General features: G+C 40.3%; 1 long non-coding RNA gene across 2 annotated transcripts; it reads right to left on the bottom strand.

The window, feature by feature from the left end:
* Nucleotides 1-16922: 16922 nt before the first annotated feature.
* LOC103160142 lies at nucleotides 16923-54363 on the bottom strand. 2 transcript variants are annotated; one of them, XR_004770552.1, is made up of 3 exons: nucleotides 54261-54363; nucleotides 50704-50777; nucleotides 16923-17164 (listed from the first exon to the last, which is right to left on the bottom strand). It is a non-coding gene; the product is annotated as an uncharacterized LOC103160142 (long non-coding RNA). The 2 variants fall into 2 exon arrangements; XR_003486299.2 differs by having other exon boundaries at nucleotides 50704-50862; nucleotides 54261-54337.
* Between the last annotated feature and the right edge of the window lie 17726 nt (nucleotides 54364-72089).

Raw genomic sequence — 72089 nt, forward strand, 5'->3', positions numbered from 1 at the left:
CACTGATCAGATTAATGTTTGTAGTTAAAGACTATCCTGATGCAAACTGCCTCCGTCTTCAGGAATTCTGCTGGGCATGCTCACAAGAGATCATCACAGCCAGGCCTACTGACTACCTTCCTTCATAGAGGGCAGAAGCGGTAGGGTCCTGGGACCCTTACTTCAATATCCCGTCACCCCTCCTAATGAGTCATATGCAACCCTGCCCTAATTACACCTGGTCCTCAAGGAGGAGCCAGAGGATATGGGTACATCTGCACAGCCATAGGGAAGCAATCATCCTCACTGGGTGCATACCTTCCAAAGTCATCCATGCTCCTGCCTGTAATTGTTACTCATTGCTCTGTAAGTAAGCTTAATAAACTCACTGGTTCTGGTCTTTGGTTTCTATGGCTGTGATAAGGCACAATGATCAAAAACAACTTGGAGAGGAAAGGGTTTATTTCCCTTATACTACCATCCCACAGTTCTTTAACAAAGGAAATAAAGGCAACTCAGACAGACGCTAATGCAGAAGCAATGTGGGATGCTGCTTCCTAGCTTGTTCCTCATGGTTTGCTCAGCCTGCTTGCTTGTTTGTTTGGTTTTTCAATTTTTTCTCTTATTGAAAAGATTCTCTTCTCATACAATATATCCTGATTATAGTTTCCCCTCCTCTACTTCTCCCAGTTCCTCCCCACCCCTCCAGATCCACTCCCTTTCTGTTTCTCGTTAAAAAAAGAACAGGCATCTAAGAGATAACAACCAAACATGACAAAATAAAATATAATACAATGATGCAGAAACTATCATATCAAAGTTAGACATGGCAATCCAACAGTAAGAGAAGAGTCCCAAGAGCAGGCATAGGAGTAAGAGACCCTCTTGTTCTTGTGGTCAGGAGTCCCATAAAATACTAAACTAATAGCTATAATGTATAACAGAGGACCTGGTGCAGACCCATGCAGGCCCTGTGCTTGCTGCCTCAGTCTCTGTGATCTCTAATGTGCCTTGCTTAGTTGATTCAGAGGGCTGTGTTCTCCATCCCCTCTGGCTCTTACAATCTTTCAACTTCCTCTTCTGAGGGAATCCCTGAGCTCTGAAGGGAGGGACTTGATGGAGATCTCCAATTTAGGCTCTCTCTCCACATAATGTATGGTTGTGGGTCTCTGCATCTGCTCCCACCTGTTTCTGGAGGAAGCCTCTCTGATGATGACTGGATATGGCACTCATCTATGAATATGGCAGAATATCCTTAGGAGTCATGTTATTGATACTTTTTTTCAGACCAATAGTGTTTAGTTTTACCTTAGGTCACTGCGCTATCTCTTCTCTGGTTCTCTGTCACTCATCACCCAAGCAGTGTTTGGCATGGGTTGGGTCTTAAATCAAATCAGACATTGGCTGGCCACTGCCACAAATTCAGCCTGCTTTCTTATAGAGCCCAGGGCCAGCATCCCAGGGGTAACCCCACCCAGAATGGGCTGGGTCCTTCCCCCATAAACTATTAATTTAAAAACATGCCTTACAGCTCCATCATTTGGAGGCATTTTCTCAATTGAAGGTCCCTCCCTTCAGATAACTGTAGCTTGTGTCAACGACATAAAACTAGCCAGCACAATTTCTTTAGGGTGATGGGATTACACCTCAGTTTGTAGGTTTGTTGTTAAGACCTTAGGAGGAGGGGCAAGTGTTGTTTACATCTCTGCCAGGGAAGGAATTTTAGCAATGATACCTAAATAGAGCAAATTTGCATCTGTTGTCTCTCACCTGTGAACTGAGCAAGTTAGATGGTCTTTCCTATTCTCATTGGTATGAAATGAAGAACCCAGCAAGATTATCTCTGATGTGCCTCCTGAAAAAAAAAAAAAAGAAAGAAAAAAAAAAGCTGCTATGGATGCTACGAATCATACACACAGAGCCATAGGACCTTGATTTTGTGTGACTTTTTGATTTTTAGAAGCACATACTCTTAGTCTAGGTCAACACTAAGAGCACAGGCTCTAGAGGCAAATTGCCTTCCTCAGTTCAATTCCTGGTTCTACAACATGCTGTGTAACCATAAGCAAAATAGAAACTTCTCTGTGCATGCATGTTTTAATCGATACAATGACATATCGAGAGAAGCAGGAGCAGAGCATATTGGAAACTGACAATAGCAGGGTTATAAGGAGAATGAGTAGCTGGGGTGAGAGAAGCCCTTGAGCTGAAGGAAGTTTGGCTGCTGGTGGGATGAGGTGATGAGAAAGACTAGGATGCTGGCATCAGCTTGGAAATGTGTAACAGATACTTGGGACACTGAGAATATATATATATATATATATATATATATATATATATATTTATTTATTTGAAATTTAATCCATATCTGGATCAGTGCTACTTTTTGATTTTCTCCTTTGCTGTTTTCACATATATCTTTCGGTTGTGTTGTCTCTTGTGGAATTAATGTGGTTAACAAATTTGAGTTGGTGATAGCCAACCTCTGCACATCTATTAGCTGTAGCTGAGAGATACAGTTTGAAGTTCATACCCATTGAGGTATCATCAGTCTACAGCTTTCTTTGATTTGTTTTGTTCATAAATAGTATGTAGCCTATATATGGAACAGAGCCCTTTTTCTAGTAGCTGGCACATAAGATGACATTTGAAGGGTGCTAAGACCTGTGCATTTCAAACGGCTTCTACTACCCGGCACATCCTGCTGCCAACATCAGCTATTCCATCTTCTCCATGCTCTGGATAACCCACTAGACTGCAATGACCAAGCTGTACCCACTGTTCAGGGCAATTGGAAGGTACTGCTTCCAGAAGGGTGACTGATCTGTGGAACTCACACATACAAGTTTATGTCCCAAAGCCTTTTCAATTCAATTTCAATATTTTCATGTGTACCTAGGGGTCTAGGTAATGTTTTCACCATTTAGAACTGAGCTGGGGAGAGAGGGAGAAAGAGCTGACATTCATCTTCTGCTGAACAGCCAGTAACCATCCAGTAGGGTCTCTACTGGGGCTCAACATAGAAGACCTTTATAATTTAGCTTCAGCTTCACTTCCTTCTCCATCCCTTGAAGGGTAGAAATTGAGTTTATACCTTCTGGATCCCAGAGTCACTGTCATGCTGAAGGATGTGTAAGTTATTATTCATCTTACAGTGTGTTTTAGAACTTGTCAGGTGCATTACACAGCTAGTAGAAGGGAACAGTGTTTGGATTATCAGCAAGTCCAATGACAATGAGAAGGCAGTGCAGCAACACTGTGGAGAGAACAAAGACTTAACTCCCAGCTCTGCGTCTTTCCCAGGACCCACCCACATCCTCCTCCTTGACTTTCTGAGTATCTGTGTTCCATCCCATCCAAAATCCCCATTTTGCCTTGTCTTGTCCAGAGTCATTTTATTGTTTCCAACCTAGGATCTCGTAATTGATATGACGCTTCAGACATATAAGAGCAAAATAGGTTTTTCCCCCTGTTTTCATGAAGCTCCAATATGTTAAAATGTCTGTTGCATGCTGTGGCAGTGCCACAGTAAGTAAAAACACAGGCTCTTCTTGGCTCTCCTCCTGGCTCCATGACTTCCTATAAACTGAGGGCAGAATGCTAATTAGGTATCTCTGGCCCTCCATGTTTCCATTTGATTTTAACAGCTTTTATGTCCCAGATTTGAGAAAGATGTACAATGAGCAAGTATTTATCTTCATGAGAATTTATGCAGAGTCTAGAACTTAATAAATTCCCCCATGATGTTAGGCCGTATGTTCCCCATTATCTGATGAGTGCATATTAAGTCACAATGAACAGGCTGGATGCTCGGAGTCTGAAGAAAATTCCCTCATCAAGCCATTGCACCAACATTGTGTGAGTTCCGTGGTGATTCCATTTCCCGGCAATAAAATACGGCGAAGCAGATGGATTGTGACTTAATGAGTATATAAAGCACTATGGAATCCTTAGATAGAAGGTGCCCCTGGGCATTTTTATCATATGATGAGCCATTGAGGGTTATTACAGGGCAGGTTTTATATTTTTAATATATTTTAAATGCTTTTTTTGTCAACAAGTAAAATGAGGAAAACAAAGTGGTTTTTGAGCAGAACCCCATAAACAGTGTTATAATTACCTCCTGGCTTGAACTGTCCTGTTATAGTCAACTCACGGCACAAAGAATTTGAAAGATAAAAGCCCTCATTTTTTTTTCTGAGCTTGAATTTCAATAATCTCGCTCTGATAAAGAAACTCATGCCAAGCCTGTTTCTGTGACTTGAATGAGTTGGCGCCCTCATATGTGGATGGCAGAGCATTCGTTTTTACACAGGCACCAGCCAGAATCAATGTCTGTTCTCAACTCGGTTGCTTTTAGAGTGTCTCAATCTCCATGATCTACCCGAGGACACCAAGGTCATCCTCTCACTCTGTGCAAAGAGCATCTCTCCTTTCAGTCATTAAAAGGAACACCATGAAAATAACCACAATTACATGCAATGCATGATGGACATTTTTGGGAGCAGCAGTTTAGAATTGGACTGGGGTTTTATTTATGTCTGGCACTTATTAGCTATGTGGTCTTGACAAATTACTTTTAGTAAGGCAAAAAAAAAATACACAATTTACAAGCCACCATGTAAAGTGTATCTAACCCAGTACCTAGCGTGGAATATATGCCTCCCTCCTAGCTTTTTGGTGAAAGACTGTCTAGCCTTCATGTGATTCTAGAGCCCTGGCTTTCAGACCATTCTCTTGGTGGTCAAATCAAGTTTATAAGATAGGAAAGAGTTAAAATTCTGTTCACTGTTGCTCAGGATGCCTGACAGAATTAACAGGGACTTTTGTAAAGTTCCCTTACTCAAATCTTCCACCTAGGAAACCCATGCTGTAATGAGAAATAATGAGACCAAAAACAGAACCCAGGAAAGCTGTTCCCCAATCTGCTGCTCCAAGAGCTGCAAGTGAGAGCCAAACAAGCCCACAACCTTCTGCTGCCCTCTGGAGGCTACCTGTGGCATGCCGCCTTCAGGCAGCTGCTCTTAGATAATGAAATTGTGGAAAAGAGAAGCCCAGAGCCTCACTCCTACAAGTGTTGGGGGGAAATTTTATCATCAATTTCCACTTACCAGATACCAATATACATGTATATTTGGATTTTCTCATGAAGATGATTCATCTGTCTTTCTGAATTCATTAATTTTCTATGATGTGGGATGTCTGGCTCCTTTATAAGAAATAACAACAAGCATTAAGAAGAGGCCATAAAAAGCCAGCACTCTAGGAGATGCAAATCAAAACCACGAGACACCACTTTAAACGTGTTAGAATGGTCATGATCAATGGCAGGTGCTGGTGAGACTGTGGGGGTTCTGAAACTCCTGTATACTCTTACCCCATTTGCAGAACAGACGACAAACCATACACCAGCAACAGCCACAACAAAGACAACCAGTGATTTTTCCTATTTTACTTTGTCTACATATCCTATCTAAAACAACAATAACAAAATAAATGGAATGGATAACTGCACACACATTCTAGCAACAATGTTCACAGTACTAGAAGGCAGAGCAAGCCAAGTACCATTCACAAATGCACAGATAAAGCAAATGTGTCAAATCGACAATAGGAAGTTACTCAGCCTTTCAAATAAAGGATGTTCTGGCATGTACAGCAGCATTCTCAAACTCTGAAGATGCTAAGTGACATTTACCAGCCCCAATGGACAAGCATGATATATTTCTACTCATGTTGAATACTCACAGTAGCCAGATTCCTAAAGAGAAAAGCAGAAAGGCTGTCAGAGAAGATGAACTAGAACCAGAAAGAAATTGGATATAAAAGGGGTAAGTTCCTTACAAAAGTCTCTAATAGAGACAATAATCCCACAGAATATCTGATTATGAGGCAACCCAATATTTCTCCACATCATCATAAAATCATCAAGGAGAATAAGCCACCCAAAATGCATATTCACAGAGTAACTGTGAGTCAGAGATTGCTGTGAGTGTTGACTTGCATGGCTTAGGGAAATTAGCACCTTGAGGCCAGAGCCAGTTCCAGGATCCATATTATACAACAGAACCAGGCAAAGACTATTCAGGGGATGAACTTTAGACTTGGAGAAAATAAATTCATGCTACAGTTAATCCAACCACTGGCTACAGAATGATAATTTGTATTAGTCAGCTGTGCACTGCTGTGGCATACCAGAGGTAATCAATTTTAAAAGAGAAAAGTTTCATTTGGCTCATCATTTTTAGAGAGTTAAGTCCACAATTGGTTGCCTTCATTGCTTTTGTGGCTGTGATGAAGAAGCATACAAAGGCAAGGGATGTATAGCGTTCACAGGTAGAGTACACACCTACTGACACAAATGTGCGCGCGCGCGCGCACACACACACACACACACACACACACACACAGAGGGAGGGGAGGCATAGACTCTCACTAGTTCCTTCAAGGTTGGTTTCTAACAACCAGATAACTTCCTAGTAAACCCCACCAGTCAAGGGCTCCAGTATTCTGGAACCGTGTCAAGCTGGCACTGGCTCTTTAACATACCATCTTTGGAGGGTATTTTGGGTCCAAACGATAGCACAATGTGATGCTATTTATGGGAGATTTTTAAAATGCATAATAATAGTTATAAATTACAGATAAAAGTCCATGAACAGTCAACTTAAAAACCAGAACAGTAAGGACAAATACTAAATCCTTCTCTCGGTAAAAGGGAAATGGAATAAAACAGGAAGGAACACACAGGTGCTTCTCAAAATATACATATGTGTTTTATTTCCTTTAAAAACATTAATCAAGGACTTTGGGAGCCCATTCCACATAGAGAGATACTCCCTCAATCTAGACACATGGGGGAGGGCCTAGGCCCTATCCCAAAAGAGATGACGGACTCTGAAGACCACCCCCATGGAAGGCCTCACCCTCCCTGGGGAGCAGAAAGGGTATGAATGGGATAGGTAGGGTGTTAGTGGGGGACAGGGAGAAGGGAAGGGAGAGGGAACTGGGATTGACATGTAAGACAATCTTTTTCTAATTTAAATAAAAATGAAAAAACATGAATCAAAATGGGTAAATTAAACTTCAGCAAAGTTTGGAGGACTATACTGGTTTTAATGTAGTTTACTTTTAACTTTTTCTATGCTTTGTCACATTTCCTATATATTTACATTTCTCTAAGATTACATGTCAGTGTAGGGCAGCCTAGGGTATGCTTGGAGAAGAAATGTTTTTCCAGTCAGGAAAGAAGTCAGACCATTGTACGTACATTGCATTACAGCCGGGCAGTGAGCGGGGCTGGGCTTAAGACGTTGCTAAAAACTGGTCTCTATACACTCAATCAACTGAAGATACATGACACAAAGGCAAGAGGTGGGAAAGGATAGCCACTCACCATGATGGAGTCCAGAGGAAGAGGAGAGTATGGAAAGCAATGCAAAGAACACGGAGGTGGAGATTTTGAGTTTGCAGTGTTGATTAACATACGGACAGTAGTCTTGGAGGTGGCTGGGACTATGAGCTTGATTTTCTGAGTGTGAGTAAGTAGGCTAGCTCTTCAGAGTTAGAGATCATAATGGAGGCGATTGTCTGGGCCTTAGGTTACACTTGTTTGACGTTCAGCAATGCTCCATATTTGCTTCTGACATGGGAAGAACATCAAATTGAGGCGTCAAAATGTGGCAAATGTCACCTTCACTGCTTTACTTTATTATGTATTTATTTATTTAGATCTGGGATAGATGAAGTATTCCTAAAAGGACTATTGTCAAGGTCCCAGATAATCCATCCTACTAGCTTCCTCACCACAATGTCTGCCCAAAGTACAGCAGTGTTGAAGGCCAGCTCTGAGAGCTGGTCACTTTGGGACTAGTATTTCCTAGCCTGGGTAGGTTATACAAATGCTGCTTTCAGAGTTGCCCTGCACTCACTTCAACATGTTGGATTTACCCTTCTTTTCATTCTGAATAATTTCATCTTTAAATGTGTATCTTATCAGTGAAATGGTGACACATGAGCAGAGAGACACATAAGGACATGACCATTGTGCCCTGGGCTTCCTGATAATATAATTATTGGTGTAAAACCATGACTTCTTCTTAAAGGATATAGAAGAATCTAGACAAATATGGATGACCATCATCTGGGGACAGAAAACTTACGTAAACCTGGAGAGCATGTTTTGCCATGAAGGAGTAGAGACAAACTTTTATAGCAATAATGATCTGCGTGTGTGTGTGTGTGTGTGTGTGTGTGTGTGTGTGAGAGAGAGAGAGAGAGAGAGAGAGAGAGAGAGAGAGAGAGAGAGAGAGAGAGACCAAATGCACTTACTAAGCTCTTCAGTGAGTGCATGAGGAAGGCTGGTGTCAGTGAGGCACTAGCCTATTTTCTATAGGCTTCAGACATTTTAGCATTCTTAGCCTTGGGGTCAGTGGAGGCTAGAGGCCTGCCAGGCTTGACCATACATTTCAAGAGTTTTACCTATCTAGTAGTCTCTGGGATGTCCAGTCAGACACAGGGGCAAAAGTAAGTGGATAGTAAGGAAGTAAGGCAACACAGGATAATTTTGCTCTCATCCTGCAATATGCCCTCCCTCTACAATGGCAATGTTGATGTTCTACTCCATTGAGGTTGCCTGTCAGCAGGATTTCTCACACAGCTTCTCCAGAGAACTTCAGTTCTACACGGTAACTGGCAATTAGAATAGCCCATGATTTTCATTTGAACCAGAGTGTTTTGAACAAGAAAAACAATGGTGTGCTAAGAAACCTGAATAGTCAAAGAATCGCATTATACCCCTTTCTTTTCCTGTTGCTGCTCTGTATTAGCTAAAAATTGCAATGAAGTTTGTGATACAAAAGAAAGGGATTGATGAGGCAATCCAATATTTCCCTATCCACCAATGTCTTTCTTACTCACTAATAAAGCCAAAGTAAAGAATATTGGTAATGTGTGTACAATAAGGAGTGAATAAAAGCCTTTAATGATGCTTTTCCATAGGCAAAGAACCTGTGCTTTAATCTGCTGTTTTAGCCAGCAAATGGGACTTCACAGTTATCGGCCTGCTTCTCTGGCAGCAGCCTGGCCACTCAGGCCTTGGCCTGGAGGGAATTCTGTTCCCACAGGCACTGGCTATGTTGCAGCTGCCAAATATAGCTTTTAATTAAATCTCTATTGTTCTATTTATCAATAAACCTCAGGAGTCAGAGGCTGGGGTGAAAACCTGCTAGCTTGAAGAGGTTGGGTAGCAGCTAGCTGACCTTCTCTCTTTGCCAGCATCCTTCCACTCTGCCAAAACAAAAGGACCCACACTAAACTAAGTGTTGGCATTCTGGCATAATGCTGGCCCAGCCCTTGTCAGCTGGAAGGATGTGTTTGCCAGCATTCAGGCAAATACTTAGCCCAAGAACCCTACGGCTGTACAAACTACATCATATGCTGCCTGGCTATGCCATATTTTCATGTCTGCATAAAGCTCTGTATGCATGCTCAAAGGGTCCCTTTTAAGTGAACTTGGCCTGGCCCTCACTCTCTCTTCACCACTTCCCTTTCTCGGGTCTACCCTCATGGCCCCTCCTTTCAACCCCCTATCAATAAACTTGCAGGTGGGTTTATTATTTTCCATGATTTGTTCTCACTGCCACTGCTAAACTACAACACTAAGTCCCTCCCTACTACTTCCTGTGAACTTCTCTATTGTCTTACAGACACCTTCTGATGCTCTATGATTACTTTCTGTCAACTAGTTGCTAATTTGACCTCCTAGCCCAAGGTTGATTTTATTTAATTAAAGCAAATGCAAGTCCTTCCTTCCTTAAAATGTGTCTTGTCAGTCAAGAAATAAAAAAACAATAACGAGCACACCTATCTTTATATATTACAACCCATAACATAATTTTAAAGAAACATACAAGTAGTGAGAGATCTAACCTGCTGCACCTGTGGCAATCCTGTACATCTACACATACATACATTTGTTCTTCAATTGGAAATTTTTTTTCCTACTTTTTGAATGAAAGGGGCCACATTTTAATGGTGGTGTGAGCCCTACAGATCACGTAGCCAGGTAGGTGTCTTTTTCTTTAAACATGATACACTTGTCTCTCTTACTTGTTTAAGCAACCCAGAGTTTTTTGTCCTTTCTCAGTCACTAGTCTACAATCTGTTGCTAAAGAAATGAAGAGAGTAGAGATGGAAGCAGCCAGAGCGGTTCAGAGAGGCTTAAACATCTTACTGAGGTTTTAGACTGTGTGATGAGAATCAAATGGACACTGTCCTCACACTGCACAGTAGAGATTGGCGTGAAGTAGTCAGTTTCTGCACACTGGGACACTCTATACATCCCCTTTCTCTTCCTGGCTGGCCTAAGACATGGCATAGGAGAGGGACAGAGAATCCATCCTCATTCCCAGCCTGAACCACCTACACTCAATTACTAAATCTCCCTGATTCTTTTCAGAGACAGACATTCTCCTATCTGCTGTGAGCCTCTCCTTCACTTCTTCACCCTCTGCTTAGCTGGGCTTCGCTCAAATATGCCTGCCCCATCTCACGCTAAGATAGAGGGGACTTACAGCAAGCAACAGAGAGCAGGTCTGATTTAGACTGCTCTAAGTCTAAGTAATTGTTTTCATGATGGTATTAAGTCATGTCATTCTTCACCACCTTAGAGACTGGGGACTATTTTGTACCTTTGAAGTCTGTGTGATCCTAAAATTCTTATTTCAATCTATTCCAGAAGTACAAGAATTTGCAAAACACCTAGCAGTGAGTACCTTCTCAGCTCCATCACAAAGGCAGTCAGAAGCTTCAGGGCTCCAAGAACCATGCTACTGCCCCCTGGTGGCTGAGATACTGTAGCCACTTTCCCAGGTTTTTTATCTACCCCCACCACCACCCCATTTTGGACTTACACAACACGTCTCATACAAAATGTTCTCTTGTGGGTGAAATCTTTAAATTCTTATATACAGTAAGTCCATACAGTATACTATGTGTTTTCATTGGTTTAATTGTAGGTGTTCATTTCAATACATGTATTCTAGGGGACTTTTATTTTTGAGTAGACTGGCACTGATGTAAAGATTCTGGGCTTCATAGGTACATAGGAAGCACATATGCCAGAACTTATGCCAACTATGCATGTCTGCGTAGGTATACATTCTACTTGGTGAAGCAGTCATTCCCATCAGATTCTTGGAGATCCATGATCTCTGCCAATGGAAAAAAATTCAGTTGCATGTGGATACAGGTAGGAAGCAAGAGCCAAATGGGTTCCTTGTTGCCTCTCTTTTAAAGTTGCCTTGAGTTACTTTGAATGATCTGTTCTATTTCTTCAAGGAAACAACTACAGACTACAGCTAAGTTATTTCTCCAGATTAAAACTTTACAGTTACTTAACTATAAATCAATGATCTCGCCAGCCTTATAGATACTCCCAAGTTAAAGTTACAGATACACAAAAACCTGTGAAGTAATTGAGCACTTCTGTAAATCATACCTAATTAACTAAAAGTTATATTGAATGGTGAAACCATCACCTCCTTTATATTTAATTAACACTGCTTATTTTAATTATTTTAATCTCTATAGAGCTTTCAGGAAATTATTCATTCTTATCAAAAGAAGAGAGAAGAAAGGGTTTCCATTGCAATTCAACCACTCTTTATGTATTATAATTGTGAATTCCTGTCATAAATGTGTCAAACCCAGAGAGTATACACCATGATTGCTACATATAAAGTAGGCCTGTCATTTGTAAGTATTGTATCACTGCAGTAGGTAATGTTGACCATGGGGAGGCTGTGTATATATGGAACACCTCTCTCTTTTCTGTCTAATTTTGCAGTGGCCCTAAAATTGCTTTTGAAAATAAGATCTACTGATGAGGAAGGAAGGAAGGAAGGAAGGAAGGAAGGAAGGAAGGAAGGAAGGAAGAAGGGAGGGAGGGAAGGAGGAGGGAGGGAAGGAGGGTGGGAGGAGGGAAGGAAGATCGGAGGGAAGGATTTTTTTAACTTCACCTGGTTGCTAAGAACATGCCTTTATTAAATTTACTATAAAGAATGCATTTATGAAGACCTAGCTAATCAGTTCCAGGAGAAGGCAGAACATAGCCACCCAAATTCATGGTTAAATCTCCCAATTGATAGAGTAAACTGCTGACAACAGAAACGTTTGTATTGACTGAGCACTGTGGTTTGATTAAGTTTGCTCATTTATTTTATAAATCTGCTGTAAAACCATTAGGAGAGTTTTATTACTCAAATTATGAGGCTGAGTCAGAGTGGCCTTTAAAATCTATAAATTAATTAGAACTCTATTTCAAGAGCTCTGAGACTAGCCAGCCCTTTCATTTAATGAATATATTTCCTTTCTCTATTACAAATAAATTGTGATTTAGTTCACAATTTCTCCAGCTTGCCATCACTCACATGCATGGTACTTGCATAGATTAGCAAATATAATTACACATTTACTGTCCATAGTAGAAGAGAAAAGCTTATATAAGCATATTATAGAAGAGACTGGAGGTAATAAGAGCATTCTGTGCTCAGGGTATGATTTAAAGCATGCCCAAGCAAAGGTGGAGGTCTTAACTGTCTTTCCTCTGCATTAAATACTTTTGCTTTACTTAAAACTTCATGGAAATGTATGCATTCCCCAGGAAAGCACGCCTGTAGGCTTTCTTTTCCATCTACAGACTCATATGTCAGTGTGGCTTTGTGCTCTTTTCGAACTGCACACAAAACCCTATGGGGTGGTGTCCATGTAACTGGGGCAGGCTCTGTAAACTGTTCCAAGGGTAGGTATAGGATCAAGCTTGCTTTAAACTGGGAAGTGGATTCCCATCTTGGCACACAAGAAGAAACCATGGGTGGCTAGTAATGCCACCAAAGAAGGCAATATGAAGAACAGGAAGAAATGGCTCTAATGGCCTTTTGGACCCCTATATATAGTCATCCTCCATTAAAACTTTAATTTTCCTTTTTATAAAAGTAATGACTTTCTATATGAGCAACGTTTGTTTTTCATAAAAGTTAGAGTCCCACTTTCTAATTTTTGTCCTAAAAACATTTTGAATTATGGTTATAAATGTATCTCCCAGAAATTGATGTATCAGAAAATTAATCCCCAAATTTGTATCTTAATTTACAGGTTAGGCATTTGGGAAGTGATTAGGAATGGTTGAGTTTTCCAGGGTTGCAGCCTATTAACAGCATTAAGCGGCTTTATAAGGTGTAGACAAACTTGAGCTAGCACACTTGCTACCGTGGCATGCTTTGCTCTCTGCCACACTGTCACACTGCAAGAGCACCCCCACCAGAGGCTGACGTTACATGGTTGGACATCTCAGTCTCCTGCAACATTGTTTCTTTATAAATTTCTCCCTATTGTATTTGATTCTACCAACATAAACTGGACAATTTACACTCAGTAGGAGACAAGATACTCTTTCTCTTTTTTTGAGACAAGATATTCCCAGCAAAACCCCAAATATTACCCCATAAGACAATATTCTTGAGACAAATTAACTGATAAAAAGGGGAAACCAATTTCAGTCTTGTGTAATTTGAAAGAAATACTTATTCGCTCTTCTCTTACATTTTGATAGGAAAAGGAGAAAAGGACAATTGAGTCTCAGATTTCAGACATTATTTTTTAATACATTCTAGTTTTTTTTTTTTTTTTTATTTCAGCTGGATGCCATCCTTGCAGGCTGACAGATCTTCTCCATTTGGAGATAACAAATCCACTGCTGGTTCCAGAATTGCATCCACAGCAGCTTGCTATGATATTTACAGGAGAGGCTGTACTTTACCCAGCTTCATTTACCCCTGGATATCACTTGCTGGGTCATGTTGCTAGGAGGAGCTTTCTCCTTGGTTTTTGTCTTGGAGGAAATAATTCAGCCCAAGGACACCATTTAGGCAGAAGCTCATTCAGCGATGTTACACTCTAGAAAGAGATTGGAAAAGGCGGACACCAAAGGGTGGCAGCAGCCCAATGGGCTCTACATTGTAGAGTTAAAAGATGCTCTTAGGATCTTCATGAGATAGATAGCATATGATGATGGCCCTTTCCCCCCCAAATCATGGTGGAACAGGTCCTCTGTTAGGATATTTCTTTCTATGATCCTGTTAAAGAACTAACAAGAGGAGTCAAGGCCACAAAGTAAATGAGAGTGTAACAAAGAGAGAGTCTTTGGAGGATGTTGGTCCTTTGTGGATCTACATGTGTGACAACTGAGAACATGTCTTCCTGCCTGGTTTCTGATGTAGTAGCAACAACCATACTGCAGCTTCGAGGTTTAGGTACAAAGCGGTGTCTTACTGGAGCTACAAAAGTACAGCTGCTGTTTACCATGCTTTCCTCACACCTGGTTCCCTGCCTACTTGATCTCGCCTTCATCTGAGAAATGTGCTCACCTCTGTGATCAAGAGCATATTGCTGGTGATTGACAGTCCCAGTAAGCTCCCAAGGGACTGGGGCTAACAGATGAGGAGGGCAAGCAATTTCTCTAGTGGAAAAACAAGTGGTCCAAACTTTTAGTTAAGGGGCCCAGATTCACTACCTGTGCTTATCTCTGCTCCTTTTCAATATCCCACTAAGATGAAGGAATAAATCAGCTTAGGAAAATATGAAATTGGAAGTAGTAGTATTAGTGGGTGAGAAATCATGCCGCTATTTTGGAAGACTGAAAACAAATGAAGGAACAGAAACCTTGGGAGGCTCCTAATTGAAGGAGGTACCAACTGCTGAACACATTGAGTGGGAAAAGATTCATATCAATCCATAGCCACAGGAAGAAAGAAGATATTTAAGAAGAATAAGAATAGGTCACATTAAAAGGATTGGAAGCTGAGACTGGCATTGGATGTTACTTAGTCAGAGGTTTTGCTAATTAGTGGACAGTAGAGTAGCCCCTCCCAAATGACAAGATAGGATGTGTGTGTCTGTCATATGCCCTCCCCCGACCCACACACATGGAGTACAGAACACAGTCATGTTTATCTAAGTAGAATACACTTCATACCTTTCACTAAAGAATGACCCCCACTAAAATTAGAAGTGAAAGCAAGGTTGCTAGTGCATGCCTGCCATCTAGCACTCAGGAAGCTGAGGCAGAAGGATTCTGAGTTCAAGGTCAACCTAAGCTACATAGCAATACTGTTTAAGAAAAGAAAAATTGAAGTAAGCCTAGAAAGAAGAAGACATAAAATCTGAAGGGAAGTAGAGTAAACCCTAAAGAGCAGCAAAAAGGTGCTCCAGGAAGCTTGCTGTGTGGCCCATACTGGAATTAGATGTCTGGGATACTGTCATTGAATGTCTTGGGGGTGGTGGGGAACCTATTTGTAAGGACAGCTGAATTTATGGAGCCTTTTGTTTTGGAGTAGAATGGGAGGATTCATGGGTGGGGAATGCTTTAAATTAAAAACTGAAGGTAAAAACTGCCTTAAAAGTGGGAATGTACCATAGTATATAGTTTTAATAGATGTTGATTTAATTAAAATTGAGATGTGTAATAGTAGATGGATAGAAAGAAAAGTAAGGTTGTGACTACATAGTTACTTTTGTATTGTTTTGACAAAGCACCATGACCAAGGCAACTTTCATATTAAAGCATTTAATTTGAGACTCAAGGACCCAGAGGGTATAGTAGAGTCTAAGACTATCATGTTGCAGAGCATGGCAGCAGGCAGGCAAGCATGGCTTTGGAGCAGTAGTTGATAGCTTACATCTGATCCACAAGCACAAGGCAGAGAGGAAGAGAGCTAACAGGGAATGGCATGGACTTTTCAAATCTCAAAGACCACCCTCAGTGACACACCTCCTCCAACAAAGTCACACCTCCTAATCCTTCCCAAACAGTTCCACCAATGTGGAACAAGCAAACAAATATGTGAGCCTAAGGGGGGCATTCTTATTCAAACCATCACATTTAGTATAATCCCAGAACTCTGGAGGCAGAGGATCTCTGTGAGTTCAAGGCTAGCCTGGTCTACATGGTGAGTTCCAGACCCCCAGGGCTACACAGTGAGACCTTGTTGAGGAAGAGGATGGGGACTGATTTTGATTCTAGAGGTCAGGAAGATAGCTCATTATGTAAAGGCACTGTAGCCAGGCTTGATGACCTAAGCTGGATCCCAGAACCCACATGATGGAAGGAAAGGAATTACTTCCTTAGTTTCTCTTCTGATTGTTACATACGTACATGCACATAAACACAAATATAAATTTAAAAATAATACAAGAAGAGATTGAGTCTATTCTGTTATAACCAGATGTCTTAAATTAATAACATGAGAAAATGGGAATAAAGGTTTTCATTGAGAAATATAGACTTGAAAACTAGAATAATCTGTTTTTTTTTCTAAAAAAAAAATCAATGTCCTTTTAGGCCAAGGACTTATTTGTCATTTTAAGCTTATTGATAGCTTTTAATTTTTAAGCTAGTTTCATATATTTCTGCTTTTTATTTCATGAGTATTTCAAAGCAACAAAATTGAACATCAAAGTGATTAGCCCAAACCTTATCTTTTTACAGTTGTTTCACTCACCTGAACTAGATAATAAATCTCTGAAAATAAGCCATTCTGGCAAAGCCTTTTGACTTACATCTATGCAGGCATGATTAAAAATATTTAAGGACAAATGCTTTTGTTGATTCTATCAGTGTCATTTAATCCTATGTGTATGTCTGAAATCTCACTTTGTGTCATGAGATACTCTACTGTGTGGCTCAGAGCAGATTTGTGCAACTGCTGACTCTTATGAGCAAAGCCCTAAGACACTTCACTGAGAAGAGGGTCCTGAGAAACTGCCTTCTTGAAGTAGTGTAGATTTTTAACCACATAAATCCTGAGTTTAAGAAATTGTCCAAATAAGCCCTCAATAGACCAGGAACTTAGCTCAGAAAGTACTCCAAATCCTTCAGACAGAAGGAACTGTAAATCCTTTAGGTTTTATTAGAGAGCCTAAAGAGAGGGGATGTGTTTAAATCTGTGAATTACACAGGAGAATTAGATCAGCCTGGGAAATTCTTGCCACGGTGCTGTTCCCAGGGGAGTTCATCCATGCCACCAACACTATGTCTGTCACCAGGAAAACACAGCAACTGGTCTTTCTTTTCCATCATTGTCCCCTGCAGCCTGGGCCCCCAGAAGTCTCTGAAAATGCACTGAATCTGAAAAAAAAGTGAAATCATTAACCAAAACAATTTATACCATGTCTCTGAAGCTCAGGAGCAAGGAGAATGCTTAGCACATAGTGGCTTGCTGTAAAACAATACAGCGGGGCAATGGCCAGTGCACTACCATGTCACCTCTGTCTCTGCATCCCTAGGAGGATGTCTCACAGTATGTTCTTCAATTATCTATGGATCCTCTAAAATTAGATCAAGACTGCCAATCTGTGGGAGAACTTGTCAGTCAATGACCAATTGCTTGCTTCACCCTTTACGGTCTGTCACCCTCCCATTTAAAACTAGGAAGAAAAAATGCTTAGCCCCTCCCCTAACATGTCTATATCAGGAGCATACAGTTTAGAAGCATGGACCTCAGCTTATTAAGGGTTCAGTAAATTGTCATATCTAGCATTCCTTGACTTTACCCCCTCTGACCCTAAAACAGACGAAAAGATCTTCCTGTTAGAGCGGGACACACACACACACACACACACACACACACACACACACACACACACCACTTACTTTATCTACTCAACAGGTTGTTCCCACAAAGTCCTCAGCATTCTTTCCCGCTGTAACATAGAGAAGCTAAAGTGTGTTTCAGGGGTCAGTGGCTGGCTGGTGACAAAGTGAACTGTCTTTTGGGATTTTTGTCTGGTGGTTTCACTTCTTATCTATCTCAATTGTTTTTGGTGACTTTTCACCCCCCAAAAAAATGTTATTTTTATAAACAGAAAATAATGAAGACATTTTTTAAAAATATTAAAAGAAAGTAGAAAGGAGGTAGAAAATGATAAAATTAGAGTCATACTCCACTAACAATGGAATAATGTTTTTCATAAACAGGGAATGTGTTACCTGACTCCAGAGGGGATTTCTCACTCATATAAGAGATGCTATTTGCATTAAGACTCAAAAAAGCAAAAAAAATAAAATAAAATTAGGTACTCAGGGGAAAGAGAGGAGTTATTCCAAGCAAAAAGGGCAAATGCAAAATTCCCAAGGAGGGATAAAGCTTGTGTAACCATGGAATAGAAAAAGCTAACTGTGGTTGGAGACTCGAGAAGGGAAGACACACTGTGAAATCCCAGAGGTGGAGGGACCCAGTCATGAGGACCTTAGATTTCCAGCAAAGCACTTAGAATGGCATGTGGATGTGAGGTCCATCTGTGATTCCAACCTTAGGAGGCTGGAGCAAGCTGGCTAGTTAGATAGCCCTATCTTAAACTCTGCATTTCAGAGATCCTGCTTCAATGAATAAGGTGGAAAAATGATCCACGATGGTTTCTGATACCACCCTCTGGCACATGAACATACAAGCAACATAAACTTACACACATATGTGTTCCAAGACAGGCAAGTGCAAATGTGCATTTACACACACACACACACACACACACACACACACACACACACACACTGGAGAATTTTAAAAAGACTGCTCTGGGATGTGGGATCCCAGGAACCACCTTCCACCACACACACAAAAAAAGATAAAACAACTCTGTTGTGTGGATTAGGACGAAGCTCAGTGAGACAGGATGAGTATTTGCGCTAGACACCAGTGGGACACAGCAGAAGTGACTATTGTTTGTACAGATCTTGAAGTTAGATCTGCTAGCACTTGGAAAAGGGTAAGTTATGGGGAGCCAGGGAGAGGGAGCAATCAAAGTGTGCCTGTAACCGGAGATAGGAAACTTTCAGTAGTTGCCAGGTGCCTAGTGAATCCAACAATTAGGACATCAGATAGACACATCTGGAGCTGAGAAGACTGAGGTACAGAAATACGGATCTCTGATTATTAGGCACACTAGGAAATCACCTACTGAGACTATAGAAAGAGAACAGACCTGTAGACAAGACCTGCTCATTAAACTTTAAGAATCAAGTGCAGAAGAAGCTGAACTAGCCTGGCTAACCTGATCCTGCTCAAGGACTTTCATAATAGGTGCACTGTCTGGTTTCATGTCAACTTGGCACAAGCTAGGGTCATCAAAGAAAAGGGGGCCTCAATTGAGAAAAGCTTCCATAAGATCCTGATGTAACACATTTTCTTAATCAGTGATCAATGTGGGAGGGCTCAGCCCATTGTGGGTGGTGTCATCCCTGGACTGGTGGTTCTGGGTTCTATAAGAAAGTAGGCTGAGCAAGCCATGGGGAGCAAGCCAGTAAGCAGCACTTCTCCATGGCCTCTACACCAGCTCCTGCCTCCAGGTTCTTGCCCTGTTTGAGTTCCTATCCTGACTTCCTTCAATAACAAACAGTGATGTGGAAGTGTAAGCCAAATAACACCCCCCAAATTGCTTTTGGTCATAGTGTTTCATCACAGTATAGAAACACTAAGACACACAGCTATAAGGTTTTGTTTGTTTGGTGGTACTGTGGGTTAAACCAATTATGTATGCCTTAAGTAGTTACCTGAATTAATGAGAAGTCCTCTAATGTCAAAAGCAATCTTGGCCTTGATTTAAGAATTATGTGAGAAATAGTTCCAGGAACTAAAGTTACATAGTTCTCACAACATCATATCCATACCAGAAAATACTTCCTATCTCTGAACTTTTAGCTAAATGAGCTGACAGGATACTTTCCCTTAGCTAGCCCAACTAGAATTCCTTGGCTTTTAACTGAAAGAGCCATGTACATAAACTTGTACATGCAAATGGTATACGGCAGCTAACAGACCTTAAAATGAGGAGTAAGCTGAGTCCAGGTACAGTGCTATGTAGTCATAACACAGTTGGTTAAACTATGTGTTATATTTAGGGGACACAAATCAAGTGCTCACTCAGACTATAGCATTAGTAATGTGGTAAAAAGCTATTTAGGGACTCTGTGGCTGACACAAATGGAATCATGGAGACGTGAGTTTCCCTCCAGCTACACCCCCCCCACACACACACACACATATACAGAGGCAAACAATTTTTTTCAGGCAGGAGATAGCAGGCATCACAGGAGAGTGATTTCTGAAGCAGAAAATCAATGTGATAAGCTCTACACATGCAGAGCCCACTGTCTAGAAAAATTTCCCAGGAGGCAATGTGGAGGGGACCAACTCAGAAAGAGGCAAACTATCTCCTAAGTTCTGAAGACAGGATTAGAAGTTTGTGGGGCTCTGGAGTTCAGTCAAGGTACTAGAGAGGAGAACGGGCTCATAAAGTATTGTGGAGATCTTTGTAGCTATTAATCACTTTTACCAAGTCTCCTGAGTTCTGCTACCGCTTGTGTATGAGAAAAGGACCTGAAGTCTTGGGAAGAGCTATTAGAAAGGAATGTGAAAGCCATCACTAGGGCACAGGCAAGGAAGAAATAGTTGCTGTGTTTGCGGGTTTGTTTTTCCCCAAGGAGAAAACAGTGCCACAAGATAGGGGTTTCAAGTAAAATACTCAGAGATGTATCCCTAAACACACATGCACAGTTTAATCAACTGTGTTGTTCTAGTATTGGCTCACTAGTGGGAATAAAGGCTAATCTGGTGCTAGCTAATACAAGCATAGAAACAAGTGTTACATGGTTTTTCCTGGGGAACAGCACAGACACCCCTAACTACCCTAACAGACCTAAGAAATGATTCCATCCAAGTCCTCCTTGGTGAACAAATAGGCTTATTGGGGTTACTTTCAAGACCATGGGTAACTCTCAGGCAGTTGTGTTACCCGCCTGCCTATGGCTGATGACTCATAGGAGCTGCCTCTCTAGAGTCCTAACTCTAGTGAAGTTTCTATCTCCTCTATATTCTTACCTGTCAACACCATGTGCAGCTGGGGAAGGATTACCATAGGGGTGGATGAACGCTGTTAGAGGTCTCATGACCTCCTTATTCTATGAGACAATGTTGAGAGGCTCCATATTTTGGAGGTCTTGTGAAGGTTTCCTGCAGGAAATCATGGCTCCTCTAATTTCAAGACAATGGCCATAAAATGCCTGAAAGACGAGTTCTATCACAAGTCTAAACATTGAGAGGATAGTTCCATGGAAAATTATTTTTTAAGAACACAAATAGGCTGAATGTGGTGGTACATGCCTTTAATCCTAGTACCCTAGAGATAGAGGCAGGCAGATTTTTGAGTTTCTGGCCAATTAGGACTATATAGTAAGACCTGTCTCAAAAAAACAAAACAACAAAAGCATGAATAAGAGATGACGATGCAGTTCAATGGATAGAATGCTTGCTTAGTGTACATGAGGCCAACTGCCTAGCATACATGAGGTTTGATGCTCATCACCATGCAAACCAGGCCTGTTGGCACATGCCTGTGATCCCATCCCTTGGTCAGCAATGCAGGAGGATCAGAAGTTTGAGACCAACCTGAGCTATATAAGCTCCTATCCAGAAGCCAACCAAGTATAATTCTCAATGTCTGGCATATAATCAAAAATTAATAAGCATTCAAGCAAACAAGAAAATAAGTCCCTTAATAAGTAAAACTATCAATCAAAATAGAAACAGATGTAGAACTTGCAAACAAACATTAAAGTAATTATCATAACTCATTCCATATGTTCACAAATCTAGGGGAAAACAAACACAAATAGGAAAAGATGAGAAAATGATCAAACTTGGTGTCCAGATATCAACTGTTTGTCAGAGACAAACAGCGCATTAAAATAAAGTCCACTCGAAGAGCCTGGCAATGCCTTTGATATGAGTTTCCACTGGATTAGGTAGACCCCCTTCAGCTCCATCTCCTCATTATTAGACTGTGGGTGATAATGGCTTATCACCCAATTTCTTTGTTCCTGTGACTATCTGATAGGAACTTGAGGTGGAAAGATTGGTTTTATTGAGGATTTTCTGGGTTTCAGGTGGAGAAGAGGACATGGTGGAGCCAAGAGGATTCCTTCTTGGAGACAGGCCACAGTGAAAGGAGGGGAGACAGGGAAAATTTTCTGCATTGGCTGGCTTTCTCTTTTCCAAGTTTTACTCCACCCAGGCATACAGAATAGGGGATGGAGCCACGCACATTAAGGATAAGTCTTCCCAAACCTTAGTTGTCTTTGAAAACATCCTTATCCAGGACATGTTCAGGGGGTGCTTCACTAATGTCTTAGGTGTTTCTCAGTCCAATCAGATTGACAATCTAATCTTACCTAGCGTGTGTTATATTGAGATGCTGGCTCTAAACAAGCTAGCATTGTTACTGGCACCTACAAATGACTCATTATTATTAGGTAATAACAATAGTGTCTTGCTTCTTCACATGTCACAAACACTTGCTCTGCTCCACTCAGGCTTGTTTCCCAGCTGTCAACTGCCTCTTGCACCAACCAAGCAGCATTCAAGTTGACAGACCTCTGTTCATCAGCAGCAGCTGACTATGGTAATAGTGCCCACTCCTCCCAAAAGCCACTGTAATGTCTGCTTCTTTCCCTATGTGGTTTATACTGTCCTGCTGTTTATAAAATTCATTTTTCTCTGACAACAGGGAACCTTGAAAGTCATGCAGTCCAGTCACTCAAACTCCACCTGTGATAGGCATGAGAAAGAACGAACTATGTTTTTCTGTTAGAAATTTTCTTTAGATACAGATATAATATTCACAAGCCAATTTCATAAGTGTTTGTTGCCAAGCTGAATTTTAATTGCCAGTGAATTTAACTAAATCCTAGAATGTAAGCTATTATATTTTAGTTATGATGTATAATATATAAAATTACAGTATAATCATAATAGATAAAATTAATGTTATATAATACCATGCCATTCTACCCTGTGTATAAATGCTAATAAAAAGTAATGAGTCAATTGCATCCATAATAGATATAATTTCAGTGTTCTATTTGTCGAGAAAGTTTTCCATATATTATTCCATTCTTGGAACTCTCCTGGAATATTTACCACTGATACAATTTTACAAAGGACAAAACTGAGCTTCAGAAAGTTTAAGTGACTTGATATTCATGTTCTCCAGAAGGGGCTGATTCCAATGATTCTGGATTCCAATTCATGTCCTTCTAACTCAAAAACCTGTTCTGCCACACAGGACTAAAATGAGGTAGGAGCTGTGAATAAAACTACCACCTTTATTCCACTTTGGCTGCATACTTATTACTAAGGCACAAGACAGAAAGATCTACAGTATTAAGGTTGAAAGGGCTCTGGTAATGCACAGATAGAAGTAAATCCCAGAGAGAGAACAGCTACACTATATACTCTACTTTGAATCATCTATGAAGTCAAAATAAAGATGAAGTCCAACTGTAGTTAGGAATCAATTTTCCTCCTAGTTTTTTGTAGCTTCTCTTTGCCTGCTCTTTAGACTGTCCTAATCTGCTTCCCTGCTGTGATTTATTTCCAGTAATTTAGAGTCCAAATAACAGCATCCTCACACCTGGTGGGCTATGTAGCTATGCATGCTGGGATTGGTAAGGGCTGTGAGAAACAGAGGAAGTGCATTACAAGCCATCATCACTTCAAAATGAAGACATGAGCTCGGCTGACGGTGGGAACTGGCCAGAGGCAATAGCATCAAAACCACAGGGGCATGCTCACAGGCAAAGGCACATTCAGTCAGTAGCGGGATGGTGGGACATTTTGATGTGAAACAGCATGTTTTATTCAAATGGTATCTTTCCATTTGTTGATTGTGTGCTTTTAATCATAAAATACACACTTGTTAATTTTTCCTGTAAATGTGCTCATTATCCAGTCAGGCACTGGGATTAGTACAGAGTGACATAAATAAATAAATAAATAAATAAATAAATAAATAAATAAATAGTTCACAGTCTCAAAACCTTCATTGTCTGTTATAAACATGAAATATGTAAATGCTTTGTGTCCCACCAGCCAAACACCACCATGACTATACCTGTATATAAACAAAGTTGGGCCTATTGCTTACTATAGTAAGGAAGACTGGGACATGATGAGCAAAAGGGAGTCTCAGAGGGCAGCATACAGAGATTTGTAATTGGGCTTGGGTTTGTACTACTTTGGGGGAAAGTTCAAAGAAAGAGTTTTGTGTGGATCAGGTACTGTCAGAACCTGAGCATTCTTCCGTTAGATGTCAAACATTATTTTAAGGGAGGAGATAATGGAACAGGGTTACATATGTAATTTGCAAAGCTACACCAGTCCCTTTAATTTGGAAAATATGAGTGAACACTTCCATGGTTAGCACCATATTCTTGATTTTTGCCTATACTGAGACATTTATATGGGGAGTTCCTGGTTTCCTGTTGAATCATGAAGTGGATTATCCATGGTGTTACATGATTTTGGGATTCCATACAAATATTATATTAGGTGATGCTTTCTTCCTCAACACTAAACTATAGTACATCTTGGTGAGTGCATAACAAGAATGCTCATGTGTGGGCCAGTTTGAAAGCCAGCTGGCTTCTACTTCTTAACACATGCTCTCTGGGAAGGGGTTCATGCCAATGGTGTCTTGGATAACGCATTGAAATTTCATGGACCAAGGGAAAGGACAAAGGTCATTTTCATGCCAAAACAAAAAGCTTGAATACTCGCTGGGCATTGGTGGTGCACGCCTTTAATCCCAGCACTCGGGAGGCAAAGGCAGGTGGATCTCTATGAGTTCCCGGCCAGCCTGGTCTCCAGAGTGAGTGCCAGAATAGACTCCAAAGCCTCACAAAGAAACTCTGTCTTGAAAAAAAAAACAAAACAAAAACCAAAAAACAAATAAAAGCTTGAATACTCAAGTCAAGGTGCAAGACAGGGAACTTTGACTAGTTTAATCTATTAGAATAAATGGGTGAGTTGAGATAGTGAAATTGAGAAGCCACAGTTATGTCATGAAGTGTTTAATATGGTAATATGCACCCACCAAAAATGACTTGAGGAATGGGAGGATAGTTCAGTGAATAAAACATTGCTATGCAAGTATGAGAACCAGAGTTGGGATTCTCAGAATCCATGTAAAAGCTGGGTAGGCATGGCAGTCTGCTTGTAATCCCACACCAAGGAGAAAGCAATGGGGGAGGTCCTTCTATGTATGTGTTTGTCTTATTGGTTGATAAATAAAGTACTGTTGGCCAATAGGGAAGCAAGTTAGGCAGGACTAGGAGTCGAGGAGGATTCTGGGAAATGTAGTAAAGAGAAGTCTTGTGATCCAGGCAGGAAGTGACATAGCAGGCAGACTCAGAATATAATCAGGGACAAGCAGGAAATTGCTCTCTTCCTCCTCCTCCTCTCTTCCCTTTGGAGGCGCTATGTGATCACAGGAAGAGGACACATGCCACCGGCGTCCTCCATAAGATAAGATAATATATAGATTAATGGTTATGGTTGATAATTAAGACTGAGCTAGCAGATAAGAAATCCTAGTCATTGGCCAGCAGCATTGTAACTAATAGAAGTCTCTGTGTGTTATTTTGGATGCCCATGTGATGGCGGGCAGAACTCAGGCAGCTGGTGAAAAGATTTATCATTGCAAGAGAGAGACAGGGAACCCCTGAGACAAGCTGGCTTACTAGAGTAACTAAACAATGACTTACGGGTTCAGACAGGAACCCTAGCTTAGTAAATAAACTGAAAAGCAATTGAGGAAGACAAACACCTGACATTATGGGCACCTACACGCACGTGTGATCACATATGCAAATACATATATACATGTACCTGCATACCACACATATACACACCAGGCCAAAAAAAGAGAGAGTTATGATTAAGAGACATTGAATACATGGATGGATTTGTCAAAGAACATAAAATATTTATAGATTTAAATCAGAACAATATAACCAAATTTATGTTTCAAAATGTGATTTTAGCAGCAGTATGGGTTGGTTGCCTATCTGAGGTGAACAGACATTTGTTAACATCTCCTCAGGAAAACTCTCACACAACAGGACATAATAAGAAATGGGTCCATCAACAGTCAATGAGTCAATTGGAAACAGACCCTCCAACTTCCTTCTAGATCTCAGAGGACCACAGCCCCTGGACAGCTTAATTTCAACTTCATGGGAGACCCAAAACCAGAACCACCTAGGTAAACTGCCCACAAATGCCTGATCCACAGATATGTAAGATAATAAATGTTTGATGCTTTACATTGTTAAGTTTTAGATTAACATGTTTAACAGCAATAGAAACCTGATATAAGTTTTTTTCAGGCTTATTAAAAATGAAGTTGACATAAACATCCATATACAAGCCATTATGTGACATAAAAATCTGTATGCATGTCTTTATGCAGTATATGTTTTCATTTCTTTGGAGTTATTATATATTTTGTCTCAATTTTTATTTTCTCTTATACCATTTTCCATTCAAGTGTCAAGTTTTTTCAACCAGGTCATAATCTTCAGGTATTTACTTAATATTCCACAGGCTCAGCCCCGTGTTAATTGTCTAGTAGGTGATCAATATTTTCAATTGAGATAAATTGAGGGCAATAACAAATGCTCAAGTGACTTTCAGTAGGCACGGAACTGAGAAGGAGATTCTGTTGCTGCTGGGTTCACTGACTGACCTCCTGTATCCCCATCCTATGAAAAATGAACCGATCTGCTTTAAGTTCAAGAGAGAAATGTAGCTTGAAGTCCATAAAGAAGCCTTAATCTTCAGGTGATGGGAATTCCAATTTCAGCCTCATGCATGTTGGGGAGAATGAATCTACCTTCATTCCAGTGAAAATCTGAAGTGATACATTTCTCAAAATAGAAACAAAATGTAATTGATCACATTGCCAAACTGTGTCCTTTCTCTTTCATTGCCCTTCCAACCAATTTCAGATGTGCTTAGGGGAACTTGCTATGGCACTGAGAATTTGAGTAATGCTTCTCTCTCAGCTCTCAGATACGGTTGGGAACAGCAGGTGGAAATAACAGAGAAATGAATGCCTTGTGTTTCAGAGGGCTCTGATTTGCTTCCTTTATCGAGCGTGGAGAACACTGAGCTTTTTAAAAGGGAAGAATTATCTCAAAGAAACTTTTTGAGCAAATAGACTGCTACTGGACCAACAGACTGAATTTATGCCAAATATAAGTAGATCTGTGAAGAAAGAAATCACTACATAGTAACTCATAAGAACTAAAAGTAACATGCTATTATAAAAATACCAATGATATTATCTATGTTGATTCTGCTAATAAATTTTAGTTAAAGTTTCTAAAACACAAATGCAAACAGGAAAAAAAACTGTTACTATTCAACTTTTGATACCCAAAATGAAATATAGGCTGTCTCCGTCTCTCTGTCTCCCCCCGCCCGTGTGTGTGTGTGTGTGTGTGTGTGTGTGTGTGTGTGTGTGTGTGTGTGTGTGTGTGTGTTATGTGTTGATCTTAGGTGTCTTTCTCCATTGCACTTCACATTCAGTTTTTGAGACAGGGTCTCTCATTGATGGAGCTTACTGATTGGCTAGGATGGACAACAAGTAAGCTAGGATCTACCTGTCTCTGCCTCCTCGGTGCTAGGGTTACAGAGGGGTGCCACCACAACCAGATCTTGGATGGGTCCTGACAACCCCAAATCAGGTCCTCATGTTTATGCAGGAAGCATTTCACCTCTCAGCCTCACAGTTGATCCTTTATATCTCTGTATCCTACATCTTCAGAAACAACCACATCCACATCCATATGGGAAACACTCATGGAGAAAATGCATCTGTACCAAATTCCCTAAGCAACATAGAATAACAACTATTTATATAATATTTACAGAGTAATATGCATGCTCTGCAGACAACTTAAATTATGCATGACTATGTGCATAGGTTAAGTGCAAACTATATCATTTTCTACAAGAGGCTTAAACATCCATGGAATTTGGTGTCATGGTGGGGCTAGGAAGGGTGCATCCTAGAACCAGTCCTCCACAGATGGTAAGGGATTGCTGGAACTTTTGTTGGAGAAAAGAAAGAAAAATTCTCAATGATGTTATCCTACCCTTTAGACAACCAATATTGGTCATTTAATAATTTTTTTATAAGATAGCTCTCATTCATACCAGAAGACTGAAAAAGCACACCCATTCTCCACTTGGTTGTTTAGGAAGTTAAGTGGGGCAGAAAGGAGCAAAGGCAGTGAGTTGAGGAGACATCAGAGCTGCTGGATCACTTCCCTGCCTCTAAAGCCCAGGCTCAAAACTCCCAGAGCTACAGAAACATCCTGATGGGTATGCAGGAGCCCAAGGTACTCAGAACTATTGGTGTGCAACACTCAATGCATTCCCACAGACAGATGGTCACTACCCAACAACTTTCATATAAAAAGGAAGAATAGAATAGGGCTGCAAGCAAAATGCAGGTCGATATGGGAGCCTGGTTCCCCAAGTCAGAATTCCAGAAAATTCTTCAACCCTAATACAGGAGTGAAGAAGTCACAGTCACAAGAGCATCAATGAACCAACAGAGCACCCTGATTTTGGCTCTGGGTCCAGAGCAAATGACTAATACCACAACTGCCAATACAGATATCAAGAAAAAGGGTATCAAGAATAAACCCCCAGTGGTCCATGGGATACTAGCATACTAGTCAAGCATACATAAAACAGAAGCTATTATTCTTACTACATAAAAAAACTGGGATAAAAAAGAACTTGCTATACCACTCTATAGCTGCATTCATTTGCTAGAGATGCTATACAATGGTCCCCAGGACCATGAACAATTGGTCCCTTTTCTTGTGTCTTCATGTGATTTCTTCCTCCATACATGTTGCTGTGTCCTCACTGCCTCTTTTTATGAAGACACCAGTCTTCAAGGCCCATCTCTGTGGCCTCATTTAACCTTATTGATTGAAGAAGTGCCTTATCTCCAAAATAGTCACATTCTGAGGTCCTGGGGTTAGGGCTTTAGCACATGAGTGCTGGAGGCAGAGGATCAGGGAAACATCCTTTAGCTCATAACAATAAACACACAGAAATTAGAGTTAGAATATTGTAATTCTTGCCGTGTTTTCTTAATCTGGATAACATGGTGTTATGTCAAGAGTGTAATTTCAGAAGTTAACACTCTGCTTAAGACATTCCCACTTCTTCAAAAAAAAAAAAAACCACAGAAAAATGTTATGCTAGAACTATTTATTCCTTCTGGTTAGTGAGCCTTTTTAAAAGACAAATTCCTAGGCCAGCAAGATGGCCCAGCTAGTAAACTCACTTGCCACCAAGCTTGAAGACCTGAGTTCAAACCCCCAGGGTGCCACAAGGTTGAAGGAGAGAACTGACTGCCATAAATTGTTCTCTGGCCGGGCGTTGGTGGCACACGCCTTTAATCCCAGCACTCAGGAGGCAGAGGCAGGTGGATCTCTGTGAGTTCAAGGCCAGCCTGGTCTCCAGAGCAAGTGCCAGGATAGGCTCCAAAGCTACACAGAGAAACCCTGTCTCGAAAAAAAAAAAAAAAAAGGTCTCTCATCTCCACATACACTGTAGCAGGCATGCATGCATGTGTGCATGTAGCAGACACACACACACACACACACACACACAGGAAACGTAAAATGTAATAAAAACAGATTCCCAAACACTATCTCTCTATTGAGTCTGCACTCAGGATGAGTGATTCTCTGCAATAGCAAGAGCTGTTCAATGAAGAAGGTAGGTTTTCCCTGGCCACTCCAGGAAAGCATCATTATTTTTTACTTCTTTTGTCCTATTTTTGTTTTCATTTTCCTTTGGGAAATTACTGACTCCCTTCTGTGCCATAAGACAAGAGTCTCTATGCTTCTTTAGCCTGGAGGTACTCAGGAACCAAAGACAGTTAGCTAATTCCTCCCAAGACTTTCCATTTTAAGTGCAAAGAAGGAAAACACAGTTGGGGCTGCCTCTTGAGAACACTGTGGACCATACCACCAGATTCCTGGAGGTAGTTCTGTTGTCCTCCAAGCCTGGTACCTAAGCCTCTTTGTTCACATTAGCCAAAGTTTACTCCTTTGGTTAAACTTGTGACCTGTGACTAATCCAATCCTTGAACACTAAACGGGAAATAGACTTGGCCGTGAAGTAGATACAGCCCAGGTTCAATTACAGATTATAATTATAACTTATAATTATTATCCCTTAGTTAGGAACTTTCCATAAACTTCTTAGAAATGCAAAGACATGAACTACAATTTATCAAGAGGTGTAGCCTGGAGGAACTGTGTATGAGTTAGCAGAGAGTAGCGGCTAGGAAAAATACTTATCTTTCTTTAAAAACAGGGGAAAACAATTATCCAGATTCTGTTTTCTGGTATTTAAAGGTCAACACCTAGACCTAAAGTCTGTCTTCAGGCTTGAGATAATAGGGCTTTAGCATCAGAGTGAGAAAATCCACAGGAATAAGCAAAAGGTCCTAAGAAACTCAAATATACATGTTGGATTCTAAGTAGATAGTTACTATAATATATAGACTAACATCAGGTCAGGTGCTATTTGCATTTCTCAGTTTTGTGTCACTCTGTCCATTGCTGTGACAAATAACCTAAGATAGACAACTTGGACAACATAGATAATAAAGGCTTGCTTTTGGCTCAAGTTTTAGCCCTTTGTTACTTGGTCACATTGCTTTGGACCTGTGACAACACAGTAAATCATGATGGAAGCATATCATAGAAGAGGCTGCTTACCTCACAATAGCCAAGATGCAGAGAGAGAGAGAGAGAGAGAGAGAGAGAGAGAGAGGAGAGAGAGAGAGAGGAGAGAGAGAGAGGAGGGAGAGAGAGAGAGAGAGAGAGAGAGAGAGAGAGAGAGAGAGAACCCTATTCCCAATTTCCAAGGGTACACCTCCAAAACTTTATCTTCTTTCAAGTAAGCCCTTCTTCAATGTTTCTGCCATCTCCCAACAGCAGCAAACCTTCAACACATGCGTTTTTGAGGGACATTCCATATTTAAGCTACAGCATGTGACAAAAAATCTGAACTTTAAAAAGAAGAAAGGTTCATCTTAGCTCAGTGTTGAGGTTCAGTCTACAGATTATTAGTCCTGTTGATTTGGGGACTGTGGCAAAGGAAGTGCATGATAGGCTGTGGAGATGGCCCAGCCTTTAAAGGTATAGGCTGACATTTGTCTTTTTAAGTACACCAGGAAGTGCATCATGTGGGAACATACTGCTCACCTCATAACCATCAAGAAGTAAAAAGCAGAGCTGGAGAGGTGGCTCAGAAGTTAAGAACACTGACTGCTCTTTCAGAGGACCTGGGTTCAACTTCCAGCACCAACACAGTGGCTTACAACATCTATAATGAGATCTGGTGCCCTCTTCTGGTATGCAAGCATACATGCAGGCAGAACACTGAATACATAATAAAGAAATGAATCAAGAAGGAGGAGGAGGAGGAAGAGGAAGAAGGGGGAGGAAAAGGAGAAGAGAAGGAGGAGGAGGAGAAGGGAGGAGGGAGGAGGGAAGGAAGGAAGGAAGGAAGCAAGGAAGGAAAAGGAAGGAAGGAAGGAAGGAAGGAAGGAAGGAAGGAAGGAAGGAAGGAAGGAAGCTGTCTGAGATAATTCCCTCTGAGGACAGGTCACAAGTGACCTAAAACCTTTGATTAAACCCCCACCTCTTGAACATTTCTACTACCTCCAAATAGAGAGTGGTGAGTTAGGTTTCAACCCTTTAACACTTGGACCTTTGAGGAACACTACAGATCCAAAACACCATCAAGAGAGTCAGAAGTCAAACAGAGGAGAAATAGATCAGAGTTATACTTAACCTACTTCCAGAGGCTACTATGAACCCCAGCAGTCTAGAGTACAAATCTTCAAATCTTCTTGCATTTTATCTTCAGTAAACAATGCAGCATAGATTTCAAAACAAGTTCCCTGAATTCTATGGGCTTCTAATGTAGGCAACTGAGCCTACTAACAATCACACTACTATGGCATAGTGGTAGCTTTAGAGGTTGGAAAATAGGATAGAGGTCACCAAAGGATGCATGGAATTCTCAGGCAAGACATTAAAGAGATGGGTGCTGAGTTCAGTTTCAGAGTGAGAACATATCTCTGAGACAAGTCTACTCAGTTTCAGAAAATAAATTATGTTTTGTTTAATAGCACAGAGCAATTAGGAGTGAAGCCAGACTAGAGACACTGGAGGCTTTTGAAGATGTGCACATCTTCAAAATGTGCAGAGGCTGATCATTTTCTTCTCTAAGGGAAACAATTAGGAAAAATAAGCAAGTTCTCAAAATCCAACTTCTTCATGGTCCAGAGATTAAACTTACAGAAAATATAAACTACAAAAGCAAGACTGACTTTACCCAAGAAGAAAAGGGTTTAAGACAGATAAAAGACTTTAGGTCAGTGTTCATTGTAGGAAAAGAGAATAAAGGGACTTTGTTACCATTGTGAAGAAAGCATTAGGTAAAAACACAGGGTAAACTCAGGGAAATAAGTTTTGCTTCTGACATTTTCTGAAATCCCTTTCTGTTGGCAACAATCATTTTTTTAAAATTCCATTTACAACCCAGGAGATGCTTATGATAAGCAAGCCTAGAGTCTCCCATGCTATTACATGCCTTCAATTTTCCAGCATTTTCCCTGTGGAGACACTAAAAATTCCCTGTGGGCTTCAAAATATCTTAAGTACCTTAGTCATACAATTTTCAATTTGAACTGCTATCACTTGTAAGCTTTTATGATTCAAAAAACCATATGGTATGACATTTCAAAACAGCCCCAAAGACTATCATAACATTTCTGTAATCATTTAACCCAATAATGTATTCTAACACCCCAAAAATGTAACTGATTTCAAAAGCCATGTTTCCCCTGGCAAAGCACTTGTTTTAAAGAAACACAAAAGTGTCTCACAGGACACTGAATGTACAGATCACTGCTTAGGTGATAGTGGCTAACAGTGTACAGATAGATATTAAGCCAATACCATATTCCCCCTGTGCCACTTTGGCAAATGAGACCAAGACTAGTATAGCTAACTGATCAGTGCATGGGTATCTCAAATATGAAGTGCACAACATGGCTATTTGTAGCATGAATAATAAAAACTCAGAGGCAGATACTGGGATTAGAAGGAAGCAGCCAGCCACTAGCTCTTACCTCTATCTCAGACTGAGAGGGTGATCTTGTCTCCACAAATTCTCAGATTGTATCTGTCTCCACCGAACCTCAGACTGCTCTGCCTACACTGCTCTGTCTCCTGCCTTACAGTCCTCTCTCGTGCTGGGATTAAAGGCATGTCATCCCAAGTGCTGGGATTAAAGATGTGAGCTCTGTTTCTCTTTTAGACTGATTCACTCTCATGTAGCCCAGGGTGGCCTTGAACTCATTGAGATCCATCTGCCTCGGTCTCCTGAGTGCTGGGATTAAAGGTGTGGCCACCATTGCCTGCCTCTATGGCTAACTAGTAGCATAGGTGTGTGGCTAACTAGTGGCTTAGTGTGTATGTGGCTAACTAGTGGCTTAGCTCTTAACTAGTTGTGTGGCTAGTGGTTTTGCTCTGCACTCTACACTTCAGGTAAGCTTTGTTAGATTACAAACAAAATATCACCACAGTGCTCCTGCAGAAAATAGGAACCAAGACTTCCCCAGAGAATCTCCTTGGCATTGTCTCCTTTCATGCATATCACAGCTTATTCTAAAAGGTTTCTTGGGATAACCTGGATCATTTGTGTCAAGGTAACCGGGGGAGGGTGTTTAGTCAAAAAGGCATTTTTCTTGTCCTCTCTTCTATTGATTAGATAACAATCTTTGATTTGCTTCTTATTCATAAACCGTGATTGCTGAGAAACCATTTTGTATTGAACTCATTTTGTGTATAAAATTGTACTGAAAATGTGAACTCCAATGGATTTAATGGTAATAAACATTTCTAGCTATGTCTACATGATGTGAAGGATTTCCCAAGGGCTTGTATTTGGACACTTATCTCCAGTGGGTGGTGTTCTTTTGGAAGGTTGTAGAATCTTCTTGGGGTGGCCCCTCACTGGAGGAAGCAGGTCCCTGAGGGTGGTCTTGAGATTTTGTATCACAGCCCTACTTCCTGTCAGCTCTCTATGTGACTAGCTGCCTCACCCCGATGCCACCACGTTTTCTGCCATCCTCTGCTGTATCCTTTCAAACTGTAACCAGAATAAGCCCCTATCCCCTTAAGGTGCTTCTACCTAGTATTTTTCATAGCAGTGAAAAAATGAACTGATTCAGATCTCAACATTTTGTGGAGGGGAACCACCCACTGCCTACATGCTTAGGAAGTAAATTATTTCATTATGACATTTGTTGAAGTCAGTGAGCCATCAGGATAAACGCTAATTTCCTCAGTTCTCATCATAGAAGGTTTGATGAGGTTGATTCTCCATGGAGGAGTTTATTACTGATCCAATTTCTCTGCTTAAAAGAATTCTCTTAAATATTAAAGTTAGGATGTAACCTAGCCCCAGGATGGAGAGTTGACATAAAAGTCAAAACAAGTATCAATAAACCTTAAAAACAATCAAGTGTGTTTTTTTGGACAGGATATTTTTCAATCATATTACATATTATATAAAATACCAAATTTTACATAATACAGTCTGATAGATCTTTAGTAGGCCCCAGCTCCCCCTACAACATGTCACTATACTTTGGAAAGGAAGGTTAGTAGGGAAAGGAATAGACATATTCTTGATGGAATGAGTGACACTCACCTCCCCTGCATTCCTTGCTCCCAGGTGGCTGTCACTCACTGTTTCGGATGTAGACTCCCAGAAGGGTCATTTATTGAATAGGCAGAGACCTATTCATGGAAATGTATAAGCTGGGCCCAGTTCCTCTGCCTACTATTCTATGGTGAAGATAATTGAGTGGGAAATTATGACCAGCTACAGGGGAGCCGAACAAGCCTGTGGGAGAAGAGCCATCATGAAGACTCTGAAAGAGTGAGTTGGATTTTCTCAAACTCTACTGGGTGTCCTACAGTCCCCGAGGTCTATAAATACTTGCAAACATTCTCTCCTTTGATTTGAGCTGAAGGTAGTGGGCCACTATTCTTACAGTCCTGAGAAACACAGTGCTCTGAAGAGAACAAGATTTGAACTGCTGTGAGAAGCACTTACAGTGGAGCTCTGTGCTGTCACTTGATTCCATCCAAAGTCTGGCCACTCTGAAGCTGTTTCTGTGTCTTAATTGCCAAAAAAAAAACAAAAAACAAAACAAAAACAAACAAACAAACAAACAAAAACTACGTCTTCATTTTGTTTTCTAAAATACAGGGAGTTTATCTCTGTGAAGCCACTTTAGAAGCAGTTTTAACCAACAGGCTTAATGAATGAGTGGCACACTTCTGCATGTGGATGAAGGCTTATTTTTCCTAATGAACACCTTAGAAACACCTCTGTATTCATTGATTGCTATGCTTTCCTTCCACCAAGACGCACACTCCCCTTGAAAAGCACTGGAAGCTCTGCCGGGATTATGTGTCAGATCCGATGACCGCTTCTAAAAGCCGTTGCTCTTCCACGTAAATTATTGAGGTGGTTTCAAGTGCTGTGATTCTAATTGCCTCTTATTTCTCTATAATATTCTTCTGCTCAAATATTTGGAAGAAAGGCTGCTTATTGTTCCCTCTAGTGGCGGCTGGGACATTCATTTCAAAAATGCTTCTTTTATTCTTTGCCCTTCTATTGTCAATTTGATGCAGTTTAAAAACACTTTTTCCATCTTGCAGGACATGCAAATGATGGCATCATTTATATTATATTATCATGGTGTTGATAAATAGTCAGAATAGTTTCATAAGAGATCTTCCTATTTTCTTTATGTTTTGTTTACCCAAAGCTTATTAGTTTAAAAAAATTAAATATATTCCTTCCAGTTTGGAATATTATCAGTAACTCTATAATCCCAAAACTATCGTTTATATTTGAGTCCAGGGACCTTTTTGTTCATGCTTAGTCATGGCTGCTTCTCATTTTCTGGGAATTTACATTTCACATGAAATAAGTCACTCTTGGGGTTTCTGATTCCATTAAAACCAGGGTCTGGCACATGTGATTCCTAGAACTTGGCTTTCTCTCCCTTTTTCCCTCCTTCTGCACTCTCCATTTCTTCCCATCCCAAATGTGCATGGCTGAGGATGGGCTCCCACTTTGTCTCCTTTCTTCTCAGGTAGAAGTTTAATGAAATAGTTTTCTTCTAACGTGTTTGCTTCTAAATGCTAATGAGTTGTATAGTTTGTGGCAGAGGGTGAGGAAGAACAGTTGAGAAAAACAAAAGAGATAATTAAGCTGAACAGGTGGCTCTCGACAAAAACTTGAAATTAGGACTTGCCTTCACCCGAACATAATCAAGAGATAACTGTTAATTAAAATGACTTTGATAAATAGTTTTGTAAAATGTCTTGTTCCTAGATGAAAAGACTCAGTATTTTAAGATGTCAATTTCTCCAAATTGATCTGTAAATTCAAGAGCATCCCAACAGAACGTAATAAACGTTAGCAATTGTTCTTGAAGTTTATCTGAAATAATATGCAAGCAAAAACAGCCAAAAACAACAAAAAATAATAAAGGTAGGAAAGGCTATGTTTAATATGTTTTTAATGAGGTTATGAAGCTACAAAGCTGTGATGAAATCAGCAAAAGAAAGGTGTGCCAATGAAGCAACAAAAGAAAGCATATAAGAGGAGTGTGGGGTTTTAGTAAGGCTAATATTTGCAATTTAAATTGGTGAGAGAAAGGGGAGCAGATCAACCAATTAACTGTTTGAAGAACCTGCCCCCCCCCCAACACACTCCATTCAACTCTCCTCATACTAACTGGGAGTCTCAGTAGGTCTATGGGTTAAAATTTAAAGCACTGTGAACAGCTGAAAACAAATAGAAATGAGTGTGTTGATAAATAACCAAAGGAAGGGAGCATTCATGAGCACAATACAAAACCCAGGGAAATATCTATTATAATACCAAACAGATTTGACATTTGAAGTCACTTTAAAAAAGACTTGCACAATTATGGTCAGAAGACACTAGTTTTAGAAAAAAAAAAAGGGAAAAAGGAAAAAAATGCCCAAATATTTGTGAAGACAAAGTGATGGTATTGTAATTTGCACAGACCAAGTCATTAGGAAAAAGATGTCACAGTGGGGAAGGGACAAAGGATGTAAACAGGAAGGCCACAGGAGAAACAATCACAAAGGGCCACACATGCTGAAATGCTCTCAGCTCTCACTAATGATGGAACCCAAACTCAAGCTACAATACCCAAGAATTTATCATGCATAATTTGTCTGCACATGTTGAAGCCATGACCTCCAGCACTATAAGTAGGAGTGCAAATTAATACATCCTTATTTGAGGTAAATTTGGCAACATTCATCACATGTTTTTAGTTAGGCAATTCCATTTCTATGTCTTTGAATTTTGTCTGACAGAAGCATCTTACAAGAATGAGCAAGTGTGTGTTCATCAGTGTGGTGTGTGTGTCTGTGTGCGCGTGCACAAGCGTGCATGTGCTCTCTCCCTCCTTCCCTACACTTCTCTTTCTCTCTCTCTCTCTCTCTCTCTCTCTCTCTCTCTCATGCCAAAATAGCACTGTATCACAATATGGCAATTTCTAAACAATATTACACAGGATTACTGTATGATCCAGTAACCTACTGTGGTTTGAATGTAAAATGTGCCGTATAGGTTCATGTGTTTGAACATGTATTCTCCAATTGATGGTGCCATTTGGGGAGCTTGTGGAGTCTTCCTTGTTGGAGGAAGAATGTTACTGCATCCTGTGTGTGGATGAAATCTGAGCATCCTGCTTCCTAACTGACAGGCTTCTCTCATGCTCCTGCCTCCATGCCTTCCCAACATGGTGAACTTTATCCCATCTGGTACAACAAGCTAAAATAAATCTTCTCCCCCACCCCCCCAGTTGCTTTTCTTCAGGGAATTCTATCACAACAAAAAAGTAAGTAATACAGAATTAAAAAAAGACACTTGTGCCTCCATGTTCACAGCAGCATAATTTGCAACAACTGCAAAGCTGGAACTCATTGCTGTGCAACTATCTCCACTATCTATCTTCAGGAATTTTCAATCTTCTCCAACTGAAATTCTGTGCTCATTGAACACCAGCTCATCATGCCTTCTGCACCCATCATTTGGAAATCATAACTCTACCTTCTGGTGCTCTAGGAACCTCACATGAACAGATTCATACAATATCCTTGTGACTGGCTCATGTTACTTAGCACACAGTGTCATGAAGGTCATCAGTGACATTGCATGTATTTTTCCTTCTTTTTGAGGCCAAATAATAGTTTAGTTTTGTATGGGCCACATTTTAAAAATTAACTAGCAATAGATACATGAATTGCTCACCCCCATCTAGTTCATCAAGTTCCCAAGACAAGCATTTCTGAATATAACTAACAACGGATAATTCTGTTCCTTTACATTTTCACCTTTTAATTCAATTGTGTATTAAGTTATTTTTCTGGACAAAAAGTAGCCTTAATCCATGATGAACTTTTAGGTAGACAATTAAGATGACAAAATATTCCCAACATTATGTGATATAAATGATAGAAAAGGATACATCCAGTAAGAGATGACTTACTGTCAAAAACATCTCGAAGGGAGTTAACCATAGAGTTCCTTCACTTCCTTCACTGTGTGTGCTCACTGATTTTTTGCATTTTTGCTATAGGAATTTGTCACTTTCCATAGGGACATCAAAGGTGAGGCAAACATGGTTACTGCCTTTTCTATGCTCACCACTCAGGACTTGCAGTCTAACAATCAAGCCTGTCACGGCACAGTTGGGCAGTGCCTTATCCATGTGCATTGCAAAACTGAGATGCCTATCTGCATTGTCAAACACTGACCTCTGAGCTTAAAAGCCAGAGCCATCTTAACCTGAGTAGCTGTGACTGCCTGAAACAGACCTTGAGATCAGGCCTGCAGACATCTGCTCTTAGAAGGAGGGGACAACGAGGATCATCATCACTCCTCTTCTAGTTGTTTGTATTTCTGCCCCAACTACACATGGTCTCTGGAAATGACTGACTATAAAGTAAATGGAAGGCTAACTAAAGAGGACTTCCATGTACATGACCATAGAAAGGTTGTCATCCATGCTGGAGTGAGAATTTTCCATAGCACAGCTGTCTGAGGGTCACCCACACTCCTATTAGTAACTCCTCCCATGCTCTGAAAGCAAGCCCCCAAACACCCCATGTCTCTCCAGAGCAGGCTTGGTCAGGATTGTTATCTGGCCTGTCCTTGGTGCTGTATCTGAGTGGAGGGGTCCACTTTTGTGTGCATCTTTCCAAGAAAATTGCCCACAACCACCTGCAGTGTCTGTTCTTGTTGAACCTGTTTTATATACATCCGTGACACATTTTTCCCAGTGACAAGAGACCCACTTTATACTTCCACAACCACAAGCTGCCGTCAATTCAAGGTTTTACTGTCTCCCTGTGAGTTCCGAATGATAAAATCAACATTTGATTTTTCCCCCTGCCATACACACTATAATTTATCCTTTGTGAGGCTTTAATTGCAGAATCTGAATACTTCCCTCTGGAGCTATGACATCAAAGCGCCAGATATGGTGTAGGAGATGGCTTCTTGCTTGCTTGTTCTGACGAGAACACAAGGGAATTCTAATTCTACCAGCCCACCCCCCAGATCTGGAGTTTAAATTTAGGTCATTTAATTATATTTATGAAATGAGGTGAGTTTCTAGCAAGAGTAGGTCTCTGCAGTTGGAAAGCCACCTTTTATTTCTTGGTTAAAAAGTAGAGCAGTTTCTTGTTAATAATATTAGCAAGTGCTATTTATAGCATGCTATACATTCCCAAGGAGTGACGTCCTAATTTTGACTTCCAAGCAAGAGGCAATAGTTAACTCATTTTTATTCTTAAATATATTGGGAAGGCAGCAGGCCAAATAGGAAAACAGAATATGTTCTAACCGCCTTTAGAAAAAGCTAAATGGAATTAAACTAAGTTGTTAAGATACTTCCAATCACCAGGCAGTGGTGGTACACACTCAGGAGGAGAGACAGGTGGATCTCTGTGAGTTCGAGGCCAGCCTGGTCTACAGAACTACACAGAGAAGCCCTGTCTCGGAAAACTAAACAAAACAAAAAAAGTTGCTTTTAATCTTGCCCCTGCTATAAAGGGTTAACCACAGTTTTATATTTCAGTCAAATATCATAGGTCTATGTGAAGGAGAGAGTAGCGTAAGCTTGACAGTCAAATATTTATGTTATGGAGTTATTTGTGCCCCTTTTTTTCTAGACCCTTCTCTATGTATTTCTGCCACAAATGTAAAACTAAAATTCTGTCCTATCTCTCTACATTTGACTCTTCTAGTGAGGAGATTTAAATTGCCTAAGCACTAAGTTGAAGGCTTCTAAGATAAATCATGAGGCGTTTATAAATCTCATCATTTCAAAGGCAAGAGAATGATGTTTGTGCACTTGACTTATTACTAACCTGAGGATAAGGTTGCCCTAGAGGCAACAAGACTGCCTAACCACCTCAGGGTTTGCATACATCAGAATAAACAACAATTTGAACATAAATACGAGAACAGATAGTTCATAGCAATAGCTACTGGGTTTTTTGTTTTGGTTCATTTTTTTGTTTTGTTTTGTTTTTCTAACTGCCCTAATCCATCTATCTCTGGGTGAAAACTAGAAAAGTTACTTCCTGCCATGTTTCTAAATGACTCTAAAGGGTTACAACATCATCCTTTGATGTTAGGCAGAAGCAAACCATATTTCAATTAGAAAAGATAGGGAATATTAGAACTCCTCAAACTGGACATTTCCCCGTCTGAGACCACATCACATACCTGTGGACCAATACACTCACAACCTGCTGTCCTACTGGCTTCGTCTTTGTAAGGTAGGCTCACCATTCTTCTCCCTGCTTCCACAGAGGTGCTGGCTAGAGTTACAGGGCAGAAGACAACTGAGCTATGCTCCTTGCTGACTTCCTGCTCAAGGCCAGGAGTCCTAGGCACTGAGGTGAACAGTCTCTTTGAGGGTAGTCAGAAATCTAATCCACAGGAGGTCTCTTCAGATGTGCCTACTTCCAAACCCCACAGGTTTTAAGATTTACAAAATGAACTGTGCTGGGCAGTGGTGGCTTATGCCTTTAATCCCAGCACTCAGGAGGCAGAGACAGGCCTCTGTGAGTTCAAGGCCAGACTGGTCTACAGAGTGAGTGCTAGGACAGGCTCCAAAGCTACACAGAAACCCTGTCTCAAAAAATGAAAAAAAAAAAAGTGTTGTTTCTGTTGTTTGATTATGTATATGCATATAGATGAGTGTGTTCATGGAAGTATAGTTGTCTGAGAGGCCAGAGGCCGCAGATGGATAGCCTGGATCAGGAGTTACAGGAGGTGGTGAGTTACCTGACCTGGGTCCTCTGACAAAGCAGACAACACTCTTGACCATTGAGCCATCTCTCTGCCCAGTTTAAGCTTTCAGACTGGAGGTTTAATCACAAAGATTGGCAAACTTTGGGGCCATCTTCATAGCCACCAAGAATTCAATGTTGTTGTTGCTTTGTTGTTTGCCAGTTTCTCCTGTAATGTCCCATGGAGACATAGTCCATTCTCTCGCCCCAATGATCCCTCTCAGTTCTTGATCATCAGTTTGGCTTCCAATGTCCCAGCCCCCACCCTATCTAGTCTGGAGCTATTTAAGTCCTCTATGTGCTCCCCTTCTAGAATGCTTATTTCCTCCAGCCATTGAAATGTGTGGCTATACGTGATCTTATGTTGCATAATGTTCCTGGGGAGCCTAGATAGAGCAATAACAGGCCAGTGAAAAATTTCACCCAATCCATCTTGGTGAACCAATGAATTCATTGGGATTATGTTCAGGAACATGTCAATAACTTACTGGTGGCCTCAGCCAGAGTGTGCCCCTCCCCACCCAGCAATGTTCACCTCTTATATATCCTTGGGGTAGGGGTGACAGTTCGTGAGTCTTCCCGCTCCCACATGGGATGTTAATGCACTCAGTCTCCTGAGGCCTCATACAGGTCAACCACAGATGCTCTGACTCATGATGGAGAAACCTTGAAGGAAGCAGTCACACAACTGTTGACTGTTTTTGTTTTTTAGAGCGAAGAGAAAACATTTCCTCCTTTCTTAGACCACATTAGAAGTTCACTGCTGTTCTCAATGTTTTCTTTAGCAAAGCTGTAAGGGCCCTTTACATTTTTCTAAAATAGTCAAAAGTCTTACAGCCCTGCCCTTCCCCTAGTGGAATTACTAAATAAATTATGGCTTGCCCATGGGGGAAAATGTCAAGTATAGCACATTAATAATATTTTTTAAAAAATAAATATATACACACAATTAGGTAATAGATGACTATAAATATTAATTATATAAAGATGAACATTAACATAATTTTGCAAGAAAATGCTCACAACATGGTGTTTAGTAACACAGTGGATGTAGAAGCTGTTTGTACAATTAAAAACATTTTTAAAAATCAAAATTAGAAAACAGAATCTCAGTCCTGCTCATCTCCAGGGACTAGATAAAGAGTAGCATTAATTGTTTTCTTTATAATTCTATTTCTCTCTTTTATGGCCACATACTGTCTTTAAAATTAAAAAAAAAAAGCCTTAAGGTATAGTAAAGTGTAAAAGGTTCTCAAGGAGGGCTACTCCTCAGCCTTAGCAGGGAAGAGAAAGGGCTTGACTTGTCAACTTCTGTTACAGTCATGTCCACCTCTTTCCAGGAGGGAAGCAGTCTCCATCCTGGCTTTTGTCAGCATTAGATTCCTTGGTTTTCAGAAGAAAACACCAATTTCATCCCTGGCTCTCCTGGCTGATGGGTATGTCCTTCATCAGCATCATGGACGAACCGTGTCTGAGCTGCACTTTGAACTCTGCTCGAAACAACTCAAAAGCCAATGGGTTGGGGTGTGTGTCTGGGGGTGGGATGGAGTGGTAGAACTCCCAGGCGGCCCCATAGTCTAATTCTTTGGACCTTGAAATTTCATCCCCAAATCATTTTTCTTCTATTAGCCTGTGGTGATGTACAAAACAATGGGTTTTCATACAGTCATGTACTTTGATTGTATTTACCCTCTCATTTGCCCCTACTTCCCCAAATTCCCTTCCTTGTCCCTAATAGTCTCCTTTAGTCACCCTCCCACATTCATAATCTTCCTCACACACCAGATTTCAGATGTGAGAGAAAACTCCTAAGATTTGACCTTTTATGTCTGTCTGCCTTACTCAAGATGACAACGCCCAGTGTCATCCATTTTCTTAAAAATGACATGATTTTGTTCAACCTCATGCTTGGCTAATATGCCTTTGTGTATATGTACCACACCTTTATCCATCTGCTGGAACACAGTCAAAACAATGATTATTGGTTAACAATGTCTTGGGGAACTGTGAGTAAGGCTCCAGGAAAAAAAAAAAAAAGCAGAGGGTTTTTTTTACCTCAAGTGCATTTTGTTCTCTGGATTATTCTTAGATGGGATTTTGTGCCTACTGTTACAAACATTTACATTTAATTTATAAGATATGTTTTTTCTTGTTGGATCTCAGATCATAGCTATAGAACCCAACCTGGTCAGTACGCTGCATTTGGATATGGACTTCTGCTTTCACTTTCATGCTTTCCCAGATATAATCAGAGTACATGCCAGGCAACTGTGCTTAAATTCCTCTGTCCTGAGAAAGTTCTGGAAAGGGCTGCTCTGCTCTGTTAATATTTACTATGTGCTTACTGGCATTTATTAACATGTTTTTCTGAACTCAAACAACCTTTCTTGGACCACTGCTTTCTTTGTTACATTAGTGTGTAAAAGTACACTGAAACTGAAGTAAAGTTCACCTTAAATAAATAAAGGTGTGAAGCATTAGACTGTAGTCGGCCGCATTCTTCCAGGTCCTCAGATCCCAGGTCCACAGACAAGATCTGCATAGGCTGGTGGAAAGGAGATGCGCTCCATCCATTTATTTCTTGGTGGTTACTTAGGTCCCACGAGTTGCCTGCCGTGAACCATGTTGTTCTAAGCATGGGTGTGCTGATACTTCTATTATATGTTGCTTTGGTTCTTTCATGAGTAGTGTATCTGGGTAATATAGTCCAGATTTTAGCCTTTTGAGGACCTTCCCTACTGATTGTCACAGCATCTGATCAGTTTATGTTCCTACCAGCAGCCAATAAGGGCTCTTCTCTCTGCACTTCCTTGCCGGCATATTTATCATTTGTTCTCCTGGTGACCCGCCATTATGACTGCTGTGAGCTAGAATGCCAGTGGAGTTTGCTTCATATTTTCAAAATGGCTAAAGGGGCAATTTTTTATTATTATTTTATTTTTAGCTTTTCGAGACAGGGTTTCTCTGTGTAACAGCTCTGGCTGTCCTGGAACTCCATCTATAGATCAGGCTGGCCTCGACCTCACAGAGATCTGCCTGCATCTGACTTCTGAGTGCTGAGATTAAAAGCGTGCACCACCACCACCCAGCTAAAGAAACATTTTAAAATAGGTTTCGTTGTTATTTGCCTTTCTTCATTTGAAGTGTCTGTTCAGTTCATTTGTCTGTTTATTGATGATTGATTGTTCTTTCAGTGTTTAACTGTTTTGGAGTTCTCTGCACATTCTGTATAATAGTTCCTTGTCAGGTGAGCAGCTCACAGAAGTTTTCTACCATTCTGAAGGCACTGTCTTTAGTTCTAGTATTTTCCCTTTGCTGTATTGAAACCTTTAAATTTCATACAATCCCACTCATCAGTTATTGCTAGTGTGTACTGAGCTATTGCAATGCTGTCTAAAATGGCATTGCCCATGCCTACATCTGTTTTCTCCTAATACCTTCAGTTTCCATAGTCTTTGAATCCATTTAGAGTGGATTTGTTGTTATTTTTGCATTTAATTTTTTTTACACTTGAATATTAAGCTCTACCCCACAACCACATTATTGAGCTCCTTATAGAATTGCTTTTAATGGGATGCATTTACCCACAGAACCACCAGTGTGCATTGAGAAGCCACATGCAGCATCCTTATGAAACCCACTGTTGTGCTGTATGTTTTCACTACGTGACTTCGTCTTAAGAGGAAATGTCGCCTGGTCAAAACCCACCATTTTTCTTCTAAACAATAAGCCTTAAAAAATACCCTCTATGTACACTGTAATTTACATTGCCATCTTACAAATTATGTAGCAAATGCCCTCCCCTGCCTTTGTTTCTGTTAAGCTATGGGCAAATACACAGCATCTCTATTGCAATGGTCCATGTATGTTTGTGTGGTATGTTGGTTCCCGGGGTTTCCCTGGGACTAATACCTTGCAATATTTTTTCAATGATTTTATACATTCCTTCAAAGAGTTCTGGGACCAAAAAGATAGGAAATTTTTTTAATAATTATGAATAAAGGAAAAAAAGCAAGCAAGGAGGAAGAAAATAATGCATGCATGTATGCAGACAGACAGACAAGAAGGAAGGAAGAGAAGGAATGAATTGGTGGGAACTCCAGGCTATGATTTCATAGAAATAAAATATGGAGAGATGTTTTACTTCTGTGTTTTTCTAGAACAACCCACTGTAATTTAAAAGGAGCAGACATGATGAAAATACATCAAATGGAAGACTTTTCTCAGTTTTTGGTTTTAAGAAGTACTGTCAGAGTCTAAGCCTGAGGTACATGTGTAGTTCTGAGGAGACTTAGTGTATAGACTTTCTTACAGAACAGACCAACAGTGCTGAGGGACCATCAGGGGTGTGGGAAAAAGTGGTGTCTTGCTTCTATTGCTGTGAAGAGACACCATGACCAGGGCAACTCTTATAAAAGGAAACATTTAACTGAGGGCTTGCTTACAGTTTCAGAGGTTTAGTCCATTATCTAAACAATAGCAGCAGAGAACAGGCAGGAGTGGCACTAAAGAAGTAGCTGAAAGCTACACCCTGATGCACAGCAGAGAGGGACAGAGACACTGAGACTTTTGAAACATCCAAGCCCACCTAACAGGGACTCATTTTCTCCAACAAAGCCACACCTTCTAATCTTTCTAATCCTTCTCAAATAGTGCTACTCCCTGGTGACTAAGCATTCAAATAGATGAGCCTATAGGGGCCACCAAAAGTGACTTTGTTCTGGTGTTTTGTTTTTGCCATTTTCAAGTTTATGTTCTATGTTATAACTTTAAACAGCCTTCATTTGTAGACTCCTGGATGTGGGAAAACAAAGCTAGGCTAAACATCAGAGCAAAGGAGTGTGGACTCTGCCAACCACCAACAGGTGACCATAGGATTGAGGCCACTTCTTTCATGGAATTTGCATATGGTCTCTCAGAACCTGCCAAGTGTGCACCTCAGAAGATCTCTGCCATTTCGTCAACCTCCTCCTGGTTCTCCGTGATTTCTGTCATCTGTTATTTGCATTCAGTATTATGTTATGGTGTCTTCCATCATCTGTTGTCTTTTTTTATTTTCATTCAATGTTATACTGTGGTGTCTTGACCTTCCCTTCAGGCTGGGTTTGATCTCTCTTCCTTGCTTGTAAACTTCCCTGGGCTCTCTGCTAACTTTCCCTCCAGAACAGTTTACATCTAAGCTGCTGAGTCATAGAAGGGGGAGAAGTCTGTGGGTCACAGCACCAACCAAGTGAGGACACAGACTCATTAACCTAGGACTTGGAAGGATGCTTGCAAACCGGAGCAAATTCAGAAGGCTCAGAAAGCAGCCAAGAAGTCGATGCAGAGGGAAAGGTGCAGAGTCCATTCCAACAGTGGGAAGGATCCGGTCCCACGTGTCAGAGGAGAAGGTATGCAAAGCCCTTTTAGTTAGCAGCAGGAAGACGCCTCCTAGGATGATTTTGATGCCTTAATAGAAAGGAAGAGAGACAACAGAAGCAAAGTTCTGTGCTTCTGGAAGCCTTGCTTCAGCGATTGATCTTTAAATATTTGCTGCTCAAACCAAAGTCTGGATGGATATGAACTTTACATTTTATGTTTCTCAAAGGTCATTGAATTAAAAGTCAACTTTTTAAAGTAAAAAAAAATGAAGCATAACAGTATGTGCTAGAAAACCCTGATAATACAAACACTTTAAAAATGTATGATGGTGGCAGCTTCTGGTGAATCAACAATAATTAAGTATAAAAATGGTTACAAATGTAGGTATTGGTGGTACCCAAACACAAAGAGGCTTCCTATAAAATAAAGTATGAGTATGGCATTACAAAAGCCTCCTCAATTCAGCCTGTACCTCCAATGATCATGTCAGTTTCAATTCAAATAATAATATAATGCTGATTATAAATGTATCATCTTATATACTCTGATGAGACTCATAGAAAAAAGGGCATAATTATCCCATATTTCAAATAAGAAAAGTGTCAGGGAAATTAGATAATTTCTCTAAGATTATACTACTATAGTAAGAATAGAGGCCTAGTCTATTAAAATGCAAAGCCACTCATAATACTTTCCACAGCCAGACACAGTAGCAAATGCCTGTAACCCTGGTAATCACAGATAAGTGCTAGATCATGGCCAGCTTAGGCTACACAGCAAAAACCTACCTAGGGAAAGTAAAAAGAAAAGAAGAAGGCAGATAGGAGGATGATGAGAGGGAGAAGGAAGAATGGAAGGAAGGAAAACAGAATACTGGAGAGCAGACCAATCTCTACAGCGGCTTTCTTGTTCTCAGCTACCGTGGAAAACTCATACATACAATCTAGAATTGGGATCACCACCATTCACCCATTTTAAAACTGAGCAGGCACAAAGAAACCCGAGCCTTAGATTTCCTTAGCTCTGGTGTTGGAGAGATGGCTCATCAGTTAAGAGCACTGGCTGCTATTCCAGAGGATCCAGGTTTGATTCCCAGCATCCACATGGTGCCTCGCAAACTCCAGTTTTGAGGGTATCTGACTCCCTCTTCTGGCCTCTGTGGGTACTGCAGCACATGGTGCACAGATGTGCAAGCAAAACACTCACATATATAAAAGAAAAAAACATTCCTTAACTGTAAATTACCCTAGACAACAATGCCAACTTACTGTTACAATATTCATAAGATAGTATACATAAAAATGAAGATGATGTCTGTCTCATAATAGGCAGTTATTGGGTATCAAGACATGCCGTTGCTGTCCCTTACATGCACTGAAATGCACTGACATTTAATTATTTATTTATGTGTTCCCTTAGAGACAGAGTTCATCATGTAGTCCAGGCTGGCCTCTCACACTCAGCTCCTTGTCTCAGCCCCCACATATTAGGATTGCAATATTGTTATCTGAATTGGCACACCTGCTGATATTTGACACCTCTATATATGCTGTGCTTCTTCAGTTAGATTAAAAAACCCCACAGTTCATACTTGTTTTGTGTCAGCTAGCATGCAGTGGGTTCCAAGTTCTAAACAAGATTTGCCCTGGGATAAAAGAGAGGAAATCCACTCAGTCACTATGGGACAACTTGAGGAATGCTTGATTCATCTGAGAACAGCGGTATTATGAACCTGAATTCCTTCTCTCAGTTCTATCACCTGTGGCTCCTGTGTTGTCCCCAGTCACATTCCCTTCCATCTTGCCCATGTGAAGGAGGACTAAGGTGACCACAATTAAGAGCACTAACCCACCAGGCAGTGGTGGTGCATGCCTTTAATCCCAGCACTCGGGAATCAGAGGCAGGAGGATCTCTGTGAGTTTGAGGCCAGCCTGGTCTACAAAGCTACACAGAAAAACACTCTCAAAAAAACAAAAACAAACAAAGAAAAGAGCACTAGCCCACATTACATATATCTGGGAGGGGATGGCGGCCTCAGTTTGATTATTTCCCATACCACTATCCAGGATTCCCTGTATCTCATGGGCTCACACTGGCCTCAGTTGCCCAACCTGAGTCAGTCACTGGAAGTTGGGAATCTCAGAGTTGACTTTATTAATCATTTTAAGGGAAACAGAATTAATCCACTCCCCTCTCAAACCTTTGTACCTTCAGGTTCACTGACTATGCCTGATTGGATGAATAAGGGTAAGGTTATTAGAGGTGGAGATTCTAGAAGCATCTGGAAAATTGGCAATGAATTTGCCTAGGAATAAACCAGGGCTGCCTGATTTCAGAGTTTACAATGCAGAATTTCACTGGTCACCTGGGACCATCCTATTTCAACTGAGATCCCTAAATTGGCTTAGATCCCTAAAATCAACTCTGAAGTACAGATGGCATAGGCAGAGAAAAATCAAAGCGCTTAGCAATATCACCTGCAGCAGGTCCCTCAAGAGCTCACTTAAGCCCTGCATACCCACTACATTAAGTAACGCTGAAGTACATAGCAGTTGATCGCTGCTCAGCGCTCTCCAATCCTCCAAGCAAAAGCCAGTTTACTGTTGGAGTCTTTAACACTCTCTAACACCAGCTAATCTCCCTGTAACAATTACAGAGTGAGTCTTAAGTTGGGAGCTTTGAAGGGCAGCTGTCTGAACTTTCACCCACTAGTGTATTTTCCTTTCGTTTAATTTTACAGTTGCTTTGTATCTTTGCTAAGCAATATTGGTCTTCCCATTTAAATTCCCTTTAAAAACAAGTCTACTCATGGAAAAGAAAGTTATAGGTCGATTTGGCAAAAAGGGTTTTCCTGGATATGCAGAGAATTATGATAGTAATATGTATCAGTACATGCATATGGCAACGACGTGAGAGTGTTGTGAAGACAGTAATTTTGAAGAGCATTTGCCTGGGACAATTAGAAAGCAGTTGTGGATGTTTAATTTGAGAATACAGGGCCATCTAGCACAGAGGGCAATTATCCTAGTAGCCACCAGAGGGCACTATGTCAGCAACTTTAAAACTTTGCAACAGCATCAGGTCGCCCGTGCTTAGGCCCTTGTTCCTCTAAGAATGGTCAGCAGAGGGCAGTATCAACACCAGGGTGATTGTTAGAGAAGCCAACTCTAGGGGTCCCACAGAAACCTAGCAAGTCAGAATCTGCTTTCCATCAAGAGCTCCTAGGTCATTCGAGTGTGCTTTGTAGTTTGGAAGCACTGGGTCAGACTGACCTTCCGGATGATAGCTGAGTGCTTCCCACTTCGGGAACCAGACTGACATGTCTATGCATTTGGAGAACTGTATTTGCCTGTGGGTTCTACAACCACACAGCTGGTTTTGAATCCAACTTCTTTCTCTGACAGCTTCACTTGCTCAATAAACGGGATTTCCAACGCACAGAGTGGTTTTGAGGAATAGATGCACAGTAAATGGCTGCATATATGAGTCATTTGGATACAGGGAAGCCGTTTTATGAGTCATGGTGGTTTTGTTTCTGCTGTCCTTTGCTGGCTTTGGGGCCTCACACATACAAGGGGCGATTATTCCTGTTGTATTCAATGAGCTTTCTGGGGTCTGTCCCCATATATTGGTGTCTGCTGTGAGTACACAATGGAGAAACAGCATGAAGGATTTCACATCCTAACCATTTTACTGACTTCACAACACAAAAGATACACACATTCAAAAGGGACAAAGCATAGCATTGTTCCTGGCCTAAAAGACCAATAAGCTGTTTCAACCAAATATTAAAAATGACTCATAATTTGAGATGTGGCATTGACACCCCCAGAGAATTCTCCAATATTTTCCCCTTTAATGGACTCAAGGACCAGAAATTGGAAAATGAGTAGAATTCTCCAAAGTGTATAAAATACAAGGTTCCCTACCTGTGTGCTTTGGTTCTCCACTATTCACTTCAATTGGATTTGCAGTTGAGTGGTTTCCTGCTGAGTTCTGGTGCCTGAAAAGATGAGAGGCCCAAGGAGTCTCAGTGCTGGGATAGATCTCCAGGGTCCCACCCTTGAAACTTCATGGGGCAACTGATGCTGTGAAACCAAGATTTCCTTATCACTCAATTGTAGACCAGGATACTCCTTCCTCTTTTCAAACATGCACTTTTCCAGATTTTTTTTTCATTTTTTTCTTCTCATTCAATGAGCATGTATTTAAGGATAATCAAGGCCACGCTCTAGAACCATGATTCTCAACCTTCCTAACACTGAGACCCTTTAATGCAGTTCTTCTTGTTGTGGTGACCCCAACTATAAGGTTATTTTACAGTTGTTTATATTTTATAGTTTAAAGTTTGCTATCTCATAACTGTAATTTTGCTACTGTTATGAATCATGATGTAAACATCTACGTTTTCCAATGACCTTAGGTGAACCCTCTGAAAGGGTCTTTGACTCCCGAAGGTGTCACAACCACAGATTAAGAACCATTGCTCTAGAAGAAGGGATTTCTAAAATATGAATGTGGACACAGACAAAGAACAGTCAAACAAAGATTATTTCAAAGTTCCAGAAAAAGAGAGAAGATAATGTAGTTGGGAGAAAAGTGGACAGCTTAGAGCCAGCCATTAGGCAAAGACTCTTAAACAATCTTTGAATGTGATGACATTTCCTCCAAGCTTTACAAAGGGAAGAAGGAAAAAAAAACTTCTACCCAGAGAATAGCTAAGAAAAAACCCCAAGGCAGGACAGAATTTGGTGCATTTGAGAAGCCAGAAGACTTATAATGCCAGTAGAGAGCTGGTAGAGATAGAGTAGGGCATAAGAAAATACATTGCCAATGAGTCAGTAGCTGCCCAAGGTATGGACACCTGGAGATGTGAACCCAGGGGCCTTGGGACACACTACGACATCTCTTGCTTGTATTACCTAGAGTAAACAAGATGCTGTTGGGAGAGGAAGCTGCCTTTCATAATGGGGCTGGTTGGCTGGAGGTTTCTCTGGTGCTCACACACGTGCCTATTTAAATGATCTTCACTGTGTATAGAAACAGGCTGAGTCTATCCCTTTGTGTTGCATGTCCCACCATGGGTTATTTTTGAATGCTCATTCATGGTGGCTCTTGAAGAGAACATTACAATGTAGAAATCAAGCCCATTCCTGAAAAGTCTCAGATATGAAAATTTCTAGACCTAGCAGCAACAGTTATAATTACCTTCAGTTGTAAATCTGTTTTTTTCTCAAAGCACCATCATTCTTCATAATGAGTTCTATAATTTCCCCATAGACTACGACCCATTTCAGCTGAAGTGCTGAAACGAAGCACCAACAGTTGATCACTGTCTGCAATTTGCATTGTTCTTTATCCCAGAAAATATTCCTTCTTATTAACCAGATTGAGACCTATTATGAATGTCAATGTAACTTAATTAAAGCATAATATTGATCATAATACCGCTCTCCAGACTCAAATGCCCTCCCCAATGATGCTTGCTTACCTAAACCTTCACTGATGAAGTACAAAAGTAAATCAGATAAAGGCATTTTTGATGAGTTACGGAGATTTAACCAAAGTCTTTCTTAATGAAAAAATAATAGAGAGTAGGAGAAGAATTGTATCTGCTAAATTATACACATGAAAGGACTTCAATAAAATAAGAAATGTGTTTTGCTACCTTTCTCTCTGTCAGGCGTATTTATTAAACTCCTAAGTACTCAATTCACTGTGTGCTATAAATGTTAGCCCACACAATTAGTTCACACTCTGTTAATTTCCCCAATTGTGTTTATTATTACTTAAAGTGAACAAAGTATTAGATAAAGTTTACACTCTCAACAAAGCATTAGATAAAGTTTACACTCTCATGTCTCTTGTTTAGTACTTACATATGGAGTGCACAGGAAACTGAGGTGACTTCTATATTCATGGAGATGGTCACAATTTTTTAGAAAAAAACCCACCCATTTCTTTAGAAAAATATTTTAATGGATTTATGGTTAGGCAGAAAAAGGTCCCGAACTGGGTTGGTGTTTGGGGAATGTGGGTCAGTGGGAGGTTGAGTGTTAAGGTATCGGAGAATTGAAGTTCTTTCCATTTAAGGCTTTCTTGTGTGTGTGTGTGTGTGTGTGTGTGTGTGTGTGTGTGTGTGTGTGTGTGTGTGTGTGTGTGTGTGTAGAGGAAGTTGTAGTTTATTTGGAGATCCTTGGTTGGAGTTCTGTGTAGTTGTTGCAGAAATGACTGAGTTGTCATCATCTTGGCGTTAACAGAGGGAGAAAGAGATGACTCAGTTTTGAAAGAAAAGGCAACAACAGACAAGAAAAGGAGTTCCTGCTTGGGGATTCCCAGAGCCTTTAGATACATGTTGTACTTGCCACAGTCTCCTGGAATGAGGGCCTAAATGATGGCCTTAATGTAAAGGTCCCCTGAACTATGAGAAGTCTGTGGACATTCAGCTTGCACTGAAATGCTTGGGGTACAAATACCAAAGAGCAGCCCACACTGGATTAAACAATAGCTGGGGACTTGAGGCTCAAAATGCTAAGATTCTGGATGAGTAGCTAAGGAGAGTTTCTCAAGCCATAAATTCTTTAGAAGCAGTTCTTTGAGTCTGTTTACTGTGAGACTCCAGAATGACATCACAAGATAGCTGTAGCTTCTCCAGGGCTACCTGCTTCAAACTCACAACCTAAGGAGAGAAGCAGTCCTGCTCCCAGCCAATGTTCAAGAACAGTCCCAATGATGGCTGCTACTAACCTGAGAGGACTGGACTGCAGTGCCCAGTCTGGGTTCACTGGGGCTGGATATGGAAGTGGGGGGGGGGGGAAGAACTATGAGCAAGTAGTGAGGATGTCTGAAATTAATGTTGAAGACCTTTATAAATACCTAGCTACAGCTGGGTGGTGTCGGCGCACACCTTGAATCCAAGCACTTGGGAGGCAGAGGCAGGTGGATCTTTATGAGTTCAAGGCCAACCTGGTCTAAAAAGCAAGTTAAGTTCCAGACAGCCTCCAAAGATACAGAAAAACCCTGTCTCAAAAAAACAAGCAAAATAATAATAATAATAATAATAATAATAATAATAATAATAATAATAATAACAATAAAATCCAGCTACACCTCAGAATTTAGACATCAGGAACAGTTTAAGGTCTATAAAAAAAATGTTTAACTACTCAAGAAAACCCAATTTTAATTCTCTTTCCACAGCTGTTATATAATGAAGTTATTTTCAACTTAACTGTATCATTTTCTCCTCCAAGCTAAGAGTTAGTGAGACCCATTTAAGCTATATCAACACTATTGTGTTGTTGTTGCTTAGAGATAAATTCTCACGATGTAGCTCGGTCTAGCCCAGGATTTACATATCTTCTGCCCAGGCCTAATGACAGTACTGAAGCATTTTTTCTAATTATTTTTATCAATAAAAATATCAGGAGTCAGATATTGGGGTAAGAACTTGAATGATCAGAGAAACGAAGAAGCAACCAGTTACCTCCTCTCTCTTCTGTTCCTCCATCCAAAAGGACTGCTGACATCCTCTCTCAGCTCTGCCTTATTACTTCCTGTCTCCTATCTGTCCTGTCCTCCAAAACCTCTATGGTTCATTTTGGTCAGATAGTGGCTAGCTCCACCCTCTGACTCAGGCAAACTGTATTGTCAGAACGTGATCAAAGCATCTCCCCCACACAGTACATTTAAATGAGACTCGCCATACTCAGCTGAGCGTTATTGATTTGACTGCATTTTTGAAAGTTTTGGGGACACAAAGGACTATCAACCCAGAAGCTAGATACTAGAAGAATCTGGAAGTCTTTCAGTGACCGGGACCTGGGCCTTAGCCTTTCCATCTCCAGAATCTAAGGCTCATTGCCAACCTTGCAGCAGGAGCCCAGCTGGGAAGCCCCAAAGGATTTTCCAGGCCTCCCTCTGGGCATCCTTGCACTATTTCTGCAAGGCTCTCCCAATAAATACCAAAAGCCTGAGTAGCAGGAACTCCTGCCAGCAGCTCACAGTTGGAACGATGCTTTAGCCAGCAATGTTTCCCAGATGTGCAGACTCAGTGTGCAGCGACATCTGCTAACAGGGTACATGTTTATCCTGATAACTGAAGAGGGCGTGTGGCAAATGTCCTTCTGGATACGAACGAAGGAATCCTGTTGAATTTGTTTAACATGGTGATAACCCGGTGAAGAAAATACTAGAGAGTTTGAGAACGCAGGAGACCTTGGGTTTGGCCCCACATTGTTTTAGATTCTCCCTTCCTTCCAGATCAACTGCAGGAGGGTTAGGGAGACACTGTTTATATGGCAGTTTCAAAGATCCTGGAGTGCTAGTCTAGAGAGGCATGAGAGTCCTTTTCTTTTTTTATTTCCTTTTGACTTATGCTGAGATTTCCAAGTCTGATGTTTCCTATCTAATGCTCCCCTGAACTACACCTGGTAGAACTTTCTTTATTGTCCAATTAGCAAGACCTTTAAAGACTAAAAACATGGATATTTGCATTTTAAAGAACACTAACCACCTTCATTATGAACGGAGACTGGAAAGCAGAAGAAAAGTCAGGTGGAAATGCATTATTTATGTGGGTTTGTTTTTAATTGATTGATTTGAATAATTTCCAGCACGCTGGTGCCGACTGACAGCATATGCTGTTTGGTAGCTATTGTAGCAGACTAGCTCTTCTAAAGGCGGGCAGCTTTTCATCTGGGAATGTTGACCTTGGGCAGAAGAATAGATTATACTGTAAACCCACCTCTGCTGTTACAATGGTTCTCTACTTTAAAAAGAAAAAACTGCCCTGCAGGTCTTGAAATTCCTAACTCCGTACCTTCCTATTTAGAATTCATGTCCAGGAGCCCCCTGGACATGATTATTATTATTAATATTATTCAGGAAAGATGTGTATTTAGTCCATTCACATCTGGTTTACATAGAATGTCTCCTTGAGTTTAATTCTTTGTCCTGCATTTTCCGGTTCGAGGCGGTACCTAAGATTTCTTTATCTACACCATCTGAATTCTTTATATTGGGATTAATCCTCAGTCCAATTGACTGGATAAAATTATAACACACTGGCACATTTATGTAACTAATCCCCGAATCATGTGACACAAAACACCATTATATATGGATGATACTGTGAATGTAATTATAACCTCTCTGGTAATTGTCATGCATCTCAGTCCTGAGCTCAGTGCTGAATCCTCTTCTCACTACTCACCATTTCCTAGCAAAAAGGAATGCTACCCAGTTGCTAGGAAACTCAGCTGTATTGTCTGTGCCCTCTACTTTCTGCACTCTCTGGCTTCCTTCTAGCAGTCTAATTATAATTGTTTTCCTTCTGAAGGCTGTCTCTCCATTCATGGCTGCCGTTGTCATCTGATAACTGTCAGTGTTATTGTCACTATTGAATTCAGTGATGAGAAGCTACAATTTGCTCATCCTTCAACAGAATAGAAAATTGATGTGTCCTTATGAGGCATCTGCATGCTGTCAGAGAATCCATTTTTCTCTCAGAGGTCACATTTCCAAAGAAAGTTCAATGCTTGGCACCCCTCCCACCTCGAATGTCCCTCATCCCTCTGACTCCTACTACATAATCCCTTTCCTAGAAGACAGAGGCTTGAATCTGTATTATAGTTATGTGTTTGTGTATGACGGTAAAATTTGACACAAAGTAAAGTGATGAAATCACTCTGTAAAAACAAAACAACACACACAATAAACAACACAACAATGACAGAAACCACATTTATGTGTGGACCCATTGTGTGCTGGGAATTGATCGGTGATTTACATACTCTATCTTGTTCGTTCTTACTAAATTCTATACGGTGAATAAGGAAGCTGAGAGGAGTCCCAGAACCAAGACTCGGTAAGTGTGGATGACAGAACCAAAATTCCTTCACTTAAGATGTCATTGAGTATAAGAAGTGGTAGTAACTTAATAACAACTATCCAATAAATGTAAGATAGATTGAATTCAGAAGGACCAAAGTGAGGAAAAGTCTTGAATGTAGACAGAAGTTTCTGTACCGCCCAGTTCTACAGCCATTTAGTCCCAAATAAACACACAGAGGCTTATATAAAGTATAAACTGTTTGGCCCATTGCTCATGCTTATTACTAACAAGCTCTTACAACTTAAATTAACCCATAATTCTTATCTATGTTTAGCCATGTGGCTTGTTACCTTTTCTCGGTGAGGCATTCTCATCTTGCTTCCTTTGCATCTGCTGCATCTCATGCTCTGCCTTCCTCTTCCCAGGATACTCTTAGTCTGGTAGTTTCATCTCTATTTCCTGCCTGGCTACTGTCCAAACAGCATTTTACTAAACTTATATGAGTGACAAATCTTTACAGTGAACAAGAATATTATCCCATATCAATTGAAACTTAACCCAAAACTGAGTCCTTGACTTATCCATTGGAATTGTTCTCTAACTGCTATTTTAGAGAAGTGATGGAGCTAAACCCGTGTCTTTATATTCTGTTGTTTGCCATACCACATTTCAACCCCCACCTCCTCGTTGGCATTTAACGTGGCTCTATCCAGTACAGACATAGATAGTGCATATTTTCTTTAATCTGAAGTCAGAATCTGTTTCTGTCACCTGCCAGAAAAAAATTGTGCTGAGCAAAATTATTTCACTAGCTTCATTTATCTGGTTATATTTGCCTTATCTTATCATCTTTTCTATTACACACATTTGTTAAAATGCCCAAGCTCTTTACCCCAGTAGCTTGTGATTTCCTCAGTGGAAAATTCTGTTATTGTTTTTCCTGTCAGTGTTTGGTATTAAGTAAGTGCTTATTACAGCTTTCAAATGGTTAGCTATAGTGTTGTAGACATATGGGAACTAATGACATCATGGTGAAAGCATAATCTCCCCCTCTTCCTCCACAAAAACCTGTCTCATGGCTGAGTTTTTACCTGCCCTTCATTCTTTACTTCAAGAGCCCATGAGTCTGCTCCTTCTGTAAGATTATATAACTCCTCAAAAACTGCATTTGTGCCTACTATTCATTTCAAGACAAGACATGAATAAATGGCAGGGATGCTGAGCACAGAATTGGTTTTTACTGGCTCAAAGATGAAAGAAGGGCTGGAGAGATGGCTCAAAGGTTAAGAGCACTGCACTGGCTGCTCTTCCAGAGGTCCTGAGTTCAATTCCCACCAACCACATGGTAGCTCAGTCATCTGTAATGATATCTGGTGCCCTCTTCTGGCATGCAGGTCGAACACTGTACACATTTAAAAAAAAAAAAAAAAAGATGGAGGAGTAGAACAAACCCTATGCTACAGATGGTTAGTAACTTTATTCCAACATGGATGGCATAGCACAAACTTGTGTGATCTGCTCCTCTTGAGAAAATAGCTACTCTGCAAGCATAAATTAGTGCCACAATGAGGCAAGAGATGTCCATTGCCTAAACACTTGGACACAAAGCATTATGAAACAAATAGAGTAAGGTCAGCTAAATTTTTCTTCACAAATGCATAGTTGTTCACTATGTGAAAGAAGAGATAGAAGATGAAGATAGAAGAGGAGCATCTAACTTAATTAGGTGGTTAGGCATTTAGTCCTTTTTGTTCTTTCTTTCCTGTTATACCTCATCTTGGAATTGCTCTATAAAGGGAACAAAATTAGAGAGAGGATTGACTGAGAATTTACAAGAAAAGCCCACCTGGAATCAATACAAAAACCAAAAGTGGGGCAGGGCAGGGGGCACTGGAGAGATGGCTTAGTGGTTAAGAGGACTGGCTGTTCTTCCTGGAGGACCTGGGTTCAACTCTCAGCACCCACATGGCAGTTCATAACTGCCTGGCATTCCAGTTCCAGGGGACCCAGCATCCTCACAGAGACATACATGCAGACAAAAATTGATGCATGTAAAATAAAAATAAATTATTAGAAAAAAAACAAAAGCAGGAAAAGGACAATGAACATTCTCTGTTTAAAATCTAGATTTATGTTGGTTTTTGTTCAAGGTTTTGAACTTTGAACTTCATGGAATGAATTGGGGTTTGGTTGGCATGTCTCTAGATGAAAAGGACAGACACGTTTCTGTTTTTAATTGCCGATTTACTGTCACTTATTTGGTGGGTGGCCTCTTACATCATCCCTTTTCAACTACCAAGTTCACAGAGTCCCAGTAGTGGCAGGAGAACAATGTGTGCCAGGAGCCATTGGTTGTCTCTTTCTAGAGCAGACTCTGTCCTGCTCTACCCAATGCCTAACATCTGTTTATGAGTGCTGGGTGACTGGTTTTCCTCCTGTCTCCTGGCTGTGTTCAAACCTGACTTTCCAGACTTTGTGTGAACTCTCAGGAAGACTGTGAGACTCAGGTTGGCTCAGACCCTGTGTGTGCGCTACTATTTCCTACTGGCACCAAGGCAAATTCTCCCATCAGTCATTCCTGTCAGCCTACTTGCACTTGGACTGCATTTCAATACCACAAACCAGACATCACAACTAATGCAGTCTCAGTTAGTACAAAGCCTTTTTTGCCAATATATACTGTTGATTAAGCTGGTCCTTTCATTTTCTTGAATTATTGTAAATACTATATTACTAACCAAATTGTTCCAAGATTTCTTTCTACATGATGGGATGGTCACTTTAGTGTATTTTCTCTTAAATTATAAAATGATATTCATTCACTGTGGCTAGGGGGATTATTTCATGGAGGAAAAAGCCCTCCCAGTAGGAATTCTAGTCTTGGGCTTATTTTATACCTCATCTGACAGAAGTGAACAAAAATTTAATCTAGGAACTTTATAAATCAAAATGTGAAACCAGAAATCACAAGAAAAAGCATGTAGGCTTAGATTTTTATTAACTTTTTATGCACCTGCTTCATGTATTCTTTGGGCATTTTTTTTTTAATAGTGAAATCAGAAATGCAGTATTTGTCATCTTTGATGTCCAAAATGCGAGCTTCTTTCTCCATGTTGCTTAAAATAGATGCTGCCTGTCATGAGTGATCAGCTCCTAGAAGCAAAATACAAATTGAGGGTTCTTATAATAGCACAGAACGATTCCTCTGATATTGTTTCTTAATGTGTTCATTTGCCTCGGGTTAGAATGGAATATTTTGGCAACAACGTCGACCACATCCATTTCTATGCACAATGATCCTGGCTGAGGAACAAGACACAGTTCAAACATTAAGATGACATCCCTCACTCTCTGGGCCTCCACCCTAGACAAAGAACTACAGACAACTAAGAAATTCTGAGAGTGGGAGAATAGTCTTCCCCAGAGAAGAGTCCTATAATTGATTACCCAATACCAAGTGGTCAGCCCAGAAATCATATACAAACAAGTAACATAAAATGGACTGAGCAGGTGTGTGTGTGTGTGTGTGTGTAAAGAAAAAGAGGCCATGAACTTGTGAAAGAGGAACAGAGGTATGCATGGGATGGGCTGGATATGGCAAAGAGGGAAATTATCTAATTAAATTTTAATTTCAAAAGATATTTTTAAAAAATGAGCGAGTGCATGTGTGTACACACACACACACACACACACACACACACACAGAGAGAGAGAGAGAAAGAGAGAGAGAGAGAGAGAGAGAGAGAGAGAGAGAGAGAGAATGATATCCCTCTATGCCATTTTTCTTTTTTCAGTTTTGCCAAAGATCTCATTTTATTAGCTTAGGCAAAGTTAAAGGACCTTGCTAGGTTATTGGAGGTAGGGAATACAGAGCCCAACACCGTACCTCGACAGTGGTCAATTCTTAATGTGTGTCCACTAATTAGTTTTATGGCAGAGCTTGAAAACCATTTCTCTAGGCAAATCTCCATAAGTTGCAATAACAAGCTAGTGCCTTGCCTATCCCATCACCAGATGGTAATCTTTCTTAAAACCATGTCAGGCCAACAGTGCAACTGAAGCATGGATAAAACCCAGGAACCAAAAGTCTGTCTAGATCATCTTGATATCCCTGCTGGAATTATAGGTCATACCTGTGAATGCTATGTAAAGATGTGGGATGGAGCTGGTTTTCTGTATAAAGAGACCTAAACATGGAGAAACACAATAGATAAGGCAACAGAAAAAACTAAAACCCTTTTCAGGGCTAGATAAGCTCAGTGGAAGAGTCAAAGAAAGGTTGGAAGTATGGAGTCATTGGTAACAGAAAGCTCAAGAGACAAACAAGGGTCCCAAGTAGAGAGAAAAAGATCTATTCATCAAAACTTTTTGTTGTAATGGAAAAATTCAACTAATCTGGTTCAAGCTGAGGTACAGGAAAGAAAAGTTTCAAACTAAGGGAAAGGAAGTTTTATTGTTTATTTGTTTTATTTAAGGCAGAGTCTCACCAGGTAGTCCTGGCTGACCTGGAACTCACTCTATAGACCAAGCTGTGCAACATTGTCCCCTAGCTATGCCATGGCCATTACCTTCTTGAATTGTCAAACCAGTTCTCTTAACTGCTGAGCCATCTCTCCAACCATTTAGTTGTCTCTTTAGATCTATTGACTTTGACACCTTGGCATCTGTCCAAGTTTATTTCCTATTGCTGGGATAAACATCATGACAAAAAGAAACTCGGGGTGGGTGGTGGTAGCTATGCTTTAATCCCAGCACTGAGGAGGCAGAAGCAGGTGGATCTCTGTGAGTTCAAGGCCAGCCTGGTCTATAAAGTGATCACCAGGACAGCCAGAGCTACACAAAGAAACCCTGTCTTCAAAAACAAAAACAAAAAAAGGAAGGAAGGAAGAAACTTGAAAAGGAAAGGCTTTATTCTGTCATCTTCTAGCTCACAGTCCATCATGAAGGGAAATCAGGGCAAGCACTCAAAGTAGGAACCAAGAGGCAGGAATTGAAGCAGAGGCCATGGAAGGAATATGCTTACTGGCTCATTCCTCATGGGTGCTCATCTTGCTTTTTTTTATACAACCCAGGGCCACCTGCCCAGGGTGGCACTGTCCACAGTGAACTGGGCCCTCACACATTCATAATTATTTAAGAAGATGCCCCATAGACATGCCTAAAGGCCAATAGGATGTCGGTATTTTCTCCATTTGAGGTTCCTTCTTCTCAGAAGAGTCCAGCTTGTGTCACATTGACCAAAAAAAAAAAAAGCTAACCAGCTCAGCATCTGAGGGATGTGGATGGTTTGTAGAAATCGGGGCAGATCTGGAACTTGAGGGAAGTGAGGCTTGGAGACATAACTGTTTTGAAGTCATGGGACAAATGATACTATCTCAAGACAGAGATCACCACTAGGCAAAATGTAGGTCACAGGACAAGAAGGTGGAAGAGAGACCAGAACTGCAAAGTCATCAGTAAGTCAGGAAGAAATCAGGACAATGGAGCAAGGAGATAAGAGAAACAATGGAATGCTTGAGTGTGCTGGCCTTCAGAGAGAAGACAGAATCAAAAGGTAATCCCTGGGTTTGACGATGGAGAGAGCTCTAGTGACTTGAAAACAGTCATTTCAGTAGAGAAAGGATCAAAACCCAATGGCAAAAGGATTATGGAACTAGCAAGTAAATGTCTCCTTTGGGGACATTTGCTGTGAATTTACAGCAAAATTAGTGGCATTGAGGTGGGGTGGGGTGGGGTGAGTTATAAAGCCATGAGTTGATGTATGCCCTCCAAATTCAATTCAAACATGCTTTAGCCAAGTGTTATGTATTGTTATTTCTGCCTGGCTCCCAGGCCTTTGAAAAAGTCTTCACTTACATGTTATTTCCTTTCTCCCTGTTTAAAGTTACTTGGTCATTATAGCCACAGAAACCGCAATTGTCTATTAGGTCAGTCCCAGGTTATAACGAATAAAACAGCATCCTCTCCTTTCTAAATTTTTGAAATTATATTCCGTATCAAATTATATTCTGGAATGGATTTTTGAGACTTGGCCTTAGGGTCTCATCTTGTAATTGGGAACTGAGGCATCCTTCAGTGATGGATCCCACAAGCTAATTCAGGAATCAGTGCTTTTTACAGTCTGACAAAAAAACATGTCTCTTTTCCAAACTCACTTCAATGTCTCAACCCTCTTCTTGTCCCAGCAGCAGCTCGTTGGATGTGTGAATCCAGTAGCGTCTATTAAGAATAAACTGAGAACTGGTATTAAGTCGTTTCATACCATAGTCAAGGGAACTTCTGTGAGCAGTCAATGTGTTCTTGCTAATATATCTAAGAAATCTTTTTTGACAAAATTGAATTGTGTGGTGAGGAGTTTTTCATTACAGATGGTAGAGGATGCTTTGTTCTTAGTTTAGAAGTCTTTCCCACTAAATCCCAAGATCTCAGAGAACAAGTGTCTGACTGAATTTCTGAGTGTGACATGGTCTGAGTAGTTAGCCACAGAATCCTTCCTTATTGGTGGCAACACTAAATAGAACAGCAGTTGCCTGCTTAACTTCTGAGAAAAGTACACTTTATCAGGACTCTAGTCATGATGAGTCTTCTCATTAACAGTTACTTGCTTCATCCTAACTTACTCATTCCTCTCGAACTGGCCACTTATACATAAAACATTTCCTTTCTTCTCTAAGAAAAGACAAGGCTTGATGCGCCATATTGTCCTCTCTAGTCCTTAGTCCAATAAAAAGTCTCAGTATCACCTGTCAAATTGGTCTCTGAATAACTCTGCTCATGCCCTTAGAAATACTGAAAATAGATAACCACTGAGTGCCCAGTTATAAATGGAACATACAGATTATGTCCTCTAAGACACAAAGAATATTGCCTATGAAGGGTTTTAATGAATGTAAGACCCAGAGGAAGGGAAGGGAATAGTGTGGAACACTGACTTCTGGGTGTGACATGACTGTTACACTCTCAAATTCCTAACAGTTATATATGCCTATACCCTATAGGGCCTCTACATATGCTGTGGTGGAAAGGGCACTCATTAATGGTTGACAAGGGAGTATAAAGGATAATCTTGCTTGTCAATTTGACTGCATCCAGAATCAACTAAAATACAAGGTGCTGAGTATTTCTGTGAAGGATTTTTCTTGATCAGATTTTTTTAACTTCCTTTTTATTTATTCTTTGTGTCTCTCACATCATACATCTCAATCCCATTCATTTCCCCATCCCTTAATATCCACGCTCTGCTCTTTCAACCTCCCTCCCAAAATAAAATAAAATATAATTTAAGAGGAAAGAAAGAAAAATGGAAAAATCTCATCATGGAAGCAGTTGTGTGACACAATGAGTCATATATCTTTATTTTCAAGTGTTCATTGCAAAGAGTCATTGGTCTGGTTTGAGGTCCCTGGTTTCTGCTACACTATCAATGTTGGGCCCTCACTGGGACTCCTCTTGAATATCCTGTGTTGCCCTGTGTTTTGGAGATCCTGCAGCTTTGGGTCTGCAGGACTGGCCCCTTCACATATTCCAGCAGATCATAGATGGGAGTGGATGTTGGAGTGGGCCAACTCATAACCCTGGTTCTGTGCTTGGGTAGTTGCAGAGCTGGTCAGCCCATGAGCTTTCCCTGCCACTATGTGGCAGATGAGGGGAAGGGCCAGATCTCCCATACTCAATTTTCAGGGCTGGTTCACTGACACCCCTGTTAAGAGGGTCACTCTAATGTGCTGCCCACTTTCCAGAGTAAAGCTGGTAAGGGGAGGACCAGCTCCCTCACTCACTACAGATGGCAGGGGTAAGTGAGGAGGGCATCTTTTCCTTGCCCTTGCCACCATATGACAGATGACATATTGATAAACGTATTTAAAGTAAGAAGACAAACCATAAATCTGGGCAGCACCGTCTGGTAGCAGACCACATAAAAGGACACGGAAAAAGGAACTTTGCTTTTTGCCTGCTTGTCCTCATTCTTGCTGGCAAGTCCATCTATCCTGCTGCTATAGCATTCCTTCACGGGTACTAGACCCTAATTCTTCAGTATTCCAATGTCAACTGAAAACTAGAACCTCTCCAAGAATCTTCCTGGCTCTGAGTGCCAGATTGGGACTACTGAGATGTCCAGCCTGGGGGACTGAGCAACTAACAGATTGCCAGTCTTTACAGTATGAGACAACCACTGTTGGACTGCCAAGACTTCGTCTTTAGGCTAATCTAATAAATCTGCTTTACTACACCAATTCATTTGGCATTTCCTTTAGCAGTGTAGACACTGGTAAGGTACCTGATTGTAAACAAACTCTCACTGATGCTGCTGTAAACAACCCTGATGAAACTCATGAATAACAAAAAAAAAACAAGAAGAGGGAAGACATGAAAATAAAAGAGGGCTATCTGGGTTGAGGAAGAGAGGGAATTAATGTAAGTGGAAGGGTACAAGAGAGAGAAACAGAGGTGGATATGATGCAAATGCTTGTATGGATATGTCTCAATGGAAACCACTATTATGCACAATTACTGTATGTTAATAGAAAGGATTAAAAGGAGTCTCTATGCCAAATGTATTTATGAATTTAACGCTATACACGGGATGTTAAAACTAGCATTAATTTATGTATTAAAAACTGAGAGCCTAGACAGGCGTTGGTGGCGCACGCCTTTAATCCCAGCACTCAGGAAGCAGAGGCAGGCGGATCTCTGTGAGTTCAAGGCCAGCCTGGTCTCCAGAGCGAGTGCCAGGATAGGCTCCAAAGCTACACAGAGAAACCCTGTCTCGAAAAACAAAACAAAACAAACTGAGAGCCTAGCCTTTCTAATGGGTATTATAGAAATATATGAAACTGTTTATTCAGAGGAAACATTAATATAATATATATATATATATATATATATATATAATTCTACATGTCTTATAAAGAGTGTATGCTTCAAAGGGCTAAGTCTTAGATATAAAGAGAACTGACTTTATCAAAGTCTGTTTCTGGAACTTACTCTGTAGAAGTGACTTCGTTTGGAAAATGAAAAGCTGGCTCCTGTTGAATAGTTGATGCCATGTGAGCCTGTCCAAAATCCCTCTGAAATGTCATTTTAAATAGAAGATGGGAAAATGTCAAATTCCAATTACGGGAACTATACTTAGGAGGCTACTTTACATATTAAGGTAAAAAGTGGAAATTCAATATGAAAATTCCGGAGGGGAAAAATGTATTCTTTTCAGCTGTGCTTCTTGAAATGTTCTATAATGTCTAGACAGATGTGAGTTGGCCATAGGAAAAAATTCTTTTTAACATCAATAGTTTAAGATGATGTTTAAAATCCAAGTTGGGCAGTAACTCAAAGATGCTAAATAATATCTTGAAATTCACAGAATGCAGACTTTCCTGACAACTGTTAGGAAAGGCAGTTCATTCATTTATGGTATTTTCCACATCTGTAGAATAGTTTGCCAGACAGGACATTAATAAGGGTAAGTCTATGGTCAGATAAAATGCTTTGTGTAAAGCAATGGAAATCTGGAATTTTAAAGTAGAATTTTCCCTTAGAAAGTAAACTAATATCTCACTTGAGACTGGGTCAGTTTTGTGTTGGCCTAATCTAGTTTTAGCTAACTCAGAAATCAAGGGTCAAACCAATAGGGCAGACACAAAACACTCGACTGGAAATGCTTCCAATAGGGATACTGAAGAGATTTGTGAGGCTTGGGATTTTCCACAAGAATAATAAAAGCCTTGAGGTATGTGGCAGAATTTGACTCCAAAACCACCGAGTCACACCTACTGGCTCTTCTGCCAAGTAGGAACAAGTGGAATTCAGAGCAAATTCAGACTAATCCTCCAGTCTGGTCATAGCCAGCTGCAGTTTGCTCGTCCCAGTTCCTGTAAAGCTGTACAGAGGAAGAAGTACAGATGTTTACTCCCAGTGAAGAAGGCAGAGTTCGGGCCTGGGGGATGCAACTCAGTTATAGTATACATGAGGCCCTGGATCTGATCCATGCTATGAAGGAGCAGGAAAGAAGGAAGAGAAGGAGGGAGGAGGGGGGAAGGGAGGGAAAGGAAGAAGAGAAAAGGAAGACAGACTAAGTTACTAGTAAAAAGGTTTTTGGGTTTTTGTTTGTTTTTTTGTTTTTTTAAATTCTGGAATCTTCTGTGAAAAGAAATGTCAACATACAAATAGACTCTTTCCTGTATTCCAAATGGCTGCTGTGATGACAGAGGAAAAGCTCTGGCTGATGAGCAACAGAGGCCTTCCAGGGCCCGCTGAGCATTTTGAAGCACGAGCCAGATAAACAGTCCTTTGACTTTGGTTTGCACCTTCTCAACATGCACGGTGGAGAGTGGGCGGGTGACATTTTATAGATATTTTTGTATCTTTACAGTTTTTCTGCTTTAAATGAGAGATACATTTGAGAAAGCTGTGTGTAACGCAAATTGTGGGTTTTAACATACCCTCATGAAGCCAGCTGAATAAAGGGGACAAGCAAGAGCTGTTTCTTACCATTGCCCTCAACGGATTCTCTGTGCATTTCTCTGTGGCTTTGATTAAAGCTGGGTCCATGTGCCTTGTTACAGTCCATATTTATATAGCAATTTTACTATTCATGCAAGGTAAAAATTGCTAATTATTTCTTTCAATTTTCCTTTGAGGGTGAGCTGTTTCCACCATTAATCCAATGTTATTTCTACACGATTAACTGAGCCAGTCACTGACTCAAATGAAAACTAATTATTATGGCCACATCCTTCTGATGCGGGGTATTGGAACATATAATTAGGTGCATTCAAAACTACCACAAGTTACCTAAGAAACTGGATTTCTGGTATTGGTAACACTGTGATGTTCATTCTTTACCAGGAAAGTGGGTAGAAGTATCAGGCAGAACATGTTTTGAGTTTGTGTGAATCTGCCATAACACTGACTGGAAACCATGGTACCATAAATCAAATATGGCTACTCTTAGTGTTCCTACAACCTACAGATATAGCTTTTACATTTTGACATGGTTGAAACTTTAAAAGAGGAATAACATTTTGCTATTATATTAAATTATATGGAATTTAGTGTCCATAAAGAAAGTTTTAATAGGATAGTCATACTCCTTCATTTATATAACCTATAGTTACTTTTGTATTACAAAGGCAACAATGAGTGGTTTTGATAGAACCTGTATGACTTATATTTAAAGTATTTACTATCTGACGTTTTACAAAAAGATTGCTGACATCTTGTATTTAACATATGAGATGGTATATATCCCAGGGATAGAGCCTAACATTGAAAAATAATGTTCATGTTAGATTTGAATGAAATACCAAAATAACATGAAGTTACTGGATATTGAAATAATATATACATTCTGTAAGCATACAAGTTGTAATAGTACAAATGGAAACTAGTCATATCAAGTGGCAAATCATGTAAGTGCATAAGAATTTTTAAAATATAATAAAAATAAGTATTTGATTTAAAATATTTTTCATATATAATACATTTTGATCATATTCTTTTCCTTCCCTCCACTTCTCCCATATCTTCCCTACCTCATACCTACCCAATTTCATGTTTTCTTTCTCTCTCTCTAGCAATAGCAAAAAAACACAAACGAACAAACAAATAAGATAGTATAAAACAAAACAAAAAATGCACACACCAAAAACAAAACATGGAGTCTGTTTTGTGCTGGCCAACTACTCCTAGACATGGGGCCTGCCCTGGAGTGTGGTTGATACACCCAGGGATGTTCCATCGAAGTAAACTGATCTCCCTTTTCCAGTAAGTATCAATTGTAAATACCTTATTAGTTAAGGGTGGGAATTTGTGTTAGCGTCCCTTTCTCAGTGCTGGAATTTTATCTAGTTTAACCTGTGAAGGTCTTGTGTGTGCGTCACAGTCCGTGAGTTCCTATGTATATGAGTCCTGTCATGTCTAGAAGACACAGTTTCCTTGGAGTCATCTGTACCATCTCTGGTGCTTAAAATCTTTCTGCCTCCTCTTCCACATAGATCATTAAGCCTTGAAGGGAGGTGCTTGATAAAGATATCCCCATCCCATTTAGGCCTGATTGTTCCGGTGTCTCACATCTCCACATGGGTTAGTTGTGAATATCGGTGTTAATTCCCATTTACCCCAAGGATAAATTTCTCTGATGAGGATTGAGTGACACACTGATATATGGGTAGAGCACTGTTACTGGAAGCCATTTTATTGTTATGCTCCTTTAGCTTAATGATAGTATTAGTTTTTTCCCTGGTTCTATGACCTATGTAGTCTCGGGTTCTTGCAACTTTAACAGTGTCAGTTATGGATTCCTTCTCATGGAGTGGGCCTTAAATCCAATTTTAAAAAGTGATTAACATTTTGACCAGGATTGTAGCAGTGTATCTTCAGGCCTGTCAGTGATGTACATCACAGGGTTTGTAGCTGGGTGATACCTACGATTCCTTTTCTCCTCTGGTAGCATACAAATTCTTTCCAGTACTATGAGTGCCAATCAGTAGGGGGTGAAACTTCTGCTTGGACACCAGCTCAGTTTCTTCATGGTCAATGATATAAGTGATGGTATCTTCAACCATGAGGCCTTACCATCAGGTTCTTTTAGAATAACCAATAGCCTTTGCAATAGTCTATTAGTCTGTAGAGGCTATAATGATTGGGAATGAGGGACTCTGTGGGACTTCTTTGACTAATGACCCAACAAGGTATAACCCATTCCTGGCACTGGAGGTTTTACATAAGTGATCATAAAATGAAGTTACGTTGTCATTTCAATGAAAGAAGGAAATGTAATTATAAATTGATGTGGAAGTGAGCCACGACATCATTTTTATTTTGGGGCACTTAGGTTTGCATTGTATAGCAGTGTCCTCCAAATTGAAACGTGCCCAGGGAAAGGAGGCACTTAGGAGATTCAGGAAGTAAACAGTTTCACATGTCTGGGAAAGCTGAACCTTGAGAGATTCATGAAGGACCTTCCCCTGGGTTATAGAAGCAGTAACTAAATATAAAGGGAGGAGACTCTGACCAGCAGAGCTGCCAAGAGGAGATTCTAGAACCTGACCAGATGACTATAGTTCTGCTTTCTGGAGGCAGCTATCATGTGTGATCACCAAGTGGGGGTGGGATTTTCAGTGATGTAGCTGCTTTTGAGTCATCCTCAATCTGGTAAGTAGCTTCTCATCCATTCTCTTCCTAGTAACCCCCAAAGTCTCATTGTTCCCAAATCTATGACTTTACTATGAGGCCTCTGCCATACATAAAGAACTATAGGCAGCTAAGAAATGCTGAGAGCAGGGGAAAAAATAGTCTTCCCTAGGAAGAGCACACCAATTGGCTATCTACTGCCAAACAGTGAGCCCTGAAAACATATAAGTAATATTATACAGGCTGAGAAAGGCTTATTTATCTATTTAGGAATAGATAGGTATATATACATACATATATGTATAGAGCAAAAATTAATGAAAAAAGAGTCCATGACTTTGAAGAAGAAGATTATTTGGGAAGGTCTGGAGAGAGAAAAGGATGTAATTATATTATACTTAACAAAATAATTTTTAAAAAAGAATATCAAAGAACCTTGAAGAAGGTGGGTCTCATTGTTCCACTGAATTGGACTTTGGTACAATTGTTACTTTGGTCTGTATGGAAATATATAACCAACTAGTCCTCTTCTCTCTCTTGATATACCTTTATTGGACTACATAATAATGTTTCTAATTACCTTCAGAATAAATTCCACAGGTGACTCAGCTTTCAGCCACACCACTCTTTGTAGACTGTTCTTGGATCAGGTACTTATGATACTTATTGGTCCAGCCAGCTATGACATGGAGAATATGGAGACCAATGACCTCTAGGCTACCCCCCCTCCCCGCCCCGAGATAAAAGTTTAGAGGTAGGGCAGCTTTCCCCAAATACAGTTTAAAGGAAAGTTGAACACAATGGTTAATTGGTATAATACTAACCCGGTGAATTGCAAAAGCCTGAATAGGGCTTATGAGATGAAGTAACAAAAGACTTTTTTGCCTTGTCAGAATGGGTCCTGTTTGGACCAGCACCAGAATTCATCATAGGAAAGACAAGTGTCTACATGTTCAGTAGACCCTGACAATTGGCACATTCCTAGTAAATTCAAAGTTTTAACGACCCCAGGGAAAGCCACTGTAATACTCATTTTCTTTCCTTATCCTCCCCTCCTCTTCTCTCTCTCTCTTTTCCCCTCTTATTTCCCATTTTCTCTCCTTATTGTACTATGAATAGTATTTGACTGTATCTTATTTAAAGATTTTACACACTTTCTTCATATTCCTCTTCTTACAGCTATCAAATTTTATTTACAACTTTTTCATTATTGGCAATATTTGTGCCTCTTATTACACTCTTTTCTTATTTCATTTATAACAGTCTTGTCTCTTCTTTTCCTTTTATTATTTTATTAACTCTGCTTCACATATGCCTGACATATGTTCCTCTTTTTCTCTTACCCCCTTCTGTGATATGATTTATTTACTGTTTTTCATTAAATATGAATAATTTTTAACTTCATATAACACTCTATGTCAACTTTGTCATTTTCTGGCTTATAGTTATGGGATTTATTTGATTTTAAACTGTGTTTCTGTTTCTTGTTTGGCTTGATGGAGGTGTTAGTACACCAATTTGTCTTCTCTTTTTGAGTGGTACTGTGAGTTGAGTCCTTAAGCATAGGCTGCTCATTAGGAAAATTCCCAAATAAAACTGCAAAGGATATCCAAATCAAAAGATGCACAAATTGCAATGACAAATCCACAAAAACTATGAAAAGATTAGCTTATTATAAATTCTCCAAATGATCATAATTCTTCAACTACTGAATTCAAAGACACTGGTTCGAAGATGGATAAATTGTTAGAGGCAAATTTCAAAAGCTTACTAGTGAACATGATTAGCACCTTTGAAGGGATTGCAAGCAAGCAGATGATGATGTAAGAAAGTTAGTCTAGGATCCAAAGGAGAATGCCACCAACACAGATGAAAATATATATGTATTCAAAATAAAAGTAACAAAACTAGGAATTCTAGAAAAGCTGGACAAATCCCTAGACTCATAAGACCTACCAACATTGAGTCAATAAGACATTGAAAAACTTAAATAGAACCAGAATAAACAACAAGATTTAAACAGTAACAAAGAGACTCCAAACAAAGAAATTCCGGATTAGGCAGATTCATTGACAAATTATTTCAGACCTTTAAAGAAGAGCTAGCATAGATGTTCCTCAAATTATTGCACAAAATAGAAAGGGAAGGAACACCACCAAATTCATCTTATGAAGCCAGGATTACTTTGGTACCTGTATTAGCCAAGGTTCTCTAGAATAACATAACTTGTAGAATGAATGAGAGAGAGTATGAAAGGGAGAGGGACACACACACACACACACACACACACACACACACACAGAGAGAGAGAGAGAGAGAGAGAGAGAGAGAGAGAGAGAGAGAGAGAGA

The sequence above is a fragment of the Cricetulus griseus genome, chromosome 6 (assembly GCF_003668045.3).
Source record: "Cricetulus griseus strain 17A/GY chromosome 6, alternate assembly CriGri-PICRH-1.0, whole genome shotgun sequence".
Lineage (NCBI taxonomy): Eukaryota > Metazoa > Chordata > Mammalia > Rodentia > Cricetidae > Cricetulus > Cricetulus griseus.